At 49.2% G+C, this 72,089-nt stretch overlaps 1 pseudogene and 1 gene segment (V, D, J or C); both read left to right on the top strand.

Moving 5' to 3' along the window:
• Positions 1 to 23,624: 23,624 nt before the first annotated feature.
• LOC144273266 (immunoglobulin heavy variable 4-59-like) lies at positions 23,625 to 25,032 on the top strand. The segment is given in 3 exon segments: positions 23,625 to 23,726; positions 23,822 to 24,149; positions 24,927 to 25,032. Coding segments are annotated over 3 exon segments (480 nt in total).
• Positions 25,033 to 35,559: 10,527 nt separating this feature from the next.
• On the top strand, positions 35,560 to 36,242 carry LOC144273265 (immunoglobulin heavy variable 4-59 pseudogene; annotated as a pseudogene). Its single transcript, XR_013347742.1, has 2 exons — positions 35,560 to 35,653; positions 35,749 to 36,242. The product of XR_013347742.1 is annotated as an immunoglobulin heavy variable 4-59 pseudogene (transcript).
• The last annotated feature ends 35,847 nt before the right edge of the window (positions 36,243 to 72,089 follow it).

Below are 72,089 nucleotides of genomic sequence, written 5' to 3'. Positions count from 1 at the left end.
AATGTTGGATAAAAAGCCTCACCAATTTGCATAGGTGACCACAGACCCAAACCCTTGGATCTGAGAACAATGAAAAAGCATTCAGTTTCTTACAGGAAGACTTTCAATAAAAATAGAAGTAAATAGAAATGAAGAAATCCCCCCTGTAAAATCAGGATGGAGAACCCCTCTAGGCAAAACCTTAAGTTACAAAAAAGATACACAGACAGAAATAGTTATTCTATTCAGCACCATTCTTTTCTCAGCCATTTAAAGAAATCATAATCTAACACATACCTAGCTAGATTACTTACTAAAAGTTCTAAGACTCCATTCCTGGTCTATCCCCGGTAAAGACCAGCATATAGACAGACACACAGACCCTTTGTTTCTCTCCCTCCTCCCAGCTTTTGAAAGTATCTTGTCTCCTCATTGGTCATTTTGGTCAGGTGCCAGCGAGGTTACCTTTAGCTTCTTAACCCTTTACAGGTGAGAGGAGCTTTCCCCTGGCCAGGAAGGATTTCAAAGGGGTTTACCCTTCCCTTTATATTTATGACAATCCCGTGCCTCACAATCAAAATGTCGTCTTCTTCGGTGACTCTTGTATTTTTGAATGGGTGGGAAAATAGCTTCACTGTGAAGTTCCTCTGCCAACTTCTGTGAACTCTTCAGAACATTTTGAAATCCCTCATCTGACCGGTAAGACTGTAGGTATGACTTTGCTTTGTCCCATTGTTCCATTGCTCCAGATATATCAATGTCAACACCTTGGAGTCTCTTGCTTACAATATTTATTTCAACAGTATGTCATGCCACAACACTAAGCCACACAGAAATTTGAAGTTATGTATGTTGCTGGTGATTCCATTTCCCTCTGCCACTGTTCTCCCACGAACAGTTCCTGTCATAGCATTATCCTCCATAATGGCAACTGTGGCATCATCTATCTTCCCAATTTGGTGTTTGATAGGCTTTATGGCCTTCACTCGACTTTCCCATCAAGGGGCACTCAGTGGTTTCAGTGTCAGAGAGGATGTTCCAAGATGTTGCTTCAAAATTTGCCATCGATGAGCTGATGCAGAGAAAGATACATCGATTCTTTGAATTACATTAAAAAATTCAGCAGCCTCACTGGAAGCTGACGCTGCATCACTGACCACCATATTCAATGAAAGAGAACTGCATGGGACAAAAAAAGCTTGAGGGTTTAACTCTCGGATCCGTGACTGCACTCCTCTATTCTTTCTTCTCATGTTGGCACCATTATTGTAGCCCTGACCTCTCCTGTCAGCTGTCGCAATTCCCGTATCTTCCAGCTTTTTAAGAAGTGCATTTGTCATACCAGCTCCTGGTATCATCAATGTCAATAAAGTCTAGAACATGCTTTCTGACAGCCACCATTGCAGGGACATTTTCACTAGGTTCTGTTGTTGTTACAAAATGCACCATTAAAGTCATTTGTTCCGTATGGCTGATGTCAGGTGTGCAGTCCAGAATAACAGGGGAATATCTTGCTGACTTCAGATCTGCCCCAATCTTCTGTTTGGCTTTTGTTGCCAGTAGCTGTATGATCTCATTTTGAATTGTTTTCCCAAGGTAGTGGTGTGTGTACATTTCTTGGGTGGTGACTCTTCTTAGATGCTCCTGGAGTACAGCATCAAACTCAGCTATCAGCTCCACAATTTTAAGGAAGTTTCCATTGTTTGGCACATACAGCTGATCTGAAGTGCCACTCAGTTCTAGGTTTTGGGGAGCAAGCATTCTCACAATGGCAATGAGCTTTTCAGAGCATTTTGCCAGTAAAGAGATTCTAATGCAATCTTCTCTTGATGCTGATCGTCTATGGTGGCCTTTAACCTTAGTCTCATCTCAAGCTCTTTCCAGCTATGGAATGTTCTCTGGTGATTTGCTGCCTTCTCATGGCATGTCAGATTTCTAGCCAGATTTTTCCAGTCCTTTGTTCCTTTTGAACCCAATGTGGCTGACAGAGTTTGCAACAAAACCAGTATGCAGCATTCTGGGTTTTTGAGTATGTAAGCCATGGCTGCTCCACTTTGTCACTATTGGGAATTTCACGCCAGTAATGTGTTGGAAGGAAACTTCTATTTTCATTCTCTTCGGGGAACATGAAGTTTTTCACTTGCTGTGGCCCACGCAGTACAAGGAAGTCCCTCAGGCTACTGCTCCAGTGGGTCCACAGTCCTGGATCATCTCGACTTAAGGAACTAAACTCAGCACCAGGTGTTTCTTGTGCCTCCACCACACTCTTCTCTGATCCACACTTTCCTTCAGGAATGTACAATGGAAAATTAGGTATTTACCTAAAGTTTTTTTCCCCACAAAATGTCTATTTCGGGCATTTAGTTGAAAGATATTTTGTTTTTTGGCCAAAAAGTCCATCATTTTAATTGGTGATTTTTTTTTTATTTTTTATTTTTTACTTTTCAAGATTTTTTTTCTTTTTTTAAAAGAAAAGTCTCAGTTTTCAGGACTGGGGGGAACAACCCATTTCCCACCCAGATCTACTGGAATCAGACCGGTTCTCCATCTGGTCCAATCCTGCTGTTAGCTCAATCAATGAAAACCAGACTCTGCTGTCATTTACACTGGTACAAATCCAGGATAACATCACTGATATCTGTGGGATTATTTTAGATATCCATCCCTGTCAGTGAGGGCAGGACTGGACCCTGGCAATTTCACTGGGAGCAAAAGCAGGCCCTAACTCTGTTTAAGGTTATTTCCAAGTTACCCAGAATACACATCTTTAATTTTCTGCCTCTGAAGCTGATCTGAGAGATCATCTCCCAGAGATCAGAATCCTGACTTTCACCTGATGAAAATGGCCAGGCCCCAGAGAGATTCCCACCTGCCACCAGACCTAATTTATTAGCTAGTCAATTTCTCCATGTTCTGCTGCAGGAAAGCTGCACCTCGATCTGTTTCCTCTGTTTAGCCCAGAACCTGCTCCCTGCCGGCCCCTTTCATCTCCCCTCCCCAATGGGTGAAACCTATATGCAAATCCCTACCCAAGGGGGTTCCTGGTTAAATACAAACTCCTGGTTCTAGGCACCTCAGTCTTTCCCCATACACTGAACTGCCCAGTCCCGGATGCTGGGGAGTCTGTTAATTAATTCAGACCATCATGGACTCGTTCTTCACCCTCTTATTCCTCTTAGCCACCCATTCCTGTGAGTGTCTGTGGTATGGGGTAGGGAAAGTTCTGCTTCACTTGTACTGGAGTGAGAAATGACCCTTGACTTCAGCAGAGCAGGGGGAGTCCCCGGGGAGTATCTGAACAGCATTAGAATTCCTGAAACAAATTCCCTCCTTTTTCAGGTGTCCTTGCCCAAATCCTGCTGGTCCAGTCTAGCCCGGGAGCGGTGAAGCCTGGAGAGACCCTCACCATGACCTGCACCATCTTGAGTCAGTCCATCACCAGTGGTCACAGCTGGCACTGGGTCCGGCAGCCTCCCGGGAAAGGGCTGGAGTGGCTGGGACGGAGATATTACAGCAGTTCCACCTGGTACACAAACTACAGCTCATCTTTCCAGAGCTGAATCACCATCTCCCCTGACTCCTCCAAGAACCGGTTCTCCCTGCCGCTGGCCTCCCTGGGAGCTGCAGACACCGCCACGTATTACTGCGCCAGGCAGACACAGTGATGCGGAGCAAAGCAGGGACCCGTGCAAAAAGGGGACATGGATTCTGACCAGACTTTCAGACCTCTGTCATGCTGTAGTTTATCTGTCTAGAGAAAGGGAAACACAAACACACAGAATTTGCATTAGATGGAAATGAAGGGACATCTTCTGCTTCCCCTTTCTACTCCCTCCTCTCCCCAAGTAGACTCCTTCTGTACTAAAGATTCATGAGAATCTTGGCATCGTGACCTTAAAGAATCAACATCTATCACTTCCTGGGGACTAGTCTACAAAAATCAATTACTCCAAATTAATATAAATCAGTTTAGTTAAATTGGTGCCATTTTTGTGTGTGCACACTCGTATTTCCGTTTCAAATTTGTTCCAGTGGTTCAGCTTGGGAACCGGGAAAAATGCAGGAAGCAAGGTTTATAACCAATGCATAAAAGTGTCCACACACAGAAAGTTGAAACAGTTAATCTGAATGGGACTGGAATCACATCGTTACTTATATCATCACCCCTGTGAGTGTAGAAAGTGTATACACACACACACACACACACACACACACACACACACACAAAAGCCTTAGAGCTCATTCCTTCCAGTAGGGGGAGCAGTGATACAAGCATCCACAGAGAGAAAGCGAGATAGAGTGAGGATGCTCTTGTATACCGAAACTCTGTAAAGGAACAAGTGAGTTGAAACATGATTAGATATCGGATGAGACTCGAGGTCCATCTAATCAGGTATCCCACCTCCAAAGGTACCTGATGCTTCAGAGGAAGGTTGTTTGAAGTGTTGTTGTAGCCCTGATGGTCCCAAAAATATTAAGATACACAAGGTGGATGAGGTAATATCTGATACTGAAACAACTTCTAATGGTGAAGAGACATGTTTTTGAGTGACACAGAGCTTCTCTGCAGGTCTGGAAAAGGTCAGACCTGAAAAAGAGCTCCGTGTAGCTAGGCAGCTTGTCTCTTTCACCAACAGAAGTTGGTCCCATCAAAGATATTATTTCTCTCACTTTGTCTCTCACAGGAAGGTGGATGATAATCTGTACCACACAGAGATTTTACTAAAACAGATACTAAAACTTGAAGATTACTTATGGGCTTCTTGCAGGAATCATTAGGTGAGGTTTAAAGCCCTGTGTTAAGCAGGTCAGACTAGATGATCAGGTCCCTTGATATCTGGCCTTAATATCTATGAGTCTATGAAAATTATTTAATTGTTCCCAATGTGAATGCAAATGAAATGAAATTATGTGAAAACTCAATGAAATTTTATATTCAATGAGATCTGGCTGCCTAACTCCCTGACATGCATCTGAAGAAGTGGGTATTCACCCACAAAGGCTTATGCTCCAATACGTCTGTTAGTCTATAAGATGCCACAGGACTCTTTGCCGCTTTTACAGATCCAGACTAACATGGCTACCCATCTGATACTTAATTCCCTTAGGTCTTTCTGAAAAAAAAAAGCCATTTAATTGTAATAATTAATACAAAAACTCAGGCTCGCAGCTTCTGTTTAACCTTCAGTGTTTGGATACCACCTGCTGTGACGGGTTGGATCACAGAAACCCCCTGGGAGCTGCCACCTGATGTTCCAAGACTACTTCTACCCCTGCTTTCCTGCCCTGACAGCTAAGGACTTCAGCGCCCTGCCTGGTTTGAGCCAGACCCGCTAGCCTGCTGCAAACCCAGACCCAGGTCTGAACCATGTCCTCTAACCAGCTGTAGGCTCAATTGAAAGCAGCTTACAGAAGTGTTCCTGTCTTTAACACTCAGTTGCCCAACTCCCAACGGGGTCCAAACTCCAAATAAATCCATTTTACCCTGTATAAAGTTTATACAGGGTAAACTCAAAAATTGTTTGCCCTCTATAACACTGATAGAGAGATATGCACAGCTCTCCCGCCCCCCCCCCCCCCCCGCCCCCAAGTATTAATACATACTCTGGGTTAATTAATAAGTAAAAAGTGATTTTATTAAATACAGAAAGTAGGATTTAAGTGGTTCCAAGTAGTAACAGACAGAACAAAGTGAATTACCAAGCAAAATAAAATAAAACCTGCAAGTCTATGCCCTGGTCTACACTAGGACATTAGGTCGAATTTAGCAGCGTTAAATCAATGTAAACCTGCACCCATCCACACAATGAAGCCCTTTATTTCGACCTAAAGGGCTCTTAAAATCGATTTCCTTACTCCACCCATGACAAGTGGATTAGTGCTTAAATCGATGTTGCCGGCTTGAATTTGGGGTACTGTGGACACAATTCGATGGTATTGGCCTCCGGGAGCTATCCCAGAGTGCTCCATTGTGACCGCTCCGGACAGCACTCTCAACTCAGATGCACTGGCCAGGTAGACAGGAAAAGAACCGTGAACTTTTGAATCTCATTTCCTGTTTGGCCAGCGTGGCAAGCTGCAGCTGACCATGCAGAGCTCATCAGCAGAGGTGACCATGATGGAGTCCCAGAATCGCAAAAGAGCTCCAGCATGGACCGAACGGGAGGTACAGGATCTGATCGCTGTTTGGAGAGAGGAATCCGTGCTATCAGAACTCTGTTCCAGTTTTCGAAATGCCAAAACCTTTGTCAAAATCTCCCAGGGCATGAAGGACAGAGGCCATAACAGGGACCCGAAGCAGTGCCGTGTGAAACTGAAGGAGCTGAGGCAAGCCTACCAGAAAACCAGAGAGGCAAACGGCCGCTCCAGGTCACAGCCCCATATTTGCCGCTTCTATGATGAGCTGCATGCCATTTTAGGGGGTTCAGCCACCACTACCCCAGCCATGTTGTTTGACTCCATCAATGGAGATGGAGGCAATACGGAAGCAGGTTTTGGGGACGAAGAAGATGATGATGATGATGATGAGGTTGTAGATAGCTCACAGCAAGCAAGCGGAGAAACCGGTTTTCCCGACAGCCAGGAACTGTTTCTCACCCTGGACCTGGAGCCAGTACCCCCTGAACCCACCCAAGGCTGCCTCCTGGACCCAGCAGGCGGAGAAGGGACCTCTGGTGAGTGTACCTTTTAAAATACTATACATGGTTTAAAAGCAAGCATGTGAAAGGATTACTTTGCCCTGGCATTCGCGGTTCTCCTAGATGTAGTCCTAAAGCCTTTGCAAAAGGTTTCTGGGGAGGGCAGCCTTATTGCGTCCTTCATAGTAGGACACTTTACCACTCCAGGCCAGTAACACGTACTCGGGAATCATTGTAGAACAAAGCATTGCAGTGTATGTTTGCTGGCATTCAAACAACATCCGTTCTTTATCTCTCTGTGTTATCCTCAGGAGAGTGAGATATAATTCATGGTCACCTGGTTGAAATAGAGTGCTTTTCTTCAGGGGACACTCAGAGGAGCCCATTCCTGCTGGGCTGTTTGCCTGTGGCTAAACAGAAATGTTCCCCACTGTTACCCACAGGGGGGGGGGAAGGTTGAGGGGGTAGTCACGCAGTGGGGGGAGGAAAAATGCGACCTTGTAATGAAAGCACATGTGCTATGTATGTAATGTTAACAGCAAGGTTTACCCTGAAAGAGTGTAGCCACTGTTTTATAAAATGTGTCTTTTTAAATACTGCTGTCCCTTTTTTTTTCTCCACCAGCTGCATGTGTTTCAATGATCACAGGATCTTCTCCTTCCCAGAGGCTAGTGAAGCTTAGAAAGAAAAAAAAATGCACTCGCGATGAAATGTTCTCCAAGCTCATGCTGTCCTCCCACACTGACAGAGCACAGATGAATGCGTGGAGGCAAATAATGTCAGAGTGCAGGAAAGCACAAAATGACCGGGAGGAGAGGTGGCGGGCTGAAGAGAGTAAGTGGTGGGCTGAAGAGAGTGAGTGGTGGGCTGAAGACAGGGCTGAAGCTCAAATGTGGCGGCAGCGTGATGAGAGGAGGCAGGATTCAATGCTGAGGCTGCTGGAGGACCAAACCAGTATGCTCCAGTGTATGGTTGAGCTGCAGCAAAGGCAGCTGGAGCACAGACTGCCACTACAGCCCCTGTGTAACCAACCACCCTCCTCCCCAAGTTCCATAGCCTCCACACCCAGACGCCCAAGAACGCGGTGGGGGGGCCTCCGGCCAACCAGCCACTCCACCACAGAGGATTGCCCAAAAAAAAGAAGGATGTCATTCAATAAATTTTAAAGTTGTAAACTTTTAAAGTGCTGTGCTTAAAGTGCTGTGTGGCATTTTCCTTCCCTCCTCCACCACCCCTCCTGGGCTACCTTGGTAGTCATCCCCCTATTTGTGTGATGAATGAATAAAGAATGCATGAATGTGAAGCAACAATGACTTTATTGCCTCTGCAAGCGGTGATTGAAGGGAGGAAGGGCGGGTGGTTAGCTTACAGGGAAGTAGAGTGAACCAAGGGGCGGGGGGTTTCATCAAGGAGAAACAAACAGAACTTTCACACTGTAGCCTGGCCAGTCATGAAACTGGTTTTCAAAGCTTCTCTGATGCGTACCGCGCCCTCCTGTGCTCTTCTAACCGCCCTGGTATCTGGCTGCACGTAACCAGCAGCCAGGCGATTTGCCTCAACCTCCCACCCCACCATAAACGTCTCCCCCTTACTCTCACAGATATTGTGGAGCACACAGCAAGCAGTAATAACAGTGGGAATATTGGTTTCGCTGAGGTCTAAGCGAGTCAGTAAACTGCGCCAGCATGCCTTTAAACGTCCAAATGCACATTCTACCACCATTCTGCACTTGCTCAGCCTGTAGTTGAACAGCTCCTGACTACTTTTCCAGGCTGCCTGTGTACGGCTTCATGAGCCATGGCATTAAGGGGTAGGCTGGGTCCCCAAGGATACATATAGGCATTTCAACATCCCCAACGGTTATTTTCTGGTCTGGGAATAAAGTCCCTTCTGCAGCTTTTGAAATAGACCAGAGTTCCTGAAGATGCGAGCGTCATGCACCTTTCCCGGCCATCCCACGTTGATGTTGGTGAAACGTCCCTTGTGATCCCCCAGAGCTTACAGCACTATCGAAAAGTATCTCTTGCGGTTTATGTACTCGGCGGCTTGGTGCTCCGGTGCCAAGATAGGGATATGGGTTCCGTCTATGGCCCCACCACAGTTAGGGAATCCCATTGCAGCAAAGCCATCCACTATGACCTGCACATTTCCCAGGGTCACTACCCTTGATATCAGCAGATCTTTGATTGCGTTGGCTACTTGCATCACAGCAGCCCCCACAGTAGATTTGCCCACTCCAAATTGATTCCCAACTGACCGGTAGCTGTCTGGCATTGCAAGCTTCCACAGGGCTATCGCCACTCGCTTCTCAACTGTGAGGGCTGCTCTCATCTTGGTATTCATGCGCCTCAGGGCAGGGGAAAACAAGTCACAAAGTTCCATGAAAGTGCCCTTACGCATGCGAAAGTTTCGCAGCCACTGGGAATCGTCCCAGACCTGCAACACTATGCGGTCCCACCAGTCTGTGCTTGTTTCCTGAGCCCAGAATCAGCGTTCCACAGCATGAACCTGCCCCGTTAGCACCATGATGCCCGCATTGCCAGGGCCCGTGCTTTGAGAGAAATCTGTGTCCATGTCCTGATCACTCACGTGACCGCGCTGACGTCGCCTCCTCGCCCGGTATCGCTTTGCCAGGTTCCGGTGTTGCATATACTGCTGGATAATGCGTGTGGTGTTTAATGTGCTCCTAATTGCCAAAGTGAGCTGAGCGGCCTCCATGCTTGCCTTGGTATGGCGTCCGCACAGAAAAAAGGCGCGGAACGATTGTCTGCCGTTGCTCTGACGGAGGGAGGGGCGACTGACGACACGGCTTACAGGGTTGGCTTCAGGGAGCTAAAATCAACAAAGGGGGTGTCTTTACATCAAGGAGTATTTCAGGAGGACTTCACAGAGGGTTCCAATAAGAAATGGTGCACCTAAGTTATCGTTCTTATTGGAACAAGGAGGTTAGCCTGGCCTCTGATTGATACATGGCTAGATTTACCTCGCTGCACCTTCTCTGTAAGTGACTGTAGTGTGACCTAGAGGAATGAGTCCCCTAGACAGGGGAGGAGGCAAATGAGTAAAAAACAAATCTGGTCTATTTCTTGTTTTGACCCACTCCATCTATCTTTTACATCTTTGGCTGGCAGCAGACGGTGCAGAAGGACTGCATGCCATCCACATCTCATGGCTGCTCGGCAGAAGATGGTACAATACGACTACTAGCAATCCTCATCTCTTGCCTGCCCGGCAGAAGATGGTACAGTACGACTGCTAGCAATCCGTATCGCGTGCCCGCTCACCATAAGACGGTTCAATAGAACTGTCTGCAGGACTAAAGAGAATGACCTGGTCAAGTCACTCCAAATTTAGTCCCTGCGCCCATGTCTGCCCAGGTGCTCCCAGCCGACGTGGCCAGGAGCACCTCAGACACGACGAGGACGACTACCAGTTGTATTGCACCGTCTGCTGCCAGAAGGCAATGGGTTGCTGCTACTGTGTAGCAATGCCGTACCGCGTCTGCCAGCACCCAGGAGACATAGGGTGACGGTTACCTGAGCGGGCTCCATGCTTGCCGTGGTATGGCGTCTGCACAGGTAACTCAGGAAAAAAGGCGCAAAACGATTGTCTACCCTTGCTTTCACGGAGGAAGGGAGGGAACGGGGGCCTGACGATATGTACCCAGAACCACCCGCGACAATGTTTTAGCCCCATCAGGCATTGGGATCTCAACCCAGAATTCCAATGGGCAGCGGAGACTGCAGGAACTGTGGGATAGCCACCCACAGTGCAACGCTCCGGAAGTCGACTCTAGCCTCGGTCCTGTGGAAGCCCTCCGCCGAGTTAATGCACTTAATGCACTTAGAGCATTTTCTGTGGGGACACACACACTTGAATATATAAAACCGATTTCTAAAAAACCGACTTCTATAAATTCGACCTTATTCTGTAGTGTAGACATACCCTATATGTCTAATAAAACTGAATACAGACAAAACCTCACCAGTTCCAGTAAGCTTCCTTCTACAGACTAATCTCTTTCTAGTCCGGGTCCATCAGTCACTCACACCCCCTGTAGTTATTGTCTTCTGTTCCAGTTTCTTTCAGGTATCCTTGGGGGTGGAGAGGTTATCTCCTTAGCCAGCTGAAGACAAAATGGAGGGGTCTCCCATGGGCTTAAATAGACTCTCTATTGTGGGTGGAGACCCCTCCTCTCTCCTATGCACAGTCCAGCTCCAAGCGGGAGTTCTGGAGGCACCTGGGCCAGTCACAGGTCCATGCAAGACTCACAGTTTTTACAGACAGAAGCCATTGCCCACCTGGCATCTTGAATGTTTCCAGGAAGACTTCCTACATGGATTGGAGCCTTCCAAGATGCACTGTTCCTTAAGTGCTTCTCGATTGGGCACTTAACTTTGTGAATTCCTTTCTCCAGGAACTGACCAAATGCTCTACTAAGGTTATTTAGAAATCAAGCCAGTACACGGCCAATATTCATAACTTCGAATACAGAAATGTTGCAGGCATACAAAAAGGATTGATAGATTCAGTAGGTCATAACCTTTACATAGATATGTTACATGGTATATGTAGCATAGAACATATTCCAGTTATGTCATATGTATATTCATAAGCATGTTTCCATAAAGCCTTATGGGCGGGCACCGTCACCCTGCAGCAACGCTTCCTGACATCTGTAGACACTGCCACCTATTACTGGGCCAGAAGTAGCCCCATGGCAGGGAGCAAAGCAGGGACTCATATAAAAAAGAAGAGGTCAGTAAACAATAGTGAGGTCAGAGTTACAGAGACCACGCAGAGAGAGACACACACAGTAAATTGAATATGAACACACAGATATAAATAGATTTTTTTCAGAGAATCCAGAACTTATCCCCTTTTCCTGGACACAGTTTGCCTTTCAGGTACCACAGGATCTCATCAACTTTCCTGAGAAAATAAATGTATTTGTTTTCATTACAATGGTTACATGAACAGGCAGGGAAAGATTAATGGAAAATCACTCAGGGGCCAGGGGCTCTGCTCCCTGATTTCTTCAGGCAACACACAGCCAACCTGAGGAACTCTTTGCAAGAGGATGTTGTGAAGGCCAAAATGATAACAAAAAAGAACTAAATAAATTCATGGAGGATAGGTCCATCAATGGCTATTAGCCAGGATGGGCAGGGATGGTGTCCCTAGTCTCTGTTTGCCAGAAGCTGGGAATGGGTGACAGGGGGTGGATCACTTGGTGATTCCCTGTTCTGTTCATTCCCTCTGGGGCACCTGGCATTGGCCACTGTCAGAAGACAGGATACTGGGCTAGATGGACCTTTGGTCTGACCCAGTAGGGCCGTTCTTATGTTCTTAATGAATTATTCTAATTCTTTGTTAATCCAATTTTAGTTTTGCCCTTCACTACATCCTATGGCAAGGGGTTCCACAGGCTGACTGTGACTGTGCGTTGTATTAAGAAGTATGTCATTTGGAGACTCCTACTCCGGCAGAACTAAAGAACGAGAGAAACAGGCCAGACCACACAGTGTTCACTAATAACTTGTTTATTTCCCTGCCCTGTTATACAATTATGAGAAAGCAACTGAACAAAAGAAGCGGAAGAACTCTTCTGATTTCAACTCCCTTTCAAGGGAGTTGTCTGATCTGATCAGAGTGTCTGATCTTTATGCAAATCTCCCAGCCAGGGTCTCCCTTTAAATAGCAGCTCCTGGGTTCTCACAGGGACACTCCTGCCCAGAGCTGAAATGAATTTAATTTTTTGTCCTTTTTTCTCACCTTTTCAAAAAGATGGAAAATGTGTTGTCACTTCTGGTTTTACTCTCTATCTCTCCCTGTAAGTCAGGAGGAGAAATTCAGGGAGAATGGCCAAACCCGTAGAAAGAGAGGTCAGGATTTAACTGTAACATTTCCTGTCTTTACAGGTGCCTGGTCCCAACAGCTGGTCCAGTCTGGGCCGGGATCGGTGTAGCCCGGAGAGACCCTCACACTGACCTGCACTGTGTCTGGTTACACCATTTCTTCCAGCTACCACTGGGCTTGGATCCGGCAGACTCCTGGCAAAGGCTTAGCATATGTGGGGTATATATATAGACCCAGCCTAGGCACAAACTATGCCCCAGATTTCGAGAGCAAAATCACCATCGCCACAGATTCCTCCAAGAACCAGTTCTCCCTGCTGGTCCGCTCCCTGACAGCTACAGACACCGCCACCTATTATTGTTCGAGACACACATTGACACAGAGCAAAGCAGGGCCCATATAAATAGAGGAAGCGGTTTCTATACAGACATTCTAGGCATTTTCCCCCCAGAGAGACACAGGCAGAAATAGAGAAGGAGAGATAATCTCTAAAAGTCAAGATTTCATAAAGTTCATACAATGAAATGATACCCTTATATTGCAGAACAGCAGTGAAAACAATGTCACTTTTCATCGTAGGACTAAGGGTATGTCTACACTACGGAATAAGGTCGAATTCCAGAAGTCAGTTTTTTAGAAATCGGTTTTATATATTCGAGTGTGTGTGTCCCCACAGAAAATGCTCTAAGTGCATTAAGTGCATTAACTCGGCGGAGCGCTTCCAGAGCACCGAGCCTAGAGTCGACTTCCGGAGCGTTGCACTGTGGATAGCTATCCCACAGTTCCCGCAGTCTCCGCTGCCCACCGGAATTCTGGGTTGAGATCCCAATGCCTGATGGGGCTAAAACATTGTCGCGGGTGGTTCTGGGTACATATCGTCAGGCCCCCGTTCCCTCCCTCCCTCCGTGAAAGCAAGGGTAGACAATCGTTTTGCGCCTTTTTTCCTGAGTTACCTGTGCAGACGCCATACCACGGCAAGCATGGAGCCCGCTCAGGTAACCGTCACCCTATGTCTCCTGGGTGCTGGCAGACGCGGTACGGCATTGCTACACAGTAGCAGCAACCCATTGCCTTCTGGCAGCAGACGGTGCAATACGACTGGTAGCCCTCCTCGTCGTGTCCAAGGTGCTCCTGGCCACGTCGGCTGGGAGCGCCTGGGCAGACATGGGCGCAGGGACTAAATTTGGAGTGACTTGACCAGGTCATTCTCTTTAGTCCTGCAGACAGTCCTATTGAACTGTCTTATGGTAAACAGGCAGGCGATACGGATTGCTAGCAGTCGTACTGTACCATCTTCTGCCGGGCAGGCAAGAGATGAGGATGGCTAATAGTCGTATTGTACCATCTTCTGCCGGGCAGGCAAGAGATGAGGATGGCTAGCAGTCGTACTGTACCATCTTCTGCCGAGCAGCCATGAGATGTGGATGTCATGCAGTCCTTCTGCACCGTCTGCTGCCAGCCAAAGATGTAAAAGATAGATGGAGTGGATCAAAACAAGAAATAGACCAGATATGTTTTGTACTCATTTGCCTCCTCCCCTGTCTAGGGGACTCATTCCTCTAGGTCACACTGCAGTCACTCACAGAGGAGGTGCAGCGAGGTAAATCTAGCCATGTATCAATCAGAGGCCAGGCTAAACTCCTCGTTCCAATAAGAACAATAACTTAGGTGCACCATTTCTTACTGGAACCCTCTGTGAAGTCCTGCCTGAAGTACTCCTTGATGTAAAGACACCCTCTTTGTTGATTTTAGCTCCCTGAAGCCAACCCTGTAAGCCGTGTCGTCAGTCGCCCCTCCCTCCGTCAGAGCAACGGCAGACAATCGTTCCGCGCCTTTTTTCTGTGCGGACGCCATACCAAGGCAAGCATGGAGGCCACTCAGCTCACTTTGGCAATTAGGAGCACATTAAACACCACACGCATTATCCAGCAGTATATGCAGCACCAGAACCGGGCAAAGCGATACCGGGCGAGGAGGCGACGTCAGCGCGGTCACGTGAGTGATCAGGACATGGACACAGATTTCTCTGAAAGCATGGGCCCTGCCAATGCATGCATCATGGTGCTAATGGGGCAGGTTCATGCTGTGGAACGCCGATTCTGGGCCCGGGAAACAAGCACAGACTGGTGGGACCGCATAGTGTTGCAGGTCTGGGACGATTCCCAGTGGCTGCGAAACTTTCGCATGCGTAAGGGCACTTTCATGGAACTTTGTGACTTGCTTTCCCCTGCCCTGAGGCGCATGAATACCAAGATGAGAGCAGCCCTCACAGTTGAGAAGCGAGTGGCGATAGCCCTGTGGAAGCTTGCAACGCCAGACAGCTACCGGTCAGTTGGGAATCAATTTGGAGTGGGCAAATCTACTGTGGGGGCTGCTGTGATGCAAGTAGCCAACGCAATCAAAGATCTGCTGATATCAAGGGTAGTGACCCTGGGAAATGTGCAGGTCATAGTGGATGGCTTTGCTGCAATGGGATTCCCTAACTGTGGTGGGGCCATAGACGGAACCCATATCCCTATCTTGGCACCGGAGCACCAAGCCGCCGAGTGCATAAACTGCAAGGGGTACTTTTTGATAGTGCTGCAAGCTCTGGTGGATCACAAGGGATGTTTCACCAACATCAACGTGGGATGGCCGGGAAAGGTGCATGATGCTCGCATCTTCAGGAACTCTGGTCCATTTCAAAAGCTGCAGGAAGGGACTTTATTCCCAGACCAGAAAATAACCGTTGGGGATGTTGAAATGCCTATATGTATCCTTGGGGACCCAGCCTACCCCTTAATGCCATGGCTCATGAAGCCGTACACAGGCAGCCTGGAAAAGTAGTCAGGAGCTGTTCAACTACAGGCTGAGCAAGTGCAGAATGGTGGTAGAATGTGCATTTGGATGTTTAAAGGCGCGCTGGCGCAGTTTACTGACTCGCTTAGACCTCAGCGAAACCAATATTCCCACTGTTATTACTGCTTGCTGTGTGCTCCACAATATCTGTGAGAGTAAGGGGGAGACATTTATGGCAGGGTGGGAGGTTGAGGCAAATCGCCTGGCTGCTGGTTACGTGCAGCCAGACACCAGGATGGTTAGAAGAGCACAGGAGGGCGCGGTATGCATCAGAGAAGCTTTGAAAACCAGTTTCATGACTGGCCAGGCTACGGTGTGAAAGTTCTGTTTGTTTCTCCTTGATGAAACCCCCCGCCCCTTGGTTCACTCTACTTCCCTGTAAGCTAACCACCCGCCCCTCCTCCCTTCAATCACCGCTTGCAGAGACAATAAAGTCATTGTTGCTTCACATTCATGCATTCTTTATTCATTCATCACACAAATAGGGGGATGACTACCCAGGTAGCCCAGGAGGGGTGGTGGAGGAGGGAAGGAAAATGCCACACAGCACTTTAAGCACAGCACTTTAAAAGTTTACAACTTTAAAATTTATTGAATGACATCCTTCTTTTTTTTGGGCAATCCTCTGTGGTGGAGTGGCTGGTTGGCCGGAGGCCCCCCCACCGCATTCTTGGGCGTCTGGGTGTGGAGGCTATGGAACTTGGGGAGGAGGGCGGTTGGTTACACAGGGGCTGTAGTGGCAGTCTGTGCTCCAGCTGCCTTTGCTGCAGCTCAACCATACGCTGGAGCATACTGGTTTGGTCCTGCAGCAGCCTCAGCATTGAATCCTGCCTCCTCTCATCACGCTGCTGCCACATTTGAGCTTCAGCCCTCTCTTCAGCCCGCCACTTACTCTCTTCAGCCCACCACCTCTCCTCCCGGTGATTTTGTGCTTTCCTGCACTCTGACATTATTTGCCTCCACGCATTCGTCTGTGCTCTGTCAGTATGGGAGAACAGCATGAGCTCGGAGAACATTTCATCGCGAGTGCGTTTTTTTTTCTTTCTAAGCTTCACTAGCCTCTGGGAAGGAAAAGATCCTGTGATCATTGAAACACATGCAGCTGGTGGAGGAAAAAAAAGGGACAGCAGTATTTAAAAAGACACATTTTATAAAACAGTGGCTACACTCTTTCAGGGTAAACCTTGCTGTTAACATTACATACATAGCACATGTGCTTTCGTTACAAGGTCGCATTTTTCCTCCCCCCACTGCGTGGCTACCCCCTCAACCCTCCCCCCTCCCCGTGGGTAACAGCGGGGAACATTTCTGTTCAGCCGCAGGCAAACAGCCCAGCAGGAATGGGCTCCTCTGAGTGTCCCCTGAAGAAAAGCACTCTATTTCAACCAGGTGACCATGAATTATATCTCAGTCTCCTGAGGATAACACAGAGAGATAAAAAACGGACGTTGTTTGAATGCCAGCAAACATACACTGCAATACTTTGTTCTATAAAGATTCCCGAGTACGTGCTACTGGCCTGGAGTGGTAAAGTGTCCTACCATAAAGGATGCAATAAGGCTGCCCTCCCCAGAAACCTTTTGCAAAGGCTTTGGGAGTACATCCAGGAGAACCGCGAATGCCAGGGCAAAGTAATCCTTTCACATGCTTGCTTTTAAACCATGTATAGTATTTTAAAAGGTACACTCACCAGAGGTCCCTTCTCCACCTGCTGGGTCCAGGAGGCAGCCTTGGGTGGGTTCAGGGGGTACTGGCTCCAGGTCCAGGGTGAGAAACAGTTCCTGGCTGTCGGGAAAACCGGTTTCTCCGCTTGCTTGCTGTGAGCTATCTACAACCTCATCATCATCATCATCATCTTCTTCGTCCCCAAAACCTGCTTCCGTATTGCCTCCATCTCCATTGATGGAGTCAAACAACATGGCTGGGGTAGTGGTGGCTGAACCCCCTAAAATGGCATGCAGCTCATCATAGAAGCGGCAAATATGGGGCTGTGACCTGGAGCGGCCGTTCGCCTCTCTGGTTTTCTGGTAGGCTTGCCTCAGCTCCTTCAGTTTCATGAGGCACTGCTTCGGGTCCCTGTTATGGCCTCTGTCCTTCATGCCCTGGGAGATTTTGACAAAGGTTTTGGCATTTCGAGAACTGGAACGGAGTTCTTATAGCACGGATTCCTCTCCCCAAACAGCGATCAGATCCCGTACCTCCCGTTCGGTCCATGCTGGAGCTCTTTTGCGATTCTGGGACTCCATCATGGTCACCTCTGCTGATGAGCTCTGCATGGTCAGCTGCAGCTTGCCACGCTGGCCAAACAGGAAATGAGATTCAAAAGTTCACGGTTCTTTTCCTGTCCACCTGGCCAGTGCATCTGAGTTGAGAGTGCTGTCCAGAGCGGTCATAATGGAGCACTCTGGGATAGCTCCCGGAGGCCAATACCATCGAATTGTGTCCACAGTACCCCAAATTCGAGCTGGCAAGGCCGATTTAAGCGCTAATCCACTTGTCAGGGGTGGAGTAAGGAAATCGATTTTAAGAGCCCTTTAAGTCGAAATAAAGGGCTTCATCGTGTGGACGGGTGCAGGTTTACATCGATTTAATGCTGCTAAATTCGACCTAAAGTCCTAGTGTAGACCAGGGCTAAGGGTTAACCAAGGAAATCACAGGCAAACCCCAACTCTGTATAAGAACGAATAGAATAGAATAGAATAGAATAGAATAGACCATCACCCTGCCTTACAACCTACGTTCATCTGCCTGCAGAGAGGAAATATGGAATACTGAAACGTTACCCTACTTCGGTTTCAGCAACTTTTCCTACTTTGCCATGAGGAGCTCTCAATCTAAATAGACAGAGGACAAGGAGAGGCACAGCCTGGAGAAATGACTTCCGATTCCGGTCACACAGCAGGACTAGTGAGAGACCCACCCATAGTAGCTACAGTCTTGAGTCCCAGTTGAGTGCCCCCAACCACGAGACTATGCAGCCTTTCCGATGTGTATTGACTGGCGATCTAGCCTCACAGAAGACAGCATGAAGCAGCACCCATAAACACACAGATATAGGGCAAGTGTTATTGCTCCCTCTAGATGACAGCAGTTACATACACAGACACATTGTTTACCAGTAACATGCATCAACAATGACACAAACACACGCACAAGGGGTCCATGCTCCTGGATATTTATTCCCTTACCTACTATACAACACATCTCTTCTACATACCCGTAGCGTTTTGTTATTATTATTTGCATAGATCTGGAAACGCTCTTTACCCCTATCCACAGCTGGAAGCCCTTCTCTGTCTTTCCCCCCATCCCACCCCCGTGACTGCAATTGCACACACAGAGAAGTCAGATGAATTACCCAGGAAGCATTGACAACAAAAGTATTTAAAAAAAACATTGGGACGGCAATGGAAAGGTCATTTTGGGGTGTGGAAATCACGTCTAGAAATTTTCCCTGCCTTGCCTGGGGTCAGGATCAGCCTCTTCCCCTTTAGACTTCGCATTCCCTCATCCTGGCATCATTAAATGAAATCTTTCCCTTGCAGCAGAGGCTGCAGCTCTGGGTGTGACCGGCATGGTGCGCTGCTTCCCAGAGGAATGGAATTCTACCATTGCCAAGATCTGGCCAGGAAAGTCCCGGGGGAAAAGAAGCAGAGAGTTGGTTGTACAGCAACCTGTGTGTGAAATTCTAACAATTTCCTCATGTCCTGTTACACCATTTCCAGCTCTGCAGGGTGTCAGGGAGAGTAATAATATTTTTACTGAAAGGACAGGAACAAAGCTTTTCAGACCCCTCTTTGGAAGATTAAATGCCCTTGTATAGCAATGTGATCTCAAAGGAACAACAACTTTATAACTACAATAAGAAACAGAATCACTCACAACTATGGTGAAGGGGACCAGTACAAGAACCTAATCTAGAACATAGGAACAGTCATGCTGGGTCAGATCATTAGTCTATCAAACCCAGTATCCTGTCTTCCAACAGTGGATAGTGCCAGATGCTTCAGAAGGAATGAAGAGAACAGGGCAATGTGTGTGGTGGTCCATACACTGTAGTCCAGTCCCAGCTTCTGACAGTCAGAGGCAATGGGAGCTGCAGAGTTGGCACTCAGGGCGGGGGCCAAGCGCGGAGACTTCCTGCCTCCCCTTTAGGGGCCACAGAGACGTGCTGCCCACTTCCCTGAGCAGCACAGGGCCAGGGCAGGTGGGAAGCCTGCCTTAGCCCTGCAGTGTTGCCAGACTTTTAACATGAAGGAGGTGCTGGGAGGGAGGGGGAGGAGTCGATCAGCGGGGCCCATGGACCACCTGGGGTACCCTCAGGGACACCCAGGGGTCTATGGATGCCAGTTTAAGAAATGCCGATATAGACCGTCCCTGACAGGTGTTTGTCTAACCTGCTCTTAAACATATCCAATGATGGAGATTCCATGACCTCCCTAGGCAATTTATTCCAGTGCTTAACCACCCTGACAGTTAGGAAGTTTTTCCTAACCTCCCACCTAAACTTCCCTTGCTGCAATTTAAGCCCATTGCTTCTTGTCCCATCCTCCAAGGTTAAGAAGAACAATTCGTCTCACTCCTCCGTGTTACAACCCTTTATGTACTTGAAAACTGTTATCATTTCCCCTCTGTCATCTCTTCTCCAAACTAAACAAACCCAATTTTTTTCAATCTTCCCTCATACTTCATGTTTTCTAGTCCTTTAATCATTTTTGTTGCTCTTCTCTGGACTTTCTCCAATTTGTCCACATCTTTCCTGAAATGTGGTGCCCAGCACTGGACACAATACTCCAGTTGAGGCCTAATCAGTGTGGAGTAGAGCAGAAGAATTACTTTTCATGTCTTGCTTACAATAATCCTGCTAATACATCCCAGAATGATGTTTGCTAATACATCCCAGAATGATGTTTCACGGACTAATATTTAGTTTGTGGTCCACTATGACCCCCAGATCCCTTTCCGTAGTACTCCTTCCTAGGCAGTCATTTCCTATTTTGTATGTGTGGAACAGATGGGTTCCTTCCTAAATGGAGTACTTTGCATTTGTCATTATTGAATTTCATCCTGTTTACTTCAGATAATTTCTCCAGTTTGTCCAGATCATTTGAATTTTAATCCTATCCTCCAAAGCACTTGCAACCCCTCCCAGACTGGTATCATCAACAGACTTTATAAATGTACTCTGTATGCCATTATCTAAATCATTGATGAAGATATTGAACAGAATCGGACCCAGAACCTATCCTGTGGGACCCCACTCATTATGCCCTTCCAGCATGACTGTGAACCACTGATAATTGCTCTCTGGGAACTGTTTTCCAACCAGTTTTGTACCCACCTTGCATTTCCCTAGTTTGTTAATGAGAAGGTCATTTGAGACAGTATCAAAAGCCTTACTAAAGTCAAGCTATACCATCTCTATCACTTCCCCCCATCCACAAGGCTTGTTATCATGTCAAAGAAAGCTATCAGGTTGGGTTGACACAATTTGTTCCTGACAAATCCATGCTGACTGTAACTTATCACCTTATTAAATTCTAGATGTTTGCAAATTGATTACTTAATTATTTGCTCCATTATCTTTCTGGGTACAGAAGTTAAGCTGACTGGTCTGTAATTCCCCGAGCTGTCCTTATTTCCCTTTTTATAGATGGACTCTATAATTGCCCTTTTCCAGTCTTCTGAAATCTCTCCCTTCTTCCATGACTTTTCAAAGATAATTGCTAATGGCTCAGATATCTCATCAGTCAGCTTCTTGAGTATTCTAGGATGCATTCCATCAGGCCCTGGTGACCTGTAGACATCTAATTTGTCTAAAGAATTTTTAACTTGTTCTTTTCCTATTTTATCCTCTGATCCTACCTCATTTTCACTGGCATTCGCTAGATTAGACGTCCAATCACCACCAACCTTCTAGGTGAAAATGGAAACACAGAAATCATTAAGCACCTCTGACATTTCCACATTTTCTGTTATTATTCTCTCCCCCCCCCCGCATTGAGTAATGGGCCTACCCTGTCCTTCATCTTCCTCTTGCTTCTAATGTATTCATAGAATGTTTTCTTGTTACCCTTTATATCTCTAGCTAATATGATCTCCTTTTGTGCCTTGGCCTTTCTAATTTTGTCCCTACATACTTGTTTTATTTGTTTATATTCATCCTTTGTAATTTTACCTAGTTTCCACTTTTTGTAGGACTCTTTCCTGATTTTTAGATAATTGAAGATCTCCTGGTTAAGCCTGGGTGGTCTCTTGCCATACTTCCTAGCTTTCCTACACAGTGGGATAGATTGCTCCTTTGCCCTTAATAATGTCTCTTTGAAAAAACTGCCAGTTGTCTTCAGTTGTTTTTTGCCTTAGACTTGTTTCCCATGGGATCTTACCTACCAACTCCCTGAGTTTGCTAAAGTCTGCCTTCTTGAAATCCATTGTCTTTATTGTGCTCTTCACCCTTCTACCATTCCTTAGAAGTATGAACTCTACCATTTCATGATCACTTTCACCCAAGCTGCCTTCCACTTTCAAATTCTCAACCAGTTCCTCCCTATTTGTCAAAATAAAATCTAGAAAAGCCTCTCCCCTAATACATGCACCCGCTCATTAACTCTACACACACAGAGAGAGAGAGAGAGAGAGAGATACATTCCCTGATCTGGAGAGTGTATAATCCCTTTCCAGATGGGAATACTGATTAACTCTCCAACCATGGTTTCTTTCCCTCTCCCTCTCCCGCTCCCTCCATCTCTCTGTCTTGGTACCTTAATGGCCACTACCACTAATACCACTCCCATGCTACCCGAGCACCTTACCGTCTGGAACACACTGATGCTCAGGACATTTCTAGGAGGCTAGTCAGTCCATATTGAGAACTCAGGCACGGAGATACTGTGATTATGTATTTTTTCTATATCAGGAAATTTTATGGCTTCCATCACGCTAGTATCTGAGCCTTAATCCTATCAATGTATTTCTCCTCACCGCATCCCTGTGAGGCAGGGGATGCTGTTATTCCATTTGACAGATGGGGACAACCAGACTAAGTGACTGGCTCAGGAAAAGGGAAGTGAGTCAAAACAAGAGCCTGAAATTGTGGCCTGCAATTCTCTCCTGTTTCCCAAGAGGGCAGCACAGTGAACACGAACCGTCAGTCGACCCAAAGAGGAGTTACCCGCGGGTTTAACAAAGTCACTGTGTCTGGACACAGGAGACAGGTGGAATGGGCTCTCTGAACCACCGAGGAACGCTAAGCGAGGACTGTAATATGGACCGGGTTTCCGCTGGGGGTTGGAGAGGACCGGACACATCATAGAAATGATCCATTATGCAGCCACCGCTTGCGGCGTCACAGTGAAGATTGCACCAGGGATTTGTTTCGAAGCCGAATAATGAATCCAGGCTAAAGTCCCCACGTAGTCAGTTCAGCTTCAAAACTGCTGTGTCAGTCCAGGCTTTGCAGTACAGCTCCTGGTGCCAATTAGAGCTTATTTCACCTAGAGACCCCCCCGCAGACACCCCAGCCCCCCACCCCAAACGACCCATCTCTAGCGCTGTAATGGAAGAACTCTGAGCTTCCTTAAAGTCACACATAATCTTCTGCCAAAGTATTGTTGGGGAATGGAAGATACTGGCCAAAACTCTCCAGAAACTGAGCCCCTTGTCCTCGGAAATATACGAGTGAGATTTGCAAAGATGCCTAGGGCATCCGGAGCAGAAGTTCCAGGTAATGTAAGTTAATAGAGACATCTAACAGCCTACCTAGCTGCGTACCTGTTCAGCCTACCAATAATCAACAATCAATAAACAGGCATGGTAATCAATAACTGTTGAGTTTGGGAAGTATCAGGACAAGGCGTTTGGGGCTTTGAAACAAGGAAGCGCGCCGCATCACTGGAGTCCCCGGGCCCAAAATTCGACTTCTTCAGCACCTCCTGCGTAAGGTTTACACGAGTCAATGAATTGACCCCAGAAACTGATAAGAGATACAGCAGTGCGGTGTGAGAGTTTAATTCACTATGGCTTTTTCTATGTTCCTCCTATGTAGCAATCGAGCAAAGAGTGTGTGTGTGTGTGTGTGTGTGTGTGTGTGTGTGTGTGTGTGTGTGTGTGTGTGTGTGTGTGTGTGTGTGTGTGCGTGTGTGTGTGACACGCTCTGTCCAGGGTGGGCACAGAGAGGCAGAGGGCCCCCCACCCTGTCCTTTTTATCAGCTCTCTCGCTCTCTCCTTCCTGGGGCGCTCCCACGTTATGCAAATCCCCGCTCCGGGCTCTGGGTTGAAGTAGCGGCCCCGGGGCGCTCAGACCCGCCGTGTCCCCCAGGCGCTGAGCTGCCCCTTGCGAGCGCTTTGTTGTCCCCGCCTAGCGCACAATGAACTCTCTGCTCTTCCCCCTGCTCCTCCTGGCTCTGGCCCCGGGTGAGTGGCTGCGGGAGGCTGCGGGAGGCCGCGCTGATTTGGGGCGGGGGGGAGAGAAGGTGGGTTTGAATCTGACCGATCCCTGCTTTTCCCAGGTGTCCTGTCCCAGCTCCGGCTCCAGGAGTCCGGCCCGGGGGTGGTGAAGCCCGGAGAGACCCTCACACTCACCTGCACCGTCACCGGGGGCACCGTCACCAGCAGCTACTACTGGAGCTGGGTACGGCAGGCTCCGGGCCGAGGGCTCGAGTGGATGGGATACTGGAGCGGGAGCACAGGCTACAACCCGTCTCTCCAAGGCCGAATCACCATCACCGTGGATTCTTCCAACACCAAGTATTATCTGCGGCTGGGCTCGCTGACATCTGCAGACACCGGCACCTATTACTGCGCCAGACACAGTGACCCAGAGCACAGCAGGGACCCGTACAAAAAGGGGAAGCGGATTCAAAGCAGAGCAGAGAGGCCAGTTCAGCAGGGAGTGCTGAGTGCAGACCCGTCCCCTGCACACACAGGGACCCTGGCAGGTTTCAGTCCCTCCGGCAGGGAGCAGCAGGAACACACCCACCCACCAACACACAGAAGATGTGTGAATGTGAAACCCCTGCTTAGAAATCACTATTCCCCGGGCCTTTCAGGCACCCGAAAAGAAGACATTTCTCCCAGCTTCTCCAGAAAAGACGCGCACACAGTGAGCTCACTATGGAAAACATACAGACAGTTGAATGTACCCAGTTTCTCCGGACACGCCTCGCCTTTGAGCTGCCAGAGAAATCATGGCAAACGCACGGACAAAACACAGGTGTTTCCTCCCTTTCCAACGGCTGTCGGAGCGGGCAGGGGAAAGATTCACGGAATTCAGAGCCACAGAATAATCGCACCGCGTGTCCGTTCCCCGTGTGTGTGTCACGGTGCGTGGCAGGTGTGCACCGGGAAGGCCACGGTCTTTGCCTTGGGAAGAGAGTGACGGGCGCGCGCACAGACACACGCGCGCCCGCGGGGCTGCCCCGTGTGAAAGGCGCCGCAGGCGAAGGTGCCGCGTCCTCCCCAGCGTGGGCAGCAGCCGCTGCCCCGAGTCCCGCCAGCACCGCCCTTGGTGTGCACAGCCCGGAAGCCGCTCCGGCTCCCCACACCCCACTCCCGCCCCTTCCCTACAGCCGCTGGTCAGTCTCCGGGGCGGAACCAGCCTTCCTCTCCCTGCAGCGGCGGTTCCGTCCTCATCCGGCCCTCCCGGGAGAGACCCACAGCTCGGGACATCTCCTGGGCATGGTCTGGATCCATGGCAGGTGCCCTGCGCGTGCTGGAGTAGCCCGTGCTCCAAGGGAGAGACACGCACTGATTTCCCGGGGCTTTCCCCCTCACACGTCGGGGGGGAGTGTCTGACTCTCCGATCCACCCGAGAGCGCTCCCGGTCCCTCCTCTCAATATTTTATCCCTGCTGGATAAATCCGCATCTACATCCCTGGGTAACTGGGGTCTCCAGTCCAGTGCCCTGCCCTCTGCACCCTCCTTCCTACCCTCGCAGCCACCTCCTGTCATTCCATGTGCGCTGAGCTGAGCGCCCGGTCTCTCTGGGGGGTAAAGGGGACCCCTGTCCCCGAGGGGACATCGCCATGTGTGAGGATGTGACGCAGCAGGGAGGGGGGAGTGCTGGCCTGGGAATGTGCCCTGGGGATGGGAGACCTGAGAGCCTGTCACCTGAGCCAGGAGGGGGAGGGGGAGGTAACACCTCTGCCCAGGAATGTGAAGACAGGCTGCAGGAGGGACCCTGCTGGGGGGGTTTAGTTTCAGTTTGGGGCTGGGTGGAGGAACACAGGAAACCCCAGGGCTGGGGTCGAAGCTCCCTGCTCCCCCAGAAGGACTTGACTGAGGGGTCCTGGTTGTACCCACAAGCTCTGTTTTCGACTGTGTTCCTGTTGTCCAAAAAACCTTCTGTTTTACTGGCTGGCTGAGAGTCTCAGTGGATCCCAGGAAGAGGGGTGCAGGGCCTGGACTCCCCCACACTCCGTGACAACTAGTGGCAGAGGTGGGATTTACTGCACCCCGTGAACGGAACTTCCTGCAGTAAGTGACTGGGGAACAGTAAAATGAAGGGGGATTGATGCGGACCAGGTGTGCTGAAGATTCAGAGAGAGATGGTTTCAGGGGGCGGTTAACCCCTGGGAGTGTGTGACCAGAGAGAAGGTCTTTTGCAGTAACAGGGTCCCTCGGGGGATTGCATTGAGCGGTCCCAGGGGTGGAGGAGTCTGCAGCTCGACCCTGGCAAAGAGGTGGTGACCTCAAGGACTGGCATACGAGGGGTTTTTCCTGGAAACCGTAGAAAGCTGCCCGGCCTGCGAGTGGCCAGCAGGGAGATGTACGCTAAATGCCTTAAGAGTGACCTGGTGGAGCTGTGCAGGCAGAGGGGGCTGTGCATTGGGAGCTCCACCAAGGAACAGCTGATTGCCCAGTTGGAGGAGCGGGATCGCTTGGATGACCCAATCCCTGTCCCTGAGGGAAGCCGCCCGGTGGACGCAGCGTGGGCCCTGGGGCCTGACCGGGCTGGGAGGGGTCAGACTGCTGCCAAGGACATCCTGAGACCCTTCCTACCTATGCCTGGGGGAGGGGTTGAGGGAAGCCCAGTGAATACTGAGGGTACCCTGACCCTGGCATCCACAGGGGATCCTCCCGGCGGAGCTCCCCATCCCTGGAGTGGAGGCGGCTGGAATGGGAGAGGGAGATGAAAATGAGGGAGCTGGAGGATCATGAAAAACAACATCAACATGAACATCAGGAGAAGGAGAAACAAAGACAGCATGAACTGGAGCTGGCCAGGCTGAGGAGCAGTGGGGCCCTGGCTGCGGTGAGTGAGGGGGGACCCAAGACTGCAAGGAGCTTTGATAAGTGGTTCCTGGCCCAGCGGAAGGAGGGGGAGGACATAGATAGCTTCCTGACGGCCTTTGAGAATGCCTGCGAGATGCACAGGGTTGACCCTGCAGACAGGCTCCAGTTTCTCACCCCCTTACTGGACCCCAAAGCCGTGGAGGTGTACAGCCGAATAAAAGGGCCAGAGGCAGGGGACTACGAACTGTTCAAACATGCCCTGCTCCGTGAGTTTGGGCTGACCCCCGAGATGTACCGGAGAAGGTTCCGGAGTCAGCATAAAACGCCTGAGGTCAACTACCTACAACTGGTCAACTGGATGCAGGAATATGCCCGCAAGTGGACAGCTGGGGCCCAAGCTAAAGAGGACCTGCTTGACCTAATCGTACTGGAGCAACTGTATGAACAGTGCCCTTCCGACCTGAGGCTGTGGTTGGTGGACAAAAAGCTCGAGAACCGCCAGCACGCAGGGCAGCTGGCCGACAAGTTTGTGAACAGTCGGTCGGGGGGTAGCAGGGAGGAGTCCCAAAAGAACAGCCCCCCCCCCCCCATGCAGAGAGAGAGTCACCATGGGACCTCCCAGTGGGGAAATAGGGAGAACCCCCTCCCAAGGGGAACGCCTGGCGTCGGGCCCCTCCGACCTGCTCTAGGGGACCAACATGACCTGAGCTGCTATCACTGTGGCCAGAGAGGCCACGTACGGACCCAGTGCCCCAGGCTCAGGGACAGACTGAGCAGACCCAACCTACCCAGGGTTAACTGGGTAGGGACCCAGCTGGACGAGGGGCAGACGACCCAGGCAAGGGGTGCTGCCAGTTTACCACCTGCCCAGGAGGGAAGAGTACCCCCGGCCAGCCCCGCCAGAGGGCTGGATGCTCTGGACTCAGGGTGCTCGGTTTACAGGGTGGGCGCGGAGTTGTCCCTCCGGAGAGAGTGCCTTGTTCCCCTGGAGGTGGATGGGAGGAAGGTCAATGGATACTGGGATAGCGGAGGTGACGCTGGCCCAGCCCGAGGTGGTGGCCCCAGATCAGGTGGTGCCCACCTACCTTACCCTGACAGGGGTGGGCGGGACCCCATTTAAGGTGCCCGTGGCAAGGGTACACCTGAAATGGGGGGCCAAGGAGGGCCCCAAGGATGTGAGGGTACACCACCATTTGCCCACTGAGGTTTTGATGGGGGGAGACCTAGAGGACTGGCCAAGCAACCCCCAGACCGCCCTGATTGTGACCCGTAGCCAGAGCCGGCGAGGGGCACTGCACCCTGACCTTGGAGAGGGTACCACACCAAAGGCGCAGGACCCTACCCTGGTGGGGAGGGAGCGCCAAGGGGCACGGCTCTGAGAGGCTGTGGCCTCAGACCTGGCCACTGAGGGGGAACCGGGCCCCATCCCTTCCCCAGCCGCTGAGTTCCAGGCCGAGTTGAGGAAAGATCCCTCCTTGCGGAAGCTCAGGGACCTGGCCGACCTCAGTGTGGGACGGACCATGAGGAGAGGCTGCCAGGAGAGGTTCCTGTGGGAGAAGGGGTTCCTGTACCGAGAATGGGCTCCCCCAGGGGAAGCAGAGTCCTGTGGGATCAGGAGGCAGCTGGTGGTCCCCCAGAAGTATCGCCGCAAGCTACTGTACCTGGCCCATGACATCCCCCTCACAGGGCACCAGGGAATCCGGTGCACCCGGCAGAGGTTGCTACAGAACTTTTACTGGCCCGGGGTCTTTACCACCGTCCGGCAGTATTGCCGATCCTGTGACCCCTGTCAGAGAGTGGGGAAGGCCCGGGACAAGGGGAAAGCGGCTTTGAGACCTTTGCCCATCACAGAGGAGCCTTTCCAGAAGGTGGCCATGGACATCGTGGGGCCTCTCAGCAAGACGACCCGGTCGGGGAAGAAATACATTCTGGTGGTGGTAGATTTTGCCACCCGCTACCCCGAGGCAGCGCCCTTAGCTTCCATTGAAGCAGACACCATGGCCGATGCGCTCCTGACCATTTTCAGCCGAGTGGGGTTCCCCAAGGAAGTTTTGGCAGACCAAGGCTCCAACTTCATGTCAGCCCTGCTCCGGTGCTTGTGGGAGAAATGTGGGGTCCGGCACTACTGGGCCTCAGCTTATCACCCCCAGTCCAATGGGCTGGTGGAGAGGTTCAATGGGACGCTAAAGATGATGCTGAAAATCTTTATGAACCAGCACCCACAGGATTGGGACAAGTACTTACCTCACCTGCTGTTCGCGTACAGGGAGGTGCCCCAGGAGTCTACCGGATTTTCACCTTTCAAACTGTTATATGGAAGGAGGGTGAGGGGCCCCCTGGACCTGATGAGAGACGAGTGGGAAGGGAAGGCCACTCCCGATGGAGAGTCAGTGGTGGAGTATGTCCTGATCTTCCGAGAGAGACTGGCTGAACTCATGGGCCTGGCCAGGGAGAATCTGGCCAGAGCCCAGAGGAAGCAGAAGGTCTAGTTTGACCGCACGGCCCGGGCCCGCGCCTACGCCACCGGGGATCAGGTGATGGTTCTCATCCCTGTGAGAAAGAACAAACTACAGGCTGCCTGGGAGGGCCCTTTCAAGGTTGTCAAGCAGCTCAGTGAGGTAAACTATGTGGTGGAGCTGTCGAACCAGGCGCACCACCGCCGGGCGTACCATGTGAATATGATGAAGCCATATTATGCCAGGGGGAATGTGGTGTTGGCCGTGTGTGGACATTGGGAGGAGCAGGGAGATGACCCTTTAGTAGATCTATTCCCTGGGACCCTGGAAACAATTCCCCTCTCAGATCAGCTAACCCCTGCCCAGCAAGCTGAGGTCAGTGGGGTGCTGTGTCCGTAGTGACAGCTGTTTTCTAACCAACCTAGATGCACTAATCTGACTGTCCACTGGGTGCAGACAGGGTCGCACCCACCGATAAGATGCTCCCCCTTCCAAGTCACAGGGAAAACTGCTCAGGACCTGGAAAGAGAGGTCCAGGACATGCTGGCTTTGGGGGTGATCCAGCAATCTGCCAGCCCTTGGGCCTCGCCGGTTGTGCTGGTCCCCAAAAAGGACAGGTCGGTCCGGTTCTGTGTGGACTATCAGAAGCTCAGTGCCATCACTGTATCTGATGCCTACCCCATGCCCAGGCCGGACGAGCTCCTAGACAAGCTGGGAGGAGCTCGATACCTTACCACCATGGACCTTACAAGGGCTACTGGCAAGTGCCGCTGGATGCAGATGCCCAGCTGAAATCAGCCTTTTTCACCCCTCTGGGGCTCTATGAGTTCCTGACCCTGCCTTTCGGCCTCAAGGGAGTACCAGCCACCTTCCAGCACCTGGTGGACCAGCTACTGAGGGGGAAGGAGAGTTTTGCCGTGACGTATATTGATGGCATCTGTGTCTTTAGCCAGACCTGGGAGGACCATGTGTCCCAGTTTAAACAAGTGCTGGACCGACTCCAGGGGGCTGGGCTGACTGTAAAAGCGGAGAAGTGCAAGGTGGGGATGGCTGAAGTATCTTACCTGGGCCATCGGGTGAGGAGCGGCCGCCTAAAGCCGGAACCAGCCAAGGTGGAGGTGATCAGAGACTGGCCCGCTCCCCACACCAAAAAGCAGGTCCAAGCCTTTATTGGGATGGCAGGATACTACCGAAGATGTGTGCCCCACTTTACCACCATAGCCACCCCCATCACTGAGCTATGCAAGAAGGGGAAGCCAGACAAGGTGGTCTGGACCGAGCAGTGCCAGGAGGCTTTCCGGGCGCTGAAGGAGGCTCTGGTCAGTGGCCCAGTTCTGGCAAACCCAGACTTTGACAAGCCCTTTGTGGTGTTCACTGACGCCTCAGACACGGGACTGGGGGCAGTGTTAATGCAGGAGGATGAAAAGGGGGAGAGACACCCCATCGTGTACCTGAGCAAGAAGTTGCTACCCCGGGAGCAACACTATGCAGCCATCGAGAAGGAGTGCCTGGCCATGGTGTGGGCCCTCAAGAAACTAGAGCCCTATCTCTTCGGGCGACACTTCACCGTCTACACCAACCACTCTCCCCTGACCTGGCTGCACCAGATGAAAGGAGCCAAGGCCAAACGCCTGAGATGGAGCCTGCTCCTGCAGGATTACGACATGGACGTGGTCCATGTGAGGGAAGTGCCAACCTGATAGTGGACAAGCTGTCCCGGAGAGGGGGCCCCGAACTTCCCCAGGTCACAGATCAGAGTGACCCCGCTCCGTTCAGTCTCGAAGGGGGGAGAGATGTGACGATGTGACTCAGCAGGGAGGGGGGAGTGTTGACCTGGGAATGTGCTCTGGGGATGGGAGACCTGAGAGCCTGTCACCTGAGCCAGGAGGGGGAGGGGGAGGTAACACCTCTGCCCAGGAATGTGAACAGAGGCTGCAGGAGAGAGCCTGCGGGGGGGGGGGGCGGGGCGAGGGGGGCGGTTAGTTTTGAGTTTGGGGCTGGGTGGAGGAACGCAGGGAACCCCAGGGCTGGGGTCGAAGCTCCCTGCTCCCCCAGAAGGACTTACTGAGGGGTCCTGGGTGTACCCACAAGCTCTGTTTTGGACTGTGTTCCTATTGTCCAATAAACCTTCTGTTTTACTGGCTGGCTGAGAGTTTCAATGAATCCCAGGAAGAGGGGTGCAGGGCCTGGACTCCCCCACACTCCGTGACAGCAGGGAACCCCAAGGCTGGGGTCTAAGCTCCCTGTCCCCCAGAAGGACTTGACTGAGGGGTCCTGGTTGTACCCACAAGCTCTGTTTCAGATTGTGTTCCTATTGTCCAATAAACCTTCCATTTTGCTGGCGGGCTGAGAGTCATGGTGAATCCCAGGAAGAGGGGTGCAGGGCCCTGACTTCCCCACACTCCATGACACCGGGTTAGAGCTGTTAAAGATCCAGGCCTCCATTTAGACAACAGAACTGAGCTCAGTGTGTGGGTGCTGGGCTGCTGGGAAAATCTGACCCTAAAAGTCACACAGGCAGCTGCTACGTGCTGAGAAATTGCTACCCTCTGGCCCTTATTCAGGTGGCTAAATGGGAGCAGAGACTTCGGTAGATCTGGCCCCCAGTGTGGGTACTGAACCTTGGAACATCAGCCCTGGGATCTTCAGTGAATGTGGTTCCTTCAGTGGGTTAGAAGGTGGAGAACATAGGATCTCTCTCATGCTCAGGTGCAGGATCTCCCTGGTGAGTGGAGCAGACTGTGCCATGCAAAGGCTGAGTCTTCACTCAGTTACATACAGCGGGCTAGGACAGATCCAGGCCTATTTACCTAGAATCCTGGGACAGGGAAGTGGGACAAAACCTCAAGCGCCCCAGTGATGTGTAATACCGGGTAGCCAGCAATTCTGCCCAATCCACGGAGAGGGCAGCACAGTGAATATGAGCCAGTCCATCAAAAGAACCAAAAGACGTGTTACTAGGGGGTTTAAGTAAAGTCACTGTGTCTGGATACAGGAGACAGGTGGAATGGGCTTTCTGACCCACCAAGGAACGAGAACTGCAGAGTGTAAAGCGGATCAGGGTTCCCTTGTGGGTTGGAAAGGACCCGAGACATCACAGTCATGCTGAGTTATTCAGCCAGCACTCCTGGCTTCCACAGTTACGGTTGCACCATGGATGCTGTCTGAAGCAGAATAATAAATCCAGGCTAAGATCGCTGTATAGAGTCAGATGAGCTTCAAAATGGATGTGTCAGTTCAGATAACAGAGTAGAGATTGTGGGGCCAATTTGAAGTTATGTCACCCAGCTATTTCCAAGATACACCCCTGCCCTGCTCCTCTGGATGACCCACTCTAAACTTCCCCAGAGAGAGAGAGAGAGAGAGAGAGACCAAAACCCAACCTGGTCCATTTCCCTCTAGTGTATCTGTCACTGCAATCACAGCCCTTGTTCTGACGCAGCCCAGATAATACTAGATAATCTAGACAATACTTAGTCCTGCCTCGACTGCAGGGGACAGGAGTAGATGACCTCTCCAGGTCCCTTCCAGTCCTACGATTCTCTCATTCTACGACTCACACCCATTTCCCTCCCCCCTCAATAAAGCTGTTTGTCAGTCTCTGGGGCAGAAACCAGCCTTCCTCTCCCTGCAGCTGCGGTTCCTTCTTCATCTGACACCCCCCGGAGAGACTCCCACCTCTTGATATCTCCTGGGCATTGTCTGTATCGATGGCTTACACACCCGGCACATTAGGAGTACCCCTGCTTCAAGGGAGAGACACGCATTGATTTCAATGGGCTTTCACCCTCAGACACGATGGGAAAGCGTGAATCTCCTCTCCCATCCACTAAACAGGATTCCCTGCAGAATGATCCCTCCCCTGGTAGTTTATCCCCAATGAGTGAACCTGTATGCAAATCCCTGACCCAGCGGTTGCTCCTGGGTCCCAGACCAGTGCCCTGTTCTCTGCATCCACCTTCCTACCCTCACAGCAGCCATGTCCTGCCATGTGGGCTGAGCTGAGTGCACCGTCTGTCTGGGGTGTAAAGGAGACACCTGTTCCTGAGGGGACATAGCCATGTACTGAGCAATCACCCTTGTCATCTCTTATAGCCACCCTGGGGAACTCGCATGCAAATCCCTGCCCCAGGGGGTTCCTGTTTAAATCCAAACCCCTGGTTCTAGGAACCTCAGTTTCTCCCCAGACACAGAAGTGCCCGGTTCAGCCCGCTGGGGAGTTTTCCTCCTTCTTTGAAAGCGAGAATGAAATCTCTATTGCTTTTCCTTTCCCTATTCTCCACCCTCGTCTGTAAGTCTCTCTGGGGAAGTGGGGGAATTAGGGACACACACATATACATATTCAGTGACTAAATTATATCTGGATTTCTTTCCCTTTTCCCAGCTGTCCTCTCCCAGGTGCAGCTGCGACAGTCCGGTTCTGCGATGCTGAAGCCCGGAGAGACCCTGACACTGACATGCACCATCTCGGGTCCATCCAGTGACACCCTCTCCAGTTCTTGCTGCTGGTGGACCTGGATCCGGCAGGAAGCCGGGAAAGGGCTGGAATGGATGGGAGATGTATCCAAAGAAGGGACAACACACTATGCCCAGTCTCTCCAAAGCCGAGTCACCATCTCTGCAGAGCCTGCCAAGAACCAGTTCTCCCTGCAGCTCCGCTCCCTGGCAGCTGCAGACACCGCCAAGTATTACTGTGTTAGGAGACGCACAGTGACACAGAGCAAAGCGGGGAGTGGCCCAGAAAGGGGAAGCGGGCTCTGAAGAGTGCAGAAATGCCAGTTTAACAGGGAGTGTTGCTGACACATATGCACACATGTTCAGAGAGAGAGAATCGGGTAGGAACACCTTACCTACAGAACATATTAAATATGAGAAATAAGGGAATTTCTCTCTATGCTATCCCCTACCCAGAACTAATGTCTGCTTCATGCCCCACAATATAAAGCGTTACCAATCTACTATGCTGCACAAATACAATCAAAATCTGCATATACCGACCTGTCACAGGAACTACATCAAACATGGACATAAAATCTCCATCAACAAGGGCACTACTTTCCCGTTAAATACATCCAGGAAACTGGCAATCAGTCTCATTCTCATTGCACAAGAGAAGCTCCTTCCCATTTACACATTCATTCCTGTTTGCCTAGAATATAGGAAAAGGGAAGTGAGTCAAAACACCAAGCGCCCGAAATTGTGGCCTGCAATTCTCTCCTGTTCCCCGAGAGGGCAGCACAGTGACCTTGAACCAGCCCATCAATAGAACCAAAGACGTGTCTCCAGCGGGTTTAAAGAAGTCACTGTGTCTGGACACAGGAGACAGGTGGAATGGGCTCTCTGAACCGCCAAGGAACCAGAAGCGAGGACTGTAATATGGACCGGGTTTCCGTTGGGGGTTGGAGAGGACCGGAAACGTCATAGAAATGAAAAATGAAAAGGAGGACTTGTGGCACCTTAGAGACTAAGAAATTTATTTGAGCATAAGCTTTCCTGAGTTACCGCTCACATCCGATGAAGTGACCTGTAGCTCACGAAAGCTCATGCTCAAATAAATTGGTTAGTCTCTGAGCTGCCACAAGTCCTCCTGTTCTTTTTGCGAATACAGACGAACAGGGCTGCTCCTCTGAAACCTGCCATAGAAATGATCCATTATTCAGCCTCCACTAGCGGCGTCACAGTGAAGTTTGCACCAGGGATTTGTTTCGAAGCCGAATAACGAATCCAGGCTAAAGTTCCCATGTAGTCAGTTCAGTTTCAAAACTGCTGTGTCCGTCCAGGGGCTGGGGTACAGATCGTGGTGCCAATTCGAGCTTATTTCACCGAGTGGCCCCCGGCAGACACCCCAGACCCTCATCCAAAATGACCCGTCTCCAGCGCTGTAATGAAAGATCTCTGAGCCTATTTAAAGTCGCACAAAAACTTCTGCCAACCTGCTGTTATGGAAGAGAAGAGCCTCCAGACACTGAGCTCCTTGTCCTTGGAAATATAGGGGTGAGATTTGCAAAGATGTCTAGGGGATCCGGACCGCAAGTTCCCCTTAATAATGTAATAGAGCCAGCTAACCGCCTACCTAGCTGCCTACCTGTCCACCCAATCAATAACCAATAAGCAGACATCGATAATCAATAACTGTTGAGTTTGGGAAGCATCAGGACAAGGCGTTTGGGGCTTTGAAACAAGGAAGCGCGCCGCATCACCGGAGTCCCCGGGCCCAAAATTCGACTTCTTCAGCACCTCCTGCGTAAGGTTTACACGAGTCAATGAATTGACCCCAGAAACTGATGAGAAATACAGCAGTGCGGTGTGAGAGTTTAATTCACTATGGCTTTTTCTATGTTCCTCCTCTGCAGCAATCGAGCAAAGCATTTGTGCGTGTGTGTGACACGCTCTGTCCAGGGTGGGCACAGAGAGGCAGAGGGCCCCCCACCCTGTCCTTTTTATCAGCTCTCTCGCTCTCTCCTTCCTGGGGCGCTCCCACGTTATGCAAATCCCCGCTCCGGGCTCTGGGTTGAAGTAGCAGCCCCGGGGCGCTCAGACCCGCCGTGTCCCCCAGGCGCTGAGCTGCCCCTTGCGAGCGCTTTGTTGTCCCCGCCTAGCGCACAATGAACTCTCTGCTCCTCCCCCTGCTCCTCCTGGCTCTGGCCCCGGGTGAGTGGCTGCGGGAGGCTGCGGGAGGCCGCGCTGATTTGGGGCGGGGGGGAGAGAAGGTGGGTTTGAATCTGACCGATCCCTGCTTTTCCCAGGTGTCCTGTCCCAGCTCCGGCTCCAGGAGTCCGGCCCCGGGGTGGTGAAGCCCGGAGAGACCCTCACACTCACCTGCACCGTCACCGGGGGCACCGTCACCAGCAGCTACTGGTGGAACTGGGTACGGCAGGCTCCGGGCCAAGGGCTCGAGTGGATGGGATACTGGACCGGGAGCACAAGCTACAACCCGTCTCTCCAAGGCCGAATCACCATCACCGTGGATTCTTCCAACACCAAGTATTATCTGCGGCTGGGCTCGCTGACAGCTGCAGACACCGGCACCTATTACTGCGCCAGACACAGTGACCCGGAGCACAGCAGGGACCCGTACAAAAAGGGGAAGCGGATTCAAAGCAGAGCAGAGAGGCCAGTTCAGCAGGGAGTGCTGAGTGCAGACCCGTCCCCTGCACACACACGGACCCTGGCAGGTTTCAGTCCCTCCGGCAGCAGATATATGAAACAGAAGATATTTGAATGTGAACACTGTGCTTAAAAATAGCTGTCTCCCAGGACATAGAATCCTAGGACTGGAAGGGACCTGGAGAGGTCATCTAGTCCAGTCCCCTGCACTCATGGCAGGACTAAGTATTATCTAGACCATCGCTGACAGGCGTTTGTCTAACCTGATCTTAAAAATCTCTAATTATAGAGATTCCACAACCTCCTTAGGCACAAGACTTCCCTTGCACAAACTCTCTGGGCCAGATTTTCAAAGTTAGGCACCTAAAGTTGCTGATAGGCCCTGGTGGGGTTTGCACAAGCACCTGAGAAGTTTAGCTCAGGCAGGGCCACGTATTTTAAAGATATTTAGCTGCTGAAGATGTAAGAGAGTTGCCTGACTCCCACTGATTTCAGTGAGTTGTTGACACCTAGGTCCTTTTGAAAATCCCAATAGCTGCCTATCTGGATGCTTAGGAACCTAAATACCTTTGAAAATCCGGCTTCTGTGCCTCAGTTTCCCATCTGTGTAATGGGGATAATGACACTTCCTTACTTCACAGGAGAGTTCTGAGCACAAAACACACTGAAGATTGTGAGGGGCTCAGCCACTATGGTAATTAGGGCATATCAATGACTGAAATGGATACTGAAAATTTTCCTGTCAGAGCTTTTCTGCGATGGAATATTAGTTATTCAGCTAAACTATTTTTTCCACAAAAATAACTATTTTGGGTATTTGGCTGAAAAATATTATGTTTTTTTGGCCAAAAAAACCCATCAATTTAGTTGCTGGTAATTGAATTGTTTTACTTTCCAGGATTTCTCCTCCCCCCCCCCTTTCTTTCTTTTTTAATTCTTGAAGAAAAGTCTCAGTTTTCAGCCAGGGGTGGCGGGGGACACACAACACATTTCCCACCCAGCTCTACAGGGATAGGACCCCTTCTTCATCTGGTCCAATCCTGCTGTCAATGAAAACCAGATTCTGCTCTCCTTTACACTGGTAATAATCCAGCATAGCATCCTTGATATCTGTGGGGTTATTTTAGATATCCATCCCCCTCACTGAGGCAGGACTGGACCCTGGCCGTTTCACCCTTGATTTCACCGGGAGCAGAAGCAGACCCTAACTATACTTCAGATAATTTCCAAGTCACCCAGAAGACACGTATTTGATTTTCTGCCCCTGAAGCTGATCTGGGAGATCATCTCCCAGACAAATCAGAATCCTGACTTTCACGTGATGAAAATGGCCAGGCCCCAGAGAGATCCCCACTGACACCAGAACTAGTTTGTCAGCCAGTCAGTTCTCCCCTGTTCGGCTGCAGGGCAGCAGCTGCACCTCGATCTGTTTCCCTCATTTAGCCCAGAACCAGCTCCCTGCCAGCCCCTTTCATCTCCCATCCCCTCGGGGTGAAACCCGCAGGCAAATCCCTGCGCAGGGGTGTTCCTGATTAAATATAACCCCCTGGTTCTAGGTACCTCAGTTTCTCCCAGAAACTCAACTGCCCTTTCTCGGCTGCCGGGCAATCTGTTCATGAATTCAGCCCATCATGGACTCGTCCTTCACCTTCCTTTTCCTCTCAGCCACCCATTCCTGTGAGTGTCTGTGGGAAGGGGTAGGAAAGTTCTGCTTCGCTTGTACCGGAGGGAGAAATCCCCTTGACTTGAGCAGAGCAGGGGGAGTCCCCGGGGAGTATCTGAACAGCATTATAATTCCTGAAACAAATTCCCTCCTTTTGCAGGTGTCCTTGCCCAAATCCAGCTGGTCCAGTCCGGCCCGAGAGCGTTGAATCCCGGAGAGACCAGGGACTGGGGACCCTACATTCCTACTGCTCGTCCTTCCAAAACCGACTCAACATCTCTGGGAATGCCCCTGAAGACGAGTTCTGTCTACAGCTGAGTGACATGACAGCTGCAGGAACCGCCGTGTGTTATTGCTCCAGACAAAGGCAGTGGGCCAGAGCAAAGAGGGGATTGGAGCTAGAAGGGAAACCGGTTTGCAAACCGCCCTTTAGCAGTGGGTGTTAGGAGCTGAGGGAGAGGGACTTACCGACAGCAGGGGTTTTCAGGAGGGGAAGCTAGGAAAATACCTCGTGTATCAAGTCCCCTGCAACACAACACACACTGCACGGGTCTTATTCCGTTTCTTTGGGAGCAGTAACGAAAAACACACCTGTTATCTACAAACCCAACCTCGAGACTTCTCATCCCCTCCAGCAGGCGGCAGCACGGACCCCCAGACATTGAGAAAGCAACCGACCGAGCAGAAGTCACGCCCTGCCACTGAGACTAGAAAACACAGAGAGAGAGAGAGAGAGAGAGAGCAGGTCACATCTCCTTCTGCAGGAGGCAGCCGTGAAACACACAAACGCGCACACACGCCAGAGGTCCCCGGCACACACACACACGGGGTCTTATTACTCCCAGTAAGAGGTAGCAAAGACTGAAACAGACAAAAGCGGATCCGGATTCATTCCTTCCTTTCCATAGGGGCGAAGAGGGACACCCACTCGTTTCCAGTCCTGAGTTGGTCTTTTCTCTACCTAGCAGGAGCCACGAGGCCTCACAAACACACCCTGGCCTTTCTTCTCGGGCGAGACTCATTCAATCCAGCAGAGAGCAGCAATGTTACACAAATGGATTTGCACCCATGCGCTGTGACAAAGTCCTACTAGGGGGAAGGTGCCCCCTCCTGGATTAAAATTCAGGGTTCTGAATTCCCGACTTCTGTTGCTGGGTGACCGTGCCCGTCACCGCCCTGTGCCTCGGTTTCCCCGCCCTGTGCCTCAGTTTCCCCATCTCTAAAAAGGAGATCGTTCTCCTTAATTCCTTTGTAAAAGCGCTTTGACGTCCTCTGGAAAAAAAGTACTCTTTAAGAGCAACGTATTATTATTATTATATCTGCTAGGATACAGATGCACAAGCAACACACACACACACATGGACAGTGACAACGTCCTATTTTATCCAGTAGAGAGCAACGCACGCTGAGACATACACACACATTCACACTCCCCACTGCTCTTCCTCCTTCCAGTAACAAGCGGCGGGGACACACAGCAATACAGTCAGACATTGTCCACCCAGCGGGGGTCCGCTACACCCAACCCATCACACCTATGGCAAAACCCAGATCTTATTCCACACCCAGCCAGGGACATCAACACACAGACACACAGCAGCGGAGAGCTCAGGTCTGCGAAGCGGGTGGGGTGGGGTCTGTTCTGATGTCCAGCGCCTCCTGCACTTTAGGAACAGGGGCAGTTTCACCTCCCATTTCTAGCGACGACTTTAGCTAATATACAGAACATCTCCCCCAAGCTTCGGGACATAGACTGTCAAGGTAACTTCACAAGCAGTTCACCGGGTTAGAACAAGGGGCTCCATTAGGCAGAAATGTGGCAATCTCTACTCTAGAGAAGGACAGGGAGATTTTCAAAGGGACTAACACCGCTTGGGAGCGCAAATCCCGGGAACGTGGATACCCAACTGCCTTTTGTAACCCCAGGAAAGGTTCCAAGTCAATCATTTAAAATAAAATATTTTCTTTTTCGTTTCTTTCCTCGTGTTAAAACAGACACAATTTTCCTAAGTGGTCTTAAATCTCTCAAATTGGGGATTTCTCATCAGAAAATGCGGCACACCCAAACTCTGAGAACCAAGCCCCTTTCCAAAAACCTCTCCGACTGGCCGAGTTCCAACATTTCGCTTCCCTTGTAGCGGCTTTGGAAGGTTTTTCTCCCTCATGTCAGAGGCAGAAGGCACGTTGCTCTCCACGTGATTTCTAACTGTGACTTTATTCCCAGGTGCCCGGTCGCAGGGGCAGCTGGTGGACTCCGGAGGGGGTGTGAAGAAGCCCGGAGACTCTCTCCGCCTTTCCTGCAAAGCCTCCGGGTTCCCCTTCAGCAGCGACTGGACGGAGTCGGTCCATCAGACTCCTGGGAAGGGACTGGAGGGGGGTCTTAGAAATTAGCAAGGATTTCAGTACTAAAACTAGCCCGACTCTGTTCAAGGGCGATTCACCGTCTCCAGGGACAATCCCAACAACCTGCTGTGTCTGCAGCTGACCGGCCTGAGACTGGAGGGCCCGGCCCGGTATTATCGTGCGAGACGCACCGTGAAACGAGACCTCTTGCTCCTAACACAAAAACCTGGGCTGCAGATTCTCCCGTGCGCCGCCTGGGGGCAGCAGCTCCACAAGGCAAACAGCCTGCGGCACGGGCAGGACCCTGGCTCAGTGTGTGTCGGGGGATGGGGGTACTGCTGTAGTTCCCTGGCAATGTCACCCCTTGCTGCACATAGCCGCACTGGGGCCTGCCGTGCAGAAACCATCGGACTCCCCCCTAAACCCTGCTCAGCTGGGATTCCTGTGGTAAAAGCCACCCTCCCCCGTGGCAGGCGGGGAACGTTCACTCTCCTCCTGGCCATTACTATCTCAGACTCACTGGACAGTGGCTGTCGCCTCAGAGAGCCGAAACGGGTGATGGGGCTGATCTACAGCCCTTGGGAACCAATGAAACTCTCGCCTCTGATTTCACAAGGGTTTGGTTGTTGTGGCCTTAAGAAGGACCTTACACGGTGAGAGCAGATCCACAGCTGGAATCAGTGACCACAGACCCGCTGGATTCCACACAGCAGCGACCCCTATTTACAGCAGTTGACGATCTTGACCTGTTATTCAAACAGTTAAACACTCTAATAAACACAACAGGATTTGGGTGCCTAATTCCCTGAGGCTCCTTTGAAAATCTGAGTCTTTCGTAAGCAGAGGCTCCATCTATACATTTAGGAATTGATAAGCATCCCCTTAACTGGGGGTGCTGGGACAATTTGTATAGTGGGGGTGCTGAGATCCATTGAACCAAACGGTAACCCTGGGTATGATGGAAACCACTTCAAGCCAGGGGTTGCGGCAGCCAAATACACACCCCAGCACCCCTCGTTCCAGCACCTCTGCCTTTCACAGTAGTATCTGTTCCCCTGGAAAGAATGAAAGGCACTGAGCTGGGAGTTCTGAACCCCCAGAGCCACTCTCATCCCATAAAGACATCAGAAGTACCAGCATCTCCCCACTTCTATACACCCTAACACACACTCCCCCTATATCCCCAGGGCAATGACCCTCTTCAGCTCTCTCAGAGGGTGGATCCCATATTTACCCTGTGGCCGACCCTCCTGCCAGCGATATGCAAAGCCGAGACCTCTCTCCTCCTATTTAAAACCCCCACAGACTTTCGGCACTCACAAGGTCCTGGATTTGTCTCAGGGACTCCAGTTCAGATCAGACCCACCTGAGCTCGGCTCCCGAACCGGTCCATGGCTGTGTTGGCCCTGGGACAGCTGGGCCTTGCTCTGGCCGCGCTCTCCTGTGAGTTGGGTTTGGGATTCGCTCCTTCCCCTCGTTGCCCATTGGTCTGTCTAATATTAAGAATTGAATGTACACTTTCCCGTTTTTCATCCCCACCTCCCCAGGTGCCCGCTCGCAGAGGGCTCCGACCAAGTCGGGGACAGCGGTGAAGAAGCCCGGAGAGTCCCAGGCGGTGAAATGTGCAGTCAGCGGGTTTAACGTTATGGGCTATAACATGTTCTGGATCCGGCAGGCTCCTGGGAAAGGGATGGAGTGGATAATTCATTATTATTCGTCGTCTAGCAACAACTCCTCCCCGGCAATCCAGGGGCGATTCACAGCCTCCAAGGACAGCTCCAATTTCTGTTTGCAAATGACCAGCCTGAAACGCGAGGACACCGCGATGTATTACTGTGCGAGAGACACAGCGAGGGGAAGCCTGTTACGCTTCGTACGAAAACCAGCCGCCTGAAGACCCAGGAATCGCGTGGATTGGAAGGGGGCAGCCCTTACACAGAGAACTAAGGGAAAGTCGCACAGGGAAGTCGCATGCGGTTAGCTACAGGGTGGAAACTGAACTGGCTAGTGAGGAGAAAAGCAATTCCATAATCAGGGAAATGTTACAAATACAGCAGCAGAAATGCTGACATCAGGCGGTCTTTAATTTAGAGTCTGTTCACTAGCCAGGCAATGGCATTTCCTTCACCATGAGCCAGGCATGTCAGAAAAGTGTCCCATCCACAATTTCCCCTCAACCTTCCCAGAGCCTACCAGTGTTCTCTATCTCACCAAACTCTCCCCCAGCCTTGTGTTTGCCATGGAGTCCCCGGGCGATGCTCTGGAACTGCTCCCTACAAAGCCAGGCAGGACTCTGGGGAAGTCTCCTTTCTGTGAGCAGCCTGTCTTCAGGACACAGAGCTCCCCCGGCTTCCACCTTCCTGGGTCTGACCTCGGAGCATTCAGCATCCTCTGCCCCTCCATGCGCTTCCCCCAAAGAGTCCGCTCAGGCGGGGTCCTGGGGGGGCCAGAGGGTCCTGCACCCCAACTCCGCAGTCAGACGGGACTCTCAGCCAGCCAGTAACACAGAGGTTTATTAGACGACAGGGACATGGTCTAACACAGAGCTTTTAGGTACAGAGAACAGGACCCCTCAGCCGGGTCCATTTTGTGGGGCAGTGAGCCAGACAACCATGTCTGCACTTCACTCCTCATCCCCAGCCAGCCCCACACTGACTCACCCTCCAGCCCCTTCTCCTCCGGGCTTTGTCCCTTTCCCGGGCCAGGAGGCCACCTGATTCCTTTGTTCTCCAACCCTTTAGCTCTCACCTTGCAGGGGGGAAGGGCCCAGGCCATCAGTTGCCAGGAGACAGAGTGTCGGCCATTTATGTACCCTGGCCCTTTGCTCTGCAATAATTGCACTCCCTTATCCCACCACCTAGAGACTTAAGAACTGCACAGGGGAAACTGAGGCACCCCTACAGTATTCAGAGGAAACATTAAGAACAGTCCCACTGCGTCACAGTGTTTCATTCCCCAATTACTATGACACTGTCCCTGGTTTGAGGTGCGGAGTGGCTGGTGTTTAATAAATGCATCTTTAACCCCAGCTCCCCTCCTTAAGTGCAGAGCCCCTCCTCTGGCGAGTGGAGGGTTGCCCTGTTCCGCGCTAACCCCATGGCTCCATTACTCTCTATTCCTATGCAGTCTGTACTGCTCAGTCTGCAATACGCAAAGCTGGGAGCCCACTTCCAGACCCAGCTACTTAAACTTGCCCTGACTCCACAGGGACCCAACTCCCAGATCCGTCTGAGTCCCCCCAAATCTTCCCAGCCAGCTACCCCCCTCGCCCTGCTGTCATGGGGTCTCTAGCCCAGATCGACATCCTACTTGTTGGACTGTCTTCTGCCTTCAGTTTGTATTTGGTCTCCTTTTACTGGACGGGGGAAGTGTTTGCTGTGGCCGGTTCCCTCACTATTCCCTCTTCTCATCCCTCCCACAGGGGCCAGGTCACAGGTCGTTCTGACCCAGTAGGGTCCCGACAAGAAGAAGCCAGGAGAATTCACCCCACTGAAATGCGCTGGGACCGGGTTTAATCCCCAGGACTGGTGGGTCCCACAAACCTTCAGTCGCGACCTGCTCCTCCCCCACCCTCAAGGGGCAATTCACAGCCTCCAAGGACAGCCCCAGCTTCTAACTCCACATGGCCGGGCTGCGACCAGAGGACACTGCCCTGTATTACTGTGTGAGGAGAGAGGCACAATGATGAGCCATGAACCCAGCCCTTCTGCCCTTCTCGCGTGGGGGCAGCAGTAACACACACACACGGGGCAGGGTGAAACGCATCTGAGCCCAGCTCTGAACTCCACAGTTCCATGGGAATCCCCCCCTTAGGTGTACAAAGCCCTGAGCTGCTGAAAACAAGCCTGCTTTTCTCACACAACAAACCACTGGTCCCACTGCGATGAATGAGGGAACGGGAGGAAGTGAAAACATTGGCGTTTAGCCCCCGAGCCGTGTGTCTGAACCTACCAGGAAATATTTCCCTCTGGTCCCTGCACACTTCAGTGGAGCCGGTCACTGGACTGGGAGTTCAATGCCAGTGTCAGCAGGTGTCCCAGCCCAATGTAGCCCTGTGAACTAACCTCTTCCCAGTCACTGACCCCACAGTCCACCTGTCACACAGCCCCACTGTGCTCGGGAAAGGGATTCCAGAGCTGAGATTCACTGCATCTAATGAATATTTTTACTCCCTTAGGAGCCATCTCTATTTCTTTCTTTCTTTCTTTTAGAACAAACAAATAATTTCCTCATTGTGTGGCAACACTCTACCGGGATCTCTCAGTCTCCCACCACTGAGCAAAGTGATTGAAATTGGGCCCTAAGCTTCAGTCATGGGAATCGAGCCCTTTCAAGGCATCTGCTTGTTTTTCCCTCGTCTAAAGTGTACTGAGCATGCCATCGCACTGTGCCCGGCGCTGCACACACACAGTCTGGGATAATCTGACTGCCTCCCTCTGAGCCCTACTGCAAGTATCAAATCACATCAGAGTTTGTGTCCCCTATAAGGAGAGCGCAATGTGAATGAGAGTGAGAGTTTCCTGTTTAAATCTGTCCCTCTCTCTGCCCAGGCTGCACCCAGACAGACAATCCGCAACCCACTGGGTCTGTGCAGTGACCATCCAGTCCCCTGAGAACTTTCCCCTCCAGCACCTGGGAAAATGAGGCTTTGCCTCCATTTAGTGTTCCTTGCAGCGGCTTTAGAAGGTATTTTCTCCCTGTAACTGCTCTGGAGAAACAAGGGGACATGACAAGGCTGCTGCTGATATTACAGTGACTTGTAACATGTCTTTATTCCCAGCTGTCCAGTCCCAGGCCCAGAGGGGATGTGAAAAAGCCCGGAGACTCTCTCCGCCTCTCCTGCAAAGCCTCCAGGTTCACATTCAGCAACCACAGACAGCATGCATTGGGTCCGACAGGCTCCTGGGGAAAGGGCTGGAGTAGGTCGCTACGGTCAATCACCCACATGGATACAGCCAGTGGTATTCCCTGAGTGTTCAAGGATGATTCACCATCTCCTGAGACAACTCTGTCAGCTTGGTTTATCTGCAAATGAACAGTTGAAACCCGAGGACACTGACCGCTATTACTGTGCCAGACACACAGTGAAACTGTGATGCAGCAGGGAGGGGGGAACGTTGACCTGGGAATGTGGCAGGGGAGTTTCACTGGGAATGGGAGACCTGAGAGCCTGTCACCTGAGCCAGGAGGGGAAGGGAGAGGCAACAGTTCCAGTTACTGGATGTTCCAGTAAGCTTCTTTTACAGACTAGCCTCCTTCTAGTCTGGGTCCAGCAATCACACACACCCCCATGGTTACTGTCCTTTGTTCCAGTTTCTTTCAGGTATCCTTTGGGGGTGGAGAAACTATCTCTTGAGTCAGCTGAAGACAAAATGGAGGGGGTCTCCCAGGGGCTTAAATAGACTTTCTCTTGTGGGTGGAGACCTCCTCCTCTCTCTTATGCAAAATCCAGCTCCAAGATGGAGTTTTGGAGTCACATGGGCAAGTCACATGTCCATGCGTGACTCAGTTTTTACAGGCAGCAGCCATTGCCCACATCCTATCTTGAATGTCTCCAGGAAGAATTCTTATGTGGATTGGAGCCTTCCAAGATCCATTGTCTGTTAGGTTTCAGAGTAACAGCCGTGTTAGTCTGTATTCGCAAAAAGAAAAGGAGTACTTGTGGCACCTTAGCGACTAACCAATTTATTTGAGCATGAGCTTTCGTGAGCTACAGCTCACTTCATCGGATGCATACTGTGGAAACTGCAGAAGACATTATATACACAGAGACCATGAAACAATACCTCCTCCCACCCCACTCTCCTGCTGGTAGTAGCCCATCCAAAGTGACCACTCTCCCTACAATATGCATGATAATCAAGGTGGGCCATTTCCATCACAAATCCAGGTTTTCTCACCCCCCCCCCTTTTTTTCCCCCAAAAACCACACACACAAACTCACTCTCCTGCTGGTAATAGCTCATCCAAACTGACCACTCTCCTTGCAATGTGTATGATAATCAAGATGGGCCATTTCCAGCATAAATCCAAGTTTAACCAGAACGTGGGGGGGGGGGGGGAGGAAAAAACAAGGGGAAATAGGCTACCTTGCATAATGACTTAGCCACTCCCAGTCTCTATTTAAGCCTAAATTAATAGTATCCAATTTGCAAATGAATTCCAATTCAGCAGTTTCTCGCTGGAGTCTGGATTTGAATTTTTTTTTGTTTTAAGATAGTGACCTTCATGTCTGTAATTGCATGACCAGAGAGATTGAAGTGTTCTCCGACTGGTTTATGAATGTTATAATTCTTGACATCTGATTTGTGTCCATTTATTCTTTTATGTAGAGACTGTCCAGTTTGACCAATGTACATGGCAAAGAGGCATTGCTGGCACATGATGGCATATATCACATTGGTGGATGTGCAGGTGAACGAGCCTCTGATAGTGTGGCTGATGTTATTAGGCCCTGTGATGGTGTCCCCTGAATAGATATGTGGGCACAGTTGGCAACGGGTTTTGTTGCAAGGATAGGTTCCTGGGTTAGTGGTTCTGTTGTGTGGTATGTGGTTGTTGGTGAGTATTTGCTTCAGGTTGGGGGGCTGTCTGTAGGCAAGGACTGGCCTGTCTCCCAAGATTTGTGAGAGTGTTGGGTCATCCTTCAGGATAGGTTGTAGATCCTTGATGATGCATTGGAGGGGTTTTAGTTGGGGGCTGAAGGTGACGGCTAGTGGCGTTCTGTTATTTTCTTTGTTAGGCCTGTCCTGTAGTAGGTGACTTCTGGGAACTCTTCTGGCTCTATCAATCTGTTTCTTCACTTCCGCAGGTGGGTATTGTAGTTGTAAGAATGCTTGATCGAGATCTTGTAGGTGTTTGTCTCTGTCTGAGGGGTTGGAGCAAATGCGGTTGTATCGCAGAGCTTGGCTGTAGACGATGGATCGTGTGGTGTGGTCAGGGTGAAAGCTGGAGGCATGTAGGTAGGAATAGCGGTCAGTAGGTTTCCGGTATAGGGTGGTGTTTATGTTACCATCGTTTATTAGCACTGTAGTGTCCAGGAAGTGGATCTCTTGTGTGGACTGGACCAGGGTGAGGTTGATGGTGGGATGGAAATTGTTGAAATCATGGTGGAATTCCTCAAGGGCTTCTTTTCCATGGGTCCAGATGATGAAGATGTCATCAATATAGCGCAAGTAGAGTAGGGGCTTTAGGGGACGAGAGCTGAGGAAGCGTTGTTCTAAATCAGCCATAAAAATGTTGGCATACTGTGGGGCCATGCGGGTACCCATAGCAGTGCCGCTGATCTGAAGGTATACATTGTCCCCAAATGTGAAATAGTTATGGGTGAGAACAAAGTCACAAAGTTCAGCCACCAGGTTAGCTGTGACATTATCGGGGATAGTGTTCTTGATGGCTTGTAGTCCATCTTTGTGTGGAATGTTGGTGTAGAGGGCTTCTACATCCATAGTGGCCAGGATGGTGTTATCAGGAAGATCACCGATGGATTGTAGTTTCCTCAGGAAGTCAGTGGTGTCTCGAAGGTAGCTGGGAGTGCTGGTAGTGTAGGGCCTGAGGAGGGAGTCTACATAGCCAGACAATCCTGCTGTCAGGGTGCCAATGCCTGAGATGAAGGGGCTCCCAGGATTTCCAGGTTTATGGATCTTAGGTAGTAGATAGAATACCCCTGGTTGGGGTTCCAGGGGTGTGTCTTTGCGGATTTGATCTTGTGCTTTTTCAGGAAGTTTCTTGAGCAAATGCTGTAGTTGCTTTTGGTAACTCTCAGTGGGATCATAGGATAATGGCTTGTAGAAAGTGGTGTGGGAGAGCTGCAGAGCAGCCTCTTGCAGGATAGTGCGGTGGGAGGAGGTATTGTTTCATGGTCTCTGTGTATATAATGTCTTCTGCAGTTTCCACAGTATGCATTAAATGAAGTGAGCTGTAGCTCAGGAAAGCTTATGCTCAAATAAATTGGTTAGTCTCTAAGGTGCCACTAGTACTCCTTTTCTTTTTATTGTCTGTTAGTGTTTCTTGATTGGGCACTTAACTGGCAAATTCCTTTCTAAAGAAGCTGCCCAAATGCCTTACTAAGGCTACTTAAAATCAAACAAGTACACAGCCAGTATTCATAACTTTGAATACAAAAATGACACATGCATACAAACACTATGAATAGATTCAGTAGCTCATAACCTTTGCAGAGATATGCTGCATGGCATGTGTAGCATAGACCATATTCCAGTTATGTCATATCCACAGTCATAAACATAGTTCCATAAAGAATTATGGGGTGCAACCTCACAGGATGAATTTATCAGCCCCTTATAAAAAGCCAGTGTATGCAAACACGGTGACTCAGCTCCCTGCCTAAAACCCTGCCGTTCCACGGACCCTGCAACCCTCGCACTGAAAATCCACAGCCTTGAGGGAGAGTGAAAGAGTCAACATCACCAGAACACCTGAGGCAGGCAGAGACACGAGATTTTGGCTTCTCGCTCTAGCAGAGCGCAAATGTGATTTATTCCCCATCAGGACTAGAGCATCCCCAGGTCCGAAGAGGCAATCGGCAGCCCCCTTTGTCTGTGCAGTAACCTGCCAATTCCCTGAGATCTTTCACTTCCAATGTCAGGGAAGAGGAGACTTTGCATTTAGTTTTCGTTCTTGCAGCGTTGGAAGGTATTTTATCCCCTTCAGAGCATGGGACACCATAGGAATGTTATCATTTTTGCTTTTATATTAATGCGATGTGTAGCATGTCTTTTATTTAGTTTCACGCCGATTATTAGCGTAAGGAGTTAATGTGTCTGGGTCCCTCATTCCTCCTTGTTCATTCTTTCTGTTGGCCAGTTTCTTAAGAGGTCCATTCTGACGCCGTCCGGTCCTGAAGTGGAGAAGCCCGGAGAACCCCTGCAGCTGAAATGCACCATGAGCGGGTTTAGTCCTGGTGACGGGTCGATGGCTGGGATCAGACAGGCCCCGGGAAGGGGCTGCAGTGGCTGGTCAGCTACTGGAAATCTTCAAAAAAAGAAAAGGAGGACTTGTGGCACCTTAGAGACCAACAAATGTATTTGAGCATAAGCTTTCCTGAGCTACAGCTCACTTCACCGGACTAACACGGCTGCTACTCTGAAACCTGTCAATAGGATCAGGGTCCGTCAGACGCCGGGGAAAGGACTAGAACGGGCGGCTCATCTCAACAGCGCTGGGGTGATATACACTCCCTTGATTCGGTGAAAGGCCGATTTACCATCTCCAGAGACAACTCCAGCACCCTGCAGATGATGTATCTGCAGATGATGTATCTGCAGACGAGCGGCCTGAGACTCGCGGACACCGCCCGGTGTCACTGTGCGAGAGACACAGCGACACCGAAACCGGTTGATGCTCCTGCAAAACCCCAGGCCGCAGAATCTGCGCGCGCCACGTGGGGGGAGCAGCGACATAAACAACAGGGCTCTGGGCACAGAAATGAGAAGGAGCATCCAGGGGAATGAAATCCAAACCTGCCCCCAGGTTTTAACCCTTTCATTCCCTAGCAATGTCACCCCTGGCTGGACAAAGTCCCGCTGGGCCTGCGGTGCAGACATCCCTCGCTGCTTCAGTGGGCCCCATTCAGGTGTGCGCCCTGTTCCCACCGCCAATCTCTTCTTGTCGGCTGATGTAAAATGTGGCTAATGTGACTCCTTCCCACATTGTTCCTTTGATCTCCTGACCTCACAAGGACCCGGTCACAGATTATTCTGACCAAGTCGGGTCGAGGTCCCCAGACCTTACAAGTGCAAAGCTGGAAGCCAGTCTTGTTTACCTGTGCGTTAGCATCATGTAAGTAGACATGGGATGCTAAATTCACAAGAATATGTTTAGTGTTTAGACTTCATAAAATGTTTGTAGGATGTTGGCCGCTCTGTTTTCACTTATCTGTACTCTGTTATAAGATAACTGCAAACATTTACATTGTATATACCCCTGTTACTAAGTAACCCATCAAAGGCGAAGGAAGCCTTGTGTAAGAAGTTATTAAAATCTGTTCATTAAACACAAAAGAGCCATTTTGGGAGATCAAGGGTCGCAGACTTTGCTAAGTGCATTCCTCCCTCCCCCACCCCAACTACTGGTAAGCCAGTTTATAAGAACTTTTGAATTAAACCTGGAGGCACCGAAAAATCAAAACTCCCTCCCTGAAGTCCGGAGTCCCGATTTCCTACTCTAGCAATTTCTCTCTCCTCGCTCAAGGAAGTTCAAGAGGAAACCCCAGATTCCTAGACTCCTGCTGTAACAAGCAGCCGTGTCTTGCCTCCCGTAGTAGAGACGAATAGAACCCAGGCGTTCGGGTAACGGGATGACAAAGCTTGTCTTTGGCTGAACATCAAATTGACTCAGAACAAAGGTGCTCAGACTCTCGGGAAGGGGCGGCAGTGTGTCGCTGCTGTGACTTCTGCTGGGGGTGCTGTGTGTATTACACACCGGTTGGGCTAAGGGGCTATGCACCATCTCCAGGGACAACCCCAACCATTTGCTGTTTACAAATGAGCAACCCCAGAGACCCGAGGACACCACCCCAAATTACTGAGGTACAGACACACAGGGAGGAGAGACTCAGACTTCAGGACTAGCAGGGCCCATCCTGGTCATCTAGTCTAGCCACAGAACCTCCCCCACCCGACCCACTCCTGGTGACAGAGCCCTACCCTTTGTCTGAGTTACCGAAGTCCTCAAATCAGGGTTTAAAGACTGTCTGAGATCAGATGAAAACCTTGGGTCCCTCAAGGTCTATTAAACCAACAATAAACTTAACTGGGAGAAAAGAGACAACTCCGGGAACCCATGGATTTTATTTCCTCTCATTCCTTTCAGTTCACCTAATACAAACACCCAGTGTTTAGATAGAACTCCTCACAGACAGATTATATTTTTATAAAAGGGACCTTCTCTTCCCCCTCCATTCACTCCCTCCGAACACACGCTGCTCCCCCAAGGGGCCTCGGGTGTTTTATCTCAGCCTAGCAGCCTATCCCAGGAACTACACTCTCCCCTTTGCACTCACACATACAGTTCCTGGGAGTTTGTTCGAGCAGAGGCACAAGATACTAATCTCGACTAGCACTGGTGGACTTGCCCAGACACCTATTCCCGTAGATATCAACGGCGAAGAGGAGTGTCCAATTTAAATAATACTCTCCTTGCATTGCGGGTTTCTTGTAATCTAACGTATCCCGCCCCCTCCAGCCTCCTGTGTACATTTCATTCCCTTTATTATAAAACTGATATAAAGCGAAAATTTTCTGACCTCTGCCTGAGACTCCAGTACCCGTTCACTCCCACCCCACCCACTTATCCCTACCCCCACGTCCTCCCACGGCCATTCCCACCTCACAGAGACCCCCACAGCACGGCTTATTCCCCTGCGCTCCATATCTACCCCCCCCCCATATCCCTCGTCAACTAAGTTCACCCGCAGAGATTCCCATCAGCAGAGCCTGGGCCCCTCCTCTCTATAACTCATAGATATTAGCTTTTAGAGAGGCTAAAAACTGGAGCCTAGGGGTTTGGGATCATTCAGCGTAGGAGTAGATTTGTCCCTGAAGGAAAGTATAATCAGGATCCCACCGTAGTGTGCCAGGCGCTGTACAAACATAGGGAAAAGTGCAGCCGTGTTCCCTCTCTCTCACCCCCTGGGCAAGTCATTCCGGTCAATAATGGAGGGAGTTTGTCTCTCTTTTATAAGGAGCGGGATATGCAAATTAGGGTGAGAGTTTCCTGTTTAAATCTGTCCCTTTCTCTGCCCAGGCTGCACCTGGAGAGACAATCCGCAGCCGCCCCGTGTCTGTGGAGATCCAGCCAATTCCCCGAGAAGTTTCCCCTCCAACATCAGGGAAAATGAGACTTTGGCTCCACTTACTTTTCATTGTAGCGGCTTTGTCAGGTATTTTCTCCCCATGAACACATTGGACATGCTGGCAGATGTTATATTGTTGGCATTAATGTAGTTATATTGTAAACACGATTTCATTTATTTTATTCCTGTTAATTGATGGAGAATGTATTTAACTTGACTGGATCCTTCACTATTCCCTGTTTTCTCTCCTCCCTCATCTCCCCCTCTCCAGGGGCCCGTTCGCAGGTTGTTCTGACCCAGTCGGGTCCCGAAGTGAAGCGGCCGGGGGAATCCACCCAGCTGGAATGCGCCGTGACCGGGTTTGTTCCGAACGACTGGTGGATGGATTGGGTCAGACAGCAGCCGGGAAAGGGACTGGAGTGGCTGGTGCACTATCATAAATCTTCAGTCACGAATTACTACTCCCCCACCATCCAGGGGCGGTTCACAGCCTCCAAGGACAGCACCAACTTCTACCTGCAAATGAGCAGCCTGAAAGCGGAGGACACCGCCGTGTATTACTGCGCGAGAGACACAGTGAGGGGAAGCCGGTCTGGGCTCAGACAAAAACCTCCCCCTGCAGAGACTGGGGAAGGGATTTCCTAGGGTGGCGTTAACGCTCCACAACGAGAACGGCCACAAAGTATCCCCCCTCATGGACACCGCACAGAGCTGGACTGGGAGACAGAGGCTCTGCTGAGCCCACCCCCCTGGGGAGCGCAGGGAGCAGATGCCCAGGGTGTATTTCTCGGAGCAGGAGGGAAGAACAGGAGCATCCGCCCTCGCGCTGTGGATGCCCCCAGAGATCCACCGGGGCTTTCTGATCAGATACTCTGCAGCTTACGGCTCCCTCCTTCTCCCCCTGAAGTCAGTGGAGACGCTGAGCCCTTAGAGAAGAGCAGTGGGACTGCGGAGCCCTGAGGGGAGGATTATGGACTGGAAGGGGGGGCGGTCAGTGATCCTCTATCTCTTTTCTACTGAGACTGATCATTCTCTGTGGTTGAACTTCACCCCTTTTTAGAGGAGCCAGAAGAAGATCCTCTCCAGCTCCCGAGCCCCACCTAAGCCTCCTGTAGGATTTATCCACTCCGGAAGCCTTATGCTGCCCCTCTGCACAGGGGTGGTTTTTATCCCATTTCCAGAGCTCTCACCCTTCTCCTCAGACCAAGCCACAGTAACTCCAAAATTACTTCCAGCAATTGAGACAAAAAAACAGAAATATTCCAAAGCACCTTTCCAAAGTCTGTTTCCGCACTCAATGACCAGGTTATCCTGAGAATGGAATGGATCTATTTTGTTCTCTTTAATGTTCCATAATAGACCATCTGGTGGTGACAGACACTTCCAGTTGGGAAGGAGGTAACACTTTCTGTTGTTCTTCAGCATCACTCTAATTAATTGTTTCAGAGTAACAGCCGTGTTAGTCTGTATTCGCAAAAAGAAAAGGAGTACTTATGGCACCTTAGAGACTAACCAATTTATTTGAGCATAAGCTTTCCTGAGTTACAGCTCAGTTACATCTGATGAAGTGAGCTGTAACTCATGAAAGCTTATGCTCAAATAAATTGGTTAGTCTCTAAGGTGCCACAAGTACTCTAATTAATGTGTCTCTCCAGTCTGGCAACACAGTCACAGAGGCTCACAGTTCAACCACTCAAACATTACCTTACTCTATGGGATACATAGGTTATAAGTGACATTAATGCATGCAGCAACTCAGAAGCATTCAATAAAGCCTAAACACTAAACACATTCTTATAATTCTAATACCTAATTTAGCAATACTAGCAAACAGGTGAGACAGACTGGTTCCAATGTTTGTCGGTGTTCATTTTCGACATGGGGACCTTGGTATGAGCTGGCATCTTTTCTGTCAGTGTGATTAGATAGATAGATAGATAGATAGATAGATAGATAGATAGATAGATAGATAGATAGATAGATAGATAGATAGATAGATAGATAGATAGATAGTGTGACAAAGCTCTGTTCTTGTCTCTGTGGGTCCCATGTTTCCTGGAGGATTTCACTAGCCTCAGAGGCTCACTGTGACCCTCCACATAGCCCTTCTCTCTCTAGAGGTGAGGGTCACAGCCTACTGAGCCATTTTCATCATAAGCCAGTGAGGGAGATGAGGAGAAGCTATCCTCCCTTGCATAGTCTCTGTTATCTCCCAGTCTCAGTGATTAATCGGGGGGGGAGGATAAAGGGGGGAGCACAGGCCCGCCCTCTACTCCAGGTTCCAGCCCAGGGACCCTAATAGTATCAGCTATGGTAGCTGACCTTTTAGAAACAGGACACGTACAATTCTCTGGACTACTTCCCCACAGCAGCCCCCACTTCCTCAAGCTCCACTTCACCCTTACCTCAGGGCCTCGTTCCTTGTGTCTGATACGGTGTGTACTGCTCAGTCTCTCCAACAGCACAACTTCCTCCTACAGCTCCTGACATGCGTGCCCACCTGACTTACTGGGAGGCTTTTAACTAGTTTCAGCCAGTCCCTGATTGGCTTCAGGTGTCCCAATCAACCTAGCTGTCTCCACTGCTTTCTGGAAGGATCTTAATTGGCCCCAGGTGTCTTGATTAACCTGGAGCAACTGCCATTTGGTTACCATGGTAACAGGGATTTGTTTTGCCAGGGGCTAACATGCCTGTTTCTCACAACTTTCCTATAGCCATCTGGCCTTGCCCCATCACAATAGATAGATAGATAGATAGATAGATAGATAGATAGATAGATAGATAGATAGATAGATAGATAGATAGGATGAATTTCATATTTGCTATAACAACTTCCAAAGGTAAAACTCCCACAGAACACATGAACGTAACTTTGGTGTTCATCAGGGTAGCTCCATTGAAGTCAATGGAACTGAGGGTCTGGTTCCTCTGGATTCTCAGTGTCTTCATCTTCAGATATGCAGTTCCAAACCCCTCTAGTGAACTCTTGAGAGGATGTGCAAAAGCCAGGTAATTCTTCCCTGAAAAACTTCTGGATTCACCTTCAATGTCCACCATTATGGCTGGGCCTGACAGGCTACCGGGAAATGACAGGAGCCAGCCCAATGTATAAAGTTGATGCATTTTCTGAAGATAATTTAAAAGTCATTCACTCTCTCCAAGAATAATTCCCACTGCAACCTGTATTTACAAATGAACCGCCTCTGACAAGAGGACAGTGCAGTGTATTTCTGTCTGAAAGCTGCACAGAGGTGAAGATTATTAAAAGTTAATGCAAGACACACAGTGTCTCTGTCTCCCAGCAGGGGGCAGCAGGCTCTCAAAAACAACTCAATATGAACAGAAAAAACATTTATCCTTCTGCAGTCCTAGGTCCTGAATACGAGCTAAGGCACACCAGGGTAAATCCAGAATAATTTCACTGAAATCAACAGAGTTGCACTGGTGTAAAGAACCAGTATCAGCTAAATCTCCAAGGATGGTATTTTCAAAGCAATCTAAGGGAATTTACTCTGATATTTTCAAAGGAGCCTTTTCAAAGTAACCAACAGGAAATTGGTCTGGTATTTTCAAATCAGCCTAAGGGAATATGGGCTGGGATATTCATAGAAGCCTAAGCTATTTAGGGCTAGGATTTCAAGGAGGCCTAATGGAGTTAGGTGCCCAAATCCCATTCAAATTCAAAGGGAATTTTGCACCTAACTCTCTTTGAAAACTCCCTTAGAATCTGTTGAAAATGCCAGCCTTGGTATCCAACTCCCATTGAAAATCAGTGGGATTCTGGCACCTAACTCCCTTTAAACTTCTTTGTAATTTTCAGGTTTAAGCATGTATGTAACTTTAGCACCCATTGAATGCCAGTGTATATTTGGGCATTCTCATGCAGTAAAGCTCTCAGCCTCATTATTAGATGAGTAACACTGTTGTACAGATATTTTTTTCTATGTCACGTTTAAAAGTATTCTCCTTTGAATCTTTCTGCAATTCTTTGTCAGGTTTTCCCTCCTTCCCCCAATCCCTCTGACACCATCTCTCCTTTTTCCTGTCCTCTGTTTGCCTACAAGCACCAAAACCCTAAAATGGGATTCTGAAGCCTAAAAGAATTGAACACCCACGTCCTTCTGATTTTCATAGTGATTTAGATACCTATTTCCCACTGAATTACAAAGGGATTTGTGTGATTTACTCTCTTATGCTCGTTTGAGAACTCCAGGCCCTGTTTTTATTCTAAGAATGGTATCTTATTAGCATGCAAAATTTAGACATTTTAACTCATAAACACACATAACATGAAATCCCACAAACAGTGGAGACTACTGGCTCAGAAATATTAATTCCTCTGTGTCACAGTCTACTGAAATTGACTACTCTCCCCTCATGATGGAATTAAATTATCAACATTCTTTTTTCTGGCTCGAATCTCATGTAAGTAGATTTTTAAATCAATATTATTGTCTTCTTTAATGTGCTTTATGGGGTGGAATTTGATCTGTAGTAATTTAACATAGCCACATTGACTTATACTTATACTTGCTCTATCTATCTATCCCCATCCACCCCCCTATCTATCTATCTATCTATCTATCTATCTATCTATCTATCTATCTATCTATCTATATATCTATCTTCATACTCTCTGTCTCTCTCTCTCTCTAGCTTAAAATTTTATTCTGATGACAATCACTGTAATTTCTGATCAGCTTCATCTGAAAATTAATAGTAATCACAAAATTCCTAGTGGACTTCATGGAAAATATAGGTCTTCCACCTTTTGAGGCTGAAAACTCTGCTAGGGGAAGTTTTTTTGGATGGTTGTTTTGTTGGCTGTATTTTTGTTTCAGGGGGTTGGGAAGATTTAGATGGGGCTAGGGTAGAAGGGGGGTAACAAGAAGTACTCTGTCATTCTCACCATAGTGGAAATCTTTCTTGAGCAGGTTGGATGTGCCACTTTCCCTAAAGATGTTCAGACTCCAGATATGCCTAATCTAGCCCAGTATGTTGAGTGATATTCTTTATTCCAATGTCTCCTTTGGTTCTTTCCTAGGTGCCCATTCACAGGTGGCTCTACCCGATTCTGGCCCAGTACAGTCAGTTCCTGTGGGATCCACCCAACTCAAATGCTCAGTGAGAGGTTTGGACCTCAGCAATTATAATCTGGATTGGGTCAGGCAGTCTCCGGGGAAGACAATGGAGTAGCTGGTTTAATATTATGCTCCAGATAACAACCACTACTCCTCTGCAATCAAAGGATATGACAATTTACATCACCTGGGGATTGGTACCCATTGCATCTAATGGCTCAATGGCCAATTGTCCACAGCTGGTTATCTAGCCCATTACATAAGAAGGGCCATACTGGGTCAGACCAAAGGTCCATCTATATTCTGACAGTCACCGGTGCCAGGTGCCCCAGAGGGAATGAACAGAACAGGGAATCATCAAGTGATCCATCCCCTGTCACCCATTCCCAGCTTCTGGCAAACAGAGGCTGGAGAGACCATCCCTGCCCACCCTGGCTAGCAGCTATTGATGGACCTATCCTCCATGAATTTATTTAGTTTTTTGCTTTTTTAACTTTTCATTGCCTCCAATAGCGTGACAGCTGACTGACCCCAACTGGGGATCTGGCTCTTTTGAACTCTTTTTAAAATAGGGCCCCATTTTTTGCTCCCCACCACAAACACGCCTCACGCAAATCAGGTCAGTCAGTTCCCTGTTTAAACACAGAATGTGGTGGCCGGTGCAGCTGCATCTGGTCTCACTTAGGGTGGCTGACATTTGAGCCTGCATTTCAGCGTGGATTTCTGCCCAGGAGACATGAGAATTAGCATAGCCCTCGCTGTCCTGGTTTTCTTCCCATCATGTAAGGCCTGGATCTTAATTGCCTGAGAGAATTAATTCTCCAGAGATTCCTGCTGTCATTTTTTGAAGTGCCTAAGGGTGTTAGGCGCATAGCTGCCATGGTATTTAGGTGCCCAGATTACACTGATTTATAAAAGGGAATTTTGATGTCCTTCCTTCAATGATATCAATTGGCATTTAGGCTCCCAACTTCCATTGTCGTGCAATGGGAACCTAATTCCTTTAAGACCTTTGGAGGATCCCTATCTCAGTGCAGCACATATTGACCCTGTGTCCTTTCTTTCCTACAGATGTTTACTCCCAGATCAAGTTAGAGGAATCCGACGAGGGAGTCAAGAAACCAGGGGAGACCTTAAAACGACCTGCACTGTGTTCGGGTTTTTAGTCACTGGTTAGGCAGTGAACTGGGTCAGGCAGCCAGCTGGAAAATCGCCCCAGTGGATGGGAATACTTTGGGGTGGAGGGAGCACGGACTATAATCCAGCTCTTGGAGGCCGGATCAGCTTCAGCCGAGAGGCAGCAAAAAGCCAAGTCTACCTGCAAGTGAACAGAGCGGGAGAGGAGGACAGTGCAATCTATTACTGTGCTGTGAAGTATGGCCTTGGAGCACAGTAACCCACAGTGACTCCAAGACCCTGCAAAACCTCCCTGCTTTGAGAGACAGACGGGGTGTGACAGACAGAGAAAGAGGGAGGCAGAGATAAATGAGTGTGGCAGAGATCATTACTGTGACAGTGAGAAGGAGCGAGAAACTGTGTGTGTGTGTGTGTGTGTGACCGAAAGATAGTGAGAGAAACAGGCAGTGTGACAGAAAGACAGAGTGAATGAGTGTGACAGTGAGATAGAGAGATAGTGACTGAGACAGAGACTGTGTGACAGAGGGACATAGTGAGAGAGAGAGTGTGCAACAGACAGACTGATGGAGTGTGACAGTGTGAGAGATGGAGAGTGACAGAGAGAGCTAATGCGAGGGACAGAGAGGTGGGGGAACAGATACAGAGTGTGACATAATTCAACAAAGTGAGTGTGTGACAGAGGGACAGATAGACAGTGTGTAACAGACAGAGAGAAAGAGACAGTGTTACTGAAAGAAAGACAGAGAAAGGAACAGAAAGAGAGTGTGAAAGCAAAAGGAAGTTCGTGACACACTCTCAGATTCCCCAAGGCTGTTTCAGGGTAAGGACTTGACCCTTTAAAAACTGTCCCATCCTAGGAGTTGAGGGCATGGTCACTGTTCCAAGGAATCCTGGGTGAGATTTTCAAAGGAGCCTACAGGGGTTTAGGCACCCACCTTCAGTGGGAATTGGGCACCTCATTTTCCCTGTGTGCCAGTGAAATTTCTCTCATCACGATTTATAAACAGAGACATTCGAAACATTTACGAAAAGCACAGCCCTTAATTTGTCTACATCACCAGTCTGTGAAGCCAGGAAGCCTCATGCACCCTATATGACGGGCAGGGAAACTGGGGCAGGCAATTACGGAGAAGAGGGGCCCTGTGGTTTAGGTGCTCGGCTGTGAATCTAGAGACACAGACTTCCTTCATGGGTGTTTCAATGGGTATTAGGCACATAGATGCTTTGGAAACTCCACTAGGAGCCTAAATATCTTTAAAAATCTGGCCGCAGGTGCCTACTCGTCTTTGAAAACCCTAACTGGGGGCATATCTGCATCTTTAGGTGCCGAAACACCTTTGAAACCTGGTCCTTACTCCCTGTGCTTCCGTTCCCCGCCTGTAAAAGGGTGATCATTGTATTCACAGTGGTGATCTGAGGATAAGTACTCTGAACATTGTACCTGTCACTCAAAAGAAGATGCGTTTTTGGCACAAATGCTTTAGTCAAGTACAAGCTACTGGGCTCAATAGAGTGACCGCTGGGTGAGATTCTTCGGCGTGTGCTGTAGAGTAGACGAGACTAGATGATCTCGTGATCTCTTCTGCCCTTGAAAACTATAAACCGTTCAGGTTCAATGGGAATGGGAGGCATATACATACCTTAGAGAGATAAGGAACACAGAGATGAAGTGAGTTGACCAAGGTCACAGAAAGAGTTTGAGAGAGAAAACGCACTAGGAATTGAACTCGGCTTTCCCGAAGTGTAGCCCAGTGCCTCATCCCAATACCATCCTTTCTCTTTAAATCCTCTGACTGTAGCCCGCCCTGTAATAAAAAAAACAGGGATCGTTTCAACATCTTTTCTGTGGGATGACTTATTCCAAAGGGAGCTCACATTTTTATAGGACATATTCACAGAAAGCTAGGATGCAATAAAGGGCCTTTTTGTCATAACATCTACAGCTCTTCCTAGACAATCCCTTCATTAATTCTTTGTGGATGGAACCAAGATGGGAATGGACAGCTCTTTCTAAAAGAATATCCTCCAGAAGTTACAGGCTTTACATAGGCTATACTGATTTGCACAATGGGATCCTCCTCCAATGCTAGGGCTCGGAGATATTATGTAGTGATTATAATTAATTAATTAATTAATTAATAAGTTAAACGAGTGGGTGAAATTCTCTGGCCTGTGTTATGCAGAAGATCAGAGCAGATGTCCATAATGGTCCTTACGTTCTATGGATCTATGGCAGCAGCTGAATTCATTTCTCCAAACCAAGGGGCACAGATATGTCTCAAGGGAAGATCCCCATGTACCTATCATCTGAGAGGCACTATCATGTCCTGCAAGGGGCTCCCTACCTAGCCAGAGCTCCCCCTGCCAGCCCCTTTCATCTCCCATCCCCCCGCTGGGTGACACCCACATGCAAATCCCTGCCCCGGGGGCTCCTGGTTAAATACAAACCCCTGATTCTAGGAGCCTCAGTCTCTCCCCAGACGCAGAACTGGCGATTCCGACAGGCAAGTTTTCCTTTTTAATTAAACAATATGGATTTATTATTGATTTTCCTTTTCTTATTGGCCACTCCAGTGTGTAAGTATCTTCCAATAAGGGGAGGCGGGTATATAGATATAGAATAATGATTTGGTGAAGGAATTAGGATTGGTAGGAAACATGGTGGCTTTTCTTCGCAGAAAATGTAGACGTTTCATCAAAATAAAAATGAAAATATTTCTGGCTTTGGCAAGGGGAGACCAAAGTCCCTTTGGCCAAAAAATGCTGAAAGTCAGAAAATTTAGGATTTCTATAGAGAAAATGAAATCCCACAAACCCAAAATATTTCAGGGTGGTTGTTTTCTGCGTGACTAAATTCCAACGATGAAACCAAAAATGTTTCGCTTTTGCCTTAAAATTTTGGGTTTTCAGTTTACTGACAAAAAATCGAAATGTTTGGAAGAAAGCAGACATGCTCTGTGAAATTGTTCATTTATTCAAACAAACAAACAAAAACAAAACAAAAACCCGCCCAAAAGACCGAGTTTCCATCGGGGGCGGGGGGGGGGTGCTGATGGAAATATTAGACCAGAGTTAGCAGAAATGCAATTCTTTGTTTTTTTCTAGGTGTCCTTTCTCAGACCCAGCTGGTGGAGTCGGGTCCAGGAGTGGTGACACCTTCTGCGTCTCTCACACTCACTTGCACCATCGCTGGGGATTCGGTCACTGACCCCTACTGGGAATGGGTCCGCCAGCCCCCGGGGAAAGAGCCAGAATGGCTAGGACAGGGGCACTTCAGTGGCTCTTCGTGGGCCACTCAGTACAACCCCGCTGTGCAGGGCAGGGAAACAGTCTCCGGAGATTCCTCCCGGAACTTGTTCTACCTGCACGTGAACTCGCTGAGGGCTGCAGACACCGCCACCTATTACTGCGCGAAAACGGCCTCCACACAATGATAGGCGCTGGAGCAAGGACCCTGCTCATCGCCAGAAAGGGGAAGCATCCCTCAGCCGTGCCGTAGCGCCAGCAATGTGCTAGCAAAGCCCTAGGCTGAATCAAACAGAAGGCGGGGACCGTTATCTCCATGTTTCACGGTGGGAGGGGGTTGCCCTGGCACCAGGTGAAATGATTTGCCCAAGGTCACAGACTGAAATATGAAGGCAACCCAGGAGTCCTGGCTCCCAAGCTAGCCTGCTCTAACCGCTAGACACCACTCTCCCTCAAGAGCTAAAGGCAAAAGGCAGGCCTCTTGATTCCCATCCTCTCTCTTATAAGCGCTACACCCAACTCTCCACCCACAGTTCCAAATAGAAACAGAATCAGGGATCTGACTCCCGGTCCCCCTGCTCTAACCGACTGGACCCCACTCGCTGCCTACAGCAGGGAACAGAACAGAACCAAGGTCCTGATGCCCAGTCCCCTCTCCTAACGGGGAAGGAAACGCAGGAGTCCTGAATCGTACTCCCCACTGACCTAACCTGTTGGACACCAACTTTCCTTCCAGAGCTCAGCCCAGAAGACAAGAGTCCCTCTGCTTCTTATCTCTAAAAAAGAAAAGAGAAAAGAGAGGATAAGGCTGAACATTGTCAAAGTGCACACATCTCCCAGTGAAGTAAACCAAAGGTGGAGAAAGGTTTATTTTGTGGTCAAGGAACTGACTCAGGAGAGCTCGCTTCAGTTCTTAGCTGTGTCACACACTCCCTGTTCGACTTTGGTCAAGTCACTGAAACTGGGATTTTGAGAGGAGCCTAAACGATTTGCCCAATTCATTTTGAGTTGAGTGCAGTGAAACCCCGGGCCGAAACCTCTCTGTGCCTCAGTTTCCCATTTGTAAATGAGGATAATAATTCTGCCTTTCTTGTCAGCGTACAGCCTGTGAGATCTCTGAGTCAGGGACTGTCTCCTACTATGTGTCTGTGGAGCCCCTAGGACAATGGGGTCCAAAACTTTCTTGGGGCTTCTACTCTAACAGAATTAATAATACCAACGGATGGATATGTCTCTGTCATTCCTTCCAAATCTGATACCAGGTGCGTGAAACCTGCATGCAAATCATTGGTTTCCTCTTTAAAGCATAAACGGCTGAATTTAGGGAGGCGCTGTGTTTGCCCATAAACAGCACAGTGAATTTTCAGGCTGAAAACAGAGGAGAATGAAGTCGTTATTAATTTTCTTTTTTCTATTAGCCATCGCACCATGGAAGTTTTCCTTGAGTGATAACAGACATCTGATCCAAATAATAGATTTAGAATGGGATTATCAAAGCTATCTAAGGGCTTTTAAATCCCTAGTCTCATTAAAATCAATTGGAATTTAGTATCCTAGCTCCATAGGGGGGCTTTGAAATTTCATCACCAAAGAGATACAGCGGAGGGATAGATAGATAGATAGATAGATAGATAGATAGATAGATAGATAGATAGATAGATAGATAGATAGATAGATAGATACTATTGGCTTTAAGTTCTCTATGTGCTGTGTAGGTGTCCTTTCTCAAGTCCAGCTGACCCAGTACAGTCCAGGAAAGGGGAAACCCAGAGAGACCCTCAGACTGACCTGTGCCTTGTCCAGTGACTCCATTGCCAGGGGTTACTATTGGAGCTGGATTCGGCACCCTCCAGGAAAGAGGCTAGAATGGATGGGAGCCATTAGCTTTAATGGAGAAGTTCTCTATGCCCCTTCGGTGAAAGACAGAGCCAGCATTTCCAGAGACATCACAACAGACACCATCACATATTAACAGGTTTCAGAGTAACAGCCGTGTTAGTCTGTATTCGCAAAAAGAAAAGGAGGACTTGTGGCACCTTAGAGACTAACCAATTTATTTGAGCATAAGCTTTCGATGCATACTGTGTCCGATGAAGTGAGCTGTAGCTCACGAAAGCTTATGCTCACATAAATTGGTTAGTCTCTAAGGTGCCACAAGTCCTCCTTTTCTTTTCACCACATATTACTGTGTGAGAGAGGACACAGCAGTTGTCACCATTGCAAATACTGGAAGGTGAAAAACAAACCAACCCTTATTTAGTTCATTATTGCTCAACCATCAAGACTGGACTTTTCTGTATAAAAGAGATGACTAGCAGAAAGAGAAGTCTAGTCTTGATGTGGGAACCATTAGGTGAAATTCCCTGTCCTGTGTTATGCAGCAGGTCAGAATAGAGGGATATATTGATTCCTTATTTCCTCCGAAATGCCGAAAACTGATGCCCTTCAGAATAATATTGCTGGATATTCATAGACAGTAGGTAACAGATACTTATTCACATATTCATTTATGTAAAAAAGAGTATGTGGATTGCAACAAATAAAATAGAATCCAACAACTGGGTGGGGGGGTGCGGGGGGGGGATAATGCATTGTTTCCTCTATCCTCTCAGCACCTGTCCCCGTACAATATTCCTGCAAATCCCCACCAATGTTGGTCAGTCTAGGGAGCAGAAAGAGGCTGCCCCACTAGGATCTCCTTACTGCAAGGTTTACATATATCCCAAGGGGCATCCTCACCTAACTACAGCTCCCCCTGCCAGCCCTTTGTCGTTTCTTATGCCCTGTGTGCAGGCAACTGCCATGCAAATCACTGAATCGTCTCTCTTGTTTAAATACAAACGCCCTTGAATTTTTTTTCGCTGTCACAAACCACAGCCTGAGCTGACCATTTGAGACTGATGTTTCCCACCCTGGTTCACAAAAGAATGTGGGTTCACTGTTTATTTTTCTTTCTCTTTTGGCTGTTCCACCACGGAAATTGTTGCTGTTTCGTTGGCTTGGGTAGGGCTCCATCCTGGTAGCTGCTGGTCATTCTGGATGGAATACAGCAAAACGTTTAAGCAGGAGTTTAACTTTAAACCTGCATCTAGCAGGTTACATGCCTAACTCCCATTGACTTCCAGTGGCAGTTAGGCGCCTAACCTCTAGGCGCCTGCCTACATCGATTGGTGCCGAAACACGTTTGAAAATCTAGCCCATTGTGCTTTACCCAAATGCTTTCAGTTAAGAATGTGCTTCGATGTTTGTTCAATTTAAATCCAGGCTTCTCCACTCATTGGGAATGTTGATAACCTCTTATCCATTAGCAAATACAACCGAGATCTAGTTGGTTTTCTCCATCTTTTGTGGGTGTCCTCCTCTCAGAAATCGGGCTGGAGCAGTGGGAAAGCCCACGGAATCTGCCAGACGTACTTGTGTTGTCTATGGTACCTCTGTTGATGATAACAATAGGAGCTGGATCCGGCAGCCTCCTGGAAGGGGGCTGGAGTGGTTGGGAGTGATCTGGAGGAGTGGAGAAACTGGCAGCAGCTCGGGTATCACAGAACGAATCAGCATCACCAGAAACAGCGCTAAAGGCCGAGTCTATTTGCAAGTGAACAACATGGAAGCTGCAGACACCGCCACCTATGACCGTGACGGCACAGAGCAACAGAGCTCTCACGCAAAATCCTTCCTGCCCACAGGCAGCTCAGACCCCGCCATCCAGCGTCAGCCACACGCTGAGCCAGCCTGCACAGGAGTGTGACGGGAGAGAGCTCCGCTGTAGGCAGCCAGAGACAGAGAGAGCGAGAGGGGGTAGATGAAAGCCTGCCTTTTCTCTTTCCGCTTGCGGATTCTGAGTTAGCCAGTGTAACCACACACTGTGAAATTATTTTTAATTTATCCCCCTTCTCTGTTGCCTCGCTTGTGCCACTCCTGGGTCAAATTCTTCTGGAAACGGTCTGCTTTGCATTCTCCGTGACTTTCTAAACAGGTCCCGAACCGGCCCCCTAAAGATTCTTGGAACCTAGCTGGTGTCGATTGGTCCAACTCCACACAAACCAACTGAACTATGGAAATTTACATGATCTGAGGATCTGGACTGACTGTGGATTCAGGCAGGAACCAAGTTTAACTCAGCACCAACAGAACATCCCTGCTCACTTTCCCCCTACAACAAATAAATGTGCAGGAGAGTGAATTCGGACCACTTATATGACAGACAGAGTTCTTAGAGGCAGTCTCACAATTCGGATAGATAGATAGATAGATAGATAGATAGATAGATAGATAGATAGATAGATAGATAGATAGATAGATAGATAGATAGATAGATAGATAGATAGATAGAGGGGGTGTATGGAGATAGATAGATAGATAGATAGATAGATAGATAGATAGATAGATAGATAGATAGATAGATAGAGGGGGTGGATGGGGATAGATAGATAGATAGATAGATAGATAGATAGATAGATAGATAGATAGATAGATAGATAGATAGATAGATAGATAGATAGATAGATAGATAGATAGATAGATAGATAGATAGATAGATAGATAGAGGGGGTGGATGGGGATAGATAGATAGATAGATAGATAGATAGATAGATAGATAGATAGATAGATAGATAGACAGAGGGGGTGGATGGGGATAGATAGATAGATAGATAGATAGATAGATAGATAGATAGATAGATAGATAGATAGATAGATAGATAGATAGATAGATAGATCTGCTGCTGAGGTTAGAGCAAAATGACAGTGATACGTAATGATAATTCAAGTGGCACCCGGGATCAGAAATGTAACTTGAGCTAAAAAAAACCAAACACCCCCCCACACACACCTTTTGTAAAGTGTTACCAAAAACAAACATTCACCGGGCAGATATTACCCAGAAGATGAGCCTGGGTCATGTTTTCCAAGGGATCGTGGTACAGAATATATTGGAAACATTATGGAACGGAAGGGGAGAAGGGACAATCTCAGACAATTAAGGTCTTCCGAAGGCAGCAGATATAACTTCACTGACTCCTGTGATCCAGAGAACATTCACATCAGCCGAAAGACTCCCATTTAAGTTAACTGATCTGAATAAAGTCCTTACTAACTAGATATGTATCTAGGACTGTACAGTACGTGTGGTGCTTTTGGTAGCAATATAAGAAATCTCTATATCACGTGGGGTAGAATTGCGGAGATGGTGCAAGGGAGTTAAATGTCCAATCCTATTGGACTGCGATGACATTTGGGTTCCTAACTCCCCTGGGCTCTTTCCCCAAACAAAGCCACAAGAGAAGCAGTATAATTTCTCTTCTTCAAATATTACTTCATTCCTAAAAAGGCGCATTCCTGCACTTATATTTGGCTGTTAATCTCAAAGACCTTTAAGAGAGTTAAATGATGAAATCCTATTTATTAAAAAACTAGTTTAGAAAATTTCTCACAAACACCTTTGCTGAGCTGAACACACGGTCTCAGGAGGACACGAGTCCCAGGGAGAGATCCCCAGGTGTAGACGCAGCTCACATCCTGCCATCTCTTATATTGACGCTGAAAAACTCGCATGCAAATCACTGCCCCGGAGGATTCCTGTTTAAATACAACCCCCTGATTGGAGAAGCCTCAGTCTCTCCCCAGACACAGAACTGCCCAATCCTGGCTGCTGGGGACAGTTTTCACCTTCACTTAAGATGAACCTGCTGCTGGTTTTCCTGTTCATGCTGGAGGCCTCTTCAGGTACATGTCTACTGGGGGTCAGGAGGGTTCCTTGCTGCGGCGACTCCAAAAGAGGAGATGTTCAAGGCAGCCTAAGGGCATGAGGTGCCCGGATCCAATGGAATTCAGTGGCATTTAGTTGTCTCACTACCTTAGGTGTTGTGGCAGGGTGTTTAATTTTCACAGGTTCCCCACTCCCAGGGGTTAGGAGCCTGGCTCAAGGATTCATTTCTGTGTGTCCTTCGCAGGTGTCCTCTCCCAAGTGCAGCTGCGGGAAACGGGCCCGGGAGCGGTGAAGCCCGGGGAGTCCCTGACACTCACTTGTACCATCTCCGGAGACTCGGTTTCTAGCGACAGCGCCGCCTGGCACTGGGTCCGGCAGCCGGCGGGGAAACGGCCGGAGTGGATGGGACGCACATGGTACAGGTCTGGCAGATGGCACACTGAGCACCCCAGCTCTCTGCAGACTCGAACGACCATCACACCAGACCCCGCCAAGAACCAGGTCTCCCTGCAGCTCCGCTCGCTGACAGCCGCGGACACCGCCAGATATTCCTGCGCCAGGCAGCCGCACACACAGTGACACAGAGCAAAGCAGGGACTGGTACAAAAAGGGGAAGCGGATTCCCCCCTCCCCCAATAAAACACCATGTAAATGGAAAGAAAATGAAAAAGGGAGGCGAGTAAGGCATCTGACGGAACTTCTTATCTATCTGTGGGCCAAGGTGCTGCCACAAAGAGGAGGATCATGAGCTTTAGTGACCTGCCTCAACCCCCTGCTGGCAATATTTCCAAAACCTCCTCCAGCTCTTGGGCAGCAAACTTCCGTCTTACAGATCTCCCAAGGGCTTTAAGGACAAACCCACAAACAATTCCAGACCTTCCTCGCTGGACGGGAATGAGAAATAGCGAAAGAGACAGCAAGGGACAGACTGAAAAACTGATGCTGATCTGCAAAGTTTTGAAAAAGCACCTACTTGAATCAGCAACCGAGGAGCCAGATTCTTAATGGGATTTAGGTGCCAAGCAAATTTTTAAAAGCCCTTAGGAGCCCAAAAATGTGTTGATTGCAATGGGCGTTGGGCAGCTAGGTGCTTCTGAAATTCCCATGTAGCCTGCATGCCTTTAAAAAACTGTCTCTTAGGGATATGAGTTTAGAAACTTGGGATATGAGCTGTCACAAAGTCCCGGGGAGATGCTCTGGAACTGCTCCCTATGAAGCCAGTCAGGACTCTGGGGAAGTCTCCTTTCTGGGAGCAGCCTGTCTGCAGGACACACAGCTCACACAGCTTCCACCTTCCTGGGTCTGACCTCGGAGCATTCAGCATCCTCTGCCCCTCCGAGCGCTTCCCACAGCCAGTCCGCCCAGGCGGGGTCCTGGGGAAGCCAGAGGGTCCTGCACCCCAACTGCGCAGTCAGACGTGACTCTCAGCCAGCCAGGAAAACAGAAGGTTTATTAGATGACAGGAACATGGTCTAACACAGAGCTTGTAGGTGCAGAGAACAGGACCCCGCCACTGGGTCCCTTTTGTGGGTCAGTGAGCCAGACAACCACATCTGCACTTCACTCCATGTCCCCAGCCAGCCCCAAACTGAAAGTCTCTTCAGCCCCTCCTCCTCTGGGCTTTGTTCCTTTCCCAGGATTCCTTTGTTCTCCAACCCTTTAGCTCTCACCTTGCAGGGGAGAAGGTCCCAGGCCATCAGTTGCCAGGAAACAGGTGTCGGACACTCTCTGTGTCCAGACCCCTGCACACACCTGCCCTCTAGGGCTCTGGAATGATCATACACCCTTATCCCACCACCTAGATACTTAAGAACTGCATAGGGAAAACTGAGGCACCCCCACACTATTCAGAGGAAACATTAAGAACAGTCCCACTTCGTCACACAAGTCCATGTTGGCCAGGATGTTAAAAGGGACCTAGGAATGAGGCACCAGAATCAGGCAGCAATACCTTAGGAGTGGGGCAGCTGTCACCCCCGAGACGCCTTTCCAAATTCTCAGCTCTTATTATTTTTCAAGACGTTCAGATAGCAGTGTGATACATCTGAGAGAGAGAGAGAGAGAGAGACAGAGAGACAGAGAGAGAGAGAGACAGAGAGAGAGACAGAGAGAGAGAGAGGGAGAGAGAGAGAGAGGGAGAGAGAGAGAGACAGAGAGAGAGAGAGAGAGAGAGACAGAGAGAGAGGGAGAGAGAGAGAGAGAGGGAGAGAGAGAGAGAGAGAGAGAGAGACAGAGAGAGAGAGAGAGACAGAGAGAGAGACAGAGAGACAGAGAGAGAGACAGAGAGAGAGACAGAGAGACAGAGAGAGAGACAGAGAGAGAGAGAGAGAGCAATAAAGTTATATTTATTCGGTTCCTTTACTTGTCCATGTTACAACGTGGAACTTGTACAGATACCACAACATAAGAATCAAGGAAGCTAGACAGACAGCCATTCAAGACGGACAGTCCAAGCCCCATGACTCTGAGAGGCAGGAGGATCCAGTGTTAGGGCGCTAACCTGGGCCGCAGGCCACCCACTTTCCATTCCATCCACCACCACAACCTTTCTGTGTGACACTGGGCAACACGCTAATGCCTCAGTTCCCCATTTGCAATATGTGAAGTGGGGTAGCCATACTTCACAAAAGTATTGTGAGTATAAATGCATTTCAGACTGTGGGGCACTTCTATACTATGGTAATGGGAGATAGATAGATAGATAGATAGATAGATAGATAGATAGATAGATAGATAGATAGATAGATAGATAGATAGATAGATAGATAGATAGATAGATAGATAGAGGACCAGAATGAAACAAGATGATATTTGTCAGCATGATGGGCAGATTCACCACACTAGCTGGAGATCCATTCTCAAGTACTTTGTAGGCACAAAGCCAAAGGATAGTATTCATTGTGCTGTGATTCTAGCATGCTAAAGGAAATAAGGAAGATGAGCAATAACAGTTTGGTAAGGCAGAAATAGGGGGCCTTTTCTAGACAGAATGTGAATCAGAGAGCCATACAGGGGTGATGAGTGATGCAAGATGAAGTGATTAGGGAGAAGAGAGACAAATAGACAAATATAAAGAAAGAAGGGGAAAGAGAGCTAGAGAGAAGAAAAAGAAAAGGAGGAAGAGACAGGTGGGTGTGCATACAGATAGAGGTAAAGACGGAGACTGGTATGTATGGGATGTATTTGGCTAGAGAAAGTGAGACTTTGTTATGAAAAGCTTCACTTAGTGTGCCCTATCTAAATAGCAGCTCGTAAAGATCCAGAGAACTGTTGAGCTATTCACTTCTGCTTTTTTTCCAGTGTTAATCATGGATCCTTCCCTTTTTCCCCCTTATCCTGCTTTCACCGCCAGCCTGTGAGTATTTGGGGAGTGGGTGATAGGGGCACAAGTCTAGGCTCACAAACTTAGAATCAGTTCCGGGAACCATCAGAGATTCCCTGTGTGACTGTTGACAGTCCTTTAGAACCAGATTTTTAAAAGTGTCCAACCACCTAGAGATGCCTGGTGGGATTTTTAGAAATATCTAGGTATCTGACTCCCAGAAATGTAAATGTTAGGTGCACTTGTGTGAACCTCACTAGGCATCTGTCTACATCTTTGGGTGCCTTAATACCATTGACATTATGGCTCTGGCCTATTTTACAAATTGACTGAGCAGATGCTTATGTTCCATTGACTTTCAAAGGGAGTTAGTGTCCTACATCACTCAGGCTCTTTGGCAAATCCCATTAGGTATCTCTTGGCATCCTTAGGCTCCCATGAAAATCTGCCTTTGGTAAACCTTGCATCAAATGGGGGTAGGAGCACTTTTCTGTCTCACAAGGGTGCTGTGAGGATAAGTGCACTAAAGATGCTAGGGAAAGGGGGAAAATAGAATTACTTGGACAGCTGCTGTAGTATGTAATTCATAACTGGATCAATAGCTTTGACAAAAGTCAACATACCCCCTTCTCTCAGTCATTTTCTCCCAAGTTCATCTGATCCAGTCTGGGCCGGGGTGGTGAAGCCCTGTGATCCTGTCACACTGAGCTGTGCTGTGTCTGGTTACTCCATCTCCAGCAGGGACATTGGGCACTGGTTCTGCCAGCCTCCCAAGAAAGGGCTGGAGTGGATATTGTGCATAAACTATGGGTTAGGAAGAGGGAAATCCCCATCTTTCCAGAGTCGTGTGGCCATCTTCAGAGACACCTCGAAGAATAAGGTCTTGCTGAGAGCTGCAGACACCACCACATATTATTATTGTTCATGACAGATGGAATTAATCTCTGTGAAACATTTCATAACAAAAACACACGGCTATTAATGGTTTTATATAGACCAATCCCACTTGTTTCATTGCACCATTGTTCTGGATGCTGAACTTCATGTTTACCTGTTGCTTTCACCATGACTGATAAATTCAGACATAATCAGTAATTCGGAAAAGTACAGAATAATATAAACATTTACTATAGAGTTGCATCTTCTCTAGTGGCTGGGATTCCCTGAAGAGCTTAGGCACCCAAAACAAATTAATTTCAATCTATGTACTTTTATGTTCCCCCTATCACAGTAGCACCCCAGTAGCTCACAATACTTTAATTCCTTTACTCTCATAACACCTATGAGGGACAGAATAGAATAATCCCTTTGTATTGATGGAGGCACCGAATGAGATTAAGCGCCTTTCCCAAACACACACCAATTTGTGGGAATTTCACCCAGATCTCATAATTTCCAGACCAGTCACTTAGTTGGTGCATGTCTGGAATATCTCTGTGCAGCCATTTTAGCTCCCTTCATTCTAGTATGAGGGTGATTCATAAACATTAATAACCATTGTGATGAAACGGGACTGTTCTTAATGTTTTCTCTGAATAGTGTGGGGGTGCCTCAGTTTCCCCTATGCAGTTCTTAAGTATCTAGGTGGTGGGACACAGAGAATGGCCGACACCCTGTTCCCTGGCAACTGATGGCCTGGGCCCTTCCCCCCTGCAAGGTGAGAGCT

Source organism: Eretmochelys imbricata, chromosome 13 (assembly GCF_965152235.1).
Source record: "Eretmochelys imbricata isolate rEreImb1 chromosome 13, rEreImb1.hap1, whole genome shotgun sequence".
NCBI lineage: Eukaryota > Metazoa > Chordata > Testudines > Cheloniidae > Eretmochelys > Eretmochelys imbricata.
Note: the sequence above shows the minus strand (reverse complement) of the source record. Positions and strands in the feature narration are given on the sequence as shown.